Consider the following 72,089-nt stretch of genomic DNA (forward strand, 5'->3'; position numbering starts at 1 on the left):
TTATGACATAATTAAAAAAAATAGAGAAAAATAAAATCAAAATATTATATAAATGTTATTAACCTAATTTAGAAAATAGAAACTAAAAAACCAATATTATTAAAATAAAAAACAACTTTCACAAACTCCATAATAAAATATAACATTATACCATTCTTAAAATAAAAAACAACTTTCACAAACTCCATAATAAAATATAACATTTAACATTGTACCATTCTTAAAATACCTTGAAATAAAAATAAGGACTCATTTTTATAATACTACAAAAATAAAATAAAATCACTTTCTTTTAAATCACCTTCTATATATCTGCATTACTATTATCTGCATTTTTCAATTTACAAATATTTCTACAATTACAAAATTATAAAAATTTAATTACTGGATTTTAATTTAAAAATAAATAAATAAACAAACTAATTAAATTTTTAAACAACAATAAACACAATTTAAATAAATGCTAACCATCATCATTAATTACCGAGTAAACTAATCTAAAATCAGCCACCACGAATAATACCTTAAGCAGGATCTTGCACTCCTCATAGGACACACAAAAAAGTTCAGAGACATTGCCATGTGATGGAAAGAGGCGTAACAAATCCTAGCGCTTGTGGGCTCCACTCCGTCATGGTGCTGTTGTGCCTTATTGATGATGACGTGCCTTATTGATGATGACGAGGAAACCTCAATGGGTAGCACTCCTGTGTCCCACGGAGAAAGTTGAGAAAGTTTAATAACTTTGATTTTTTGTGGTGGAAAGTTGAGAAAGTTTAATAACTTTGCTTGTGCTTGACATTGGCCCCCATTTGTTGAGTTTGTGTTGGGTATATATGGATGTATGACTCACATACTTTTTTTTGACAATAATGTTTCAGGAATAATTTAGTAAGGGGTTAAAATTTATTTTGTAAGAAGCGTTTCTTTTAAATTAATTTAGAGCCGTAGTTTTACATCATGGTTAGGATGGATAACGGAATTTCGTTTAAAGAAGTTTTTTGGGTAGTTGTTTAAGATAATTTTAAAAAATATATTGTTTTATATTATTAAAATAAACTTAGATATATGGTTGTCACATTTAAATGATTTTTCTCGTCTTTCAGAGATATGTACCCACAATTTATAAGTTCTTTTATTATCTCAAATTACAAAAAAAAAGTCATCTTAGTTTAAGATAATTAAAATCCATAAAACAAGTAAATACTTTTTATTATCTCAAAATACAAACAAAAAAAAGTCAGGTTAGTTTAAGATAATCAAAATCCATAAAGCAAGTAAATAAAATTAAAATTTATTTAGTAGAATAATAATATAAAATTTATTTAGTAGATATAATAACTATTTATTTAATTTACTTGTAAAATGTTTTTAAATGTTTGTGAAATTTCATTTTGTAATAAGAATATTAGAATATATTTTATTTTATTTTAAATGGTTATATAATGGTTTTTGAATTTATTTAAAATAATTTTATAATATAATAATTAATTTGAAAATTATTTACTTACATAGGTGTATGTTTTGGAATTGGGTTTTAGAATTTTAAATTAATTACTAGGTGGATGGCAGAGATGTAATTTTTATGGAATAATCTAGGTTATTAGTAATAGTATAGACAAATAAGAGGTTGAGATTTATCTCTAAAATAGTTATGCACTTTTTTCTTTTTTAGTTTAATAGACTAATTCCAAAAGTAATATAGGAACAAGTATCATATAAAAGGAAGTATGGTTTTTTGGGTATGTTTTATTAATAAGCCATGATATTAGCTCATAGTATTATAACAAAGCCTATATAGATTAAAAATCTACATGGTAAAATGGCGTGAATCTCTATAATTAAAAATCTTATTACATTTTTTTCCTAAATATCTATGCTTAATTTACATATTAATTCATTTAATAATAATAATAATAATTTAATTAATTTTTATGATTTTTTTTAATTTTAATAACTTAAGATATATTATCAAGTAAATATTTTATTAAATATCATAAATATTTATTAATCATTTAATTTGTGCAATTATATTAATTTAAACAAATATTTAATTTAATTATAAAAATTATTTAAACAAATTATAAATTATTTTTAATAATATATATATTTTTAATTTACCGCAAACAATTTCTATTTGTACATATTTTTAATCTTTAATATTAATCAATTTCAAATCAATTTTGTTTGGGAAAAAATGGAAACAAAGAAATCCTGAGCAATAATGGTAAATGTAAGGTGAGAATTTATCATTAGTGGGATGAGGAAAGCATCATGTACTTTAATTTTTCACCTACCTTTTAAGGCCAAATTAATTCATTGCATTCTATTTTTACATATTTTTAATCTTTAATATTAATGAATTTCGAATATTTTTAATCTTTGATATTAATGAATTTCAAATCAATTTTGTTTGGGAAAAAAAATGGAAACAATGAAATCCTTAGCAATAATGGTAAATGTAATGTGGAGGAATGCCTGCATTTTTCAGGACTCCATGGCTCCTATCTGCTCCACGTTGGTGCACATTTCAGCTATACTCGAGCCCGCTTGTCAATGATGGCTCTTCTTCTATCGTTTTGTTCTATCCCCTCTCAGCCTCTTTCTCTGAACTATGCTGATCCTTTTCTTTTTTGGATGACAACCTGTTTTGTTTTGATATTTTGGGTCTACTCATAAGATTTTGTTCTGATCTTTATCGACAATGTCCTAGATTTCTGCTTGAGCCAGGCTCCAGCTATACCTTTCCTGCATTTTCAGTTCTGAATGCTGACATGTAATATTTAATGCTCATTATATTTTCTTAATATAATACTATTCTGATTTTCTTTCTGAAAAAAAAAATGTAATGTGAGATTATTATTAGTGGGATGAGGAAAGCATCATGTCCTTTGATTTTTCACCAACCTTTTAAGTCCAAATTAATTCACGGCACAGGAAGGCAGGTAATAATCAAAATTGAATTCTTTAACCTCTCTTAAAAGAATTAACTCTATTTTAAAAAGTTATTTATAGGTTATTTATTATATATATAAATTATTTGTTATTTATAAACAAAAATTTTAAATGGTAAAGAAAATAAATTTATTTTAAAAAATTATTGATAAAGTATTTTAATTAAAAATAATTTTTTATTTAAATAATTTTTTATTTATGGAAAAAAATAAAAAATTTAGTTGCGTACTGTATGAAAATGGATATAAATTATGAGTTAAATTTAAAATTTAATTCAATTAAATAATAGGGTGATTTTAATGAGTAATTTTTTGTAATTGTTTTTATTTATATAGATTTTAAAACTTCTAAATTATTAGTATTTTAATTTAAATATAATGATATTAAATTTATATGTTTATCAAACTCCATAAGGTATCTAAAATCACTTCAATTTTTTTATAGTGTATTCATAAATCATCATTCTTCAATAAAAATCTAACCAAGAAAGAATTTTTGTACTAAACATAATTTTTTTAATTAAACATAATTATAATATATTTAAAATATAAATCCAAATTATAGTTTGCATCTAACATTTAGATACATCAAACAATTATATAAGTATTTACAAAAATATTTATTTATTTATTTTTCTAAGTAAGGTTAATCTATTAAGAGGAAAAAAGGTATTTACAGAGAGGAACTAGCTGTGAAAGAAAACAGCCTATCTCAGCTTGCCGAAGAACTAGTTCTAAGACTGCCCCAACAAAGGGGAAACCAGTCTGATAGTGCGGGAATTACAAAAAGAAAGACATCATTGAACATTTCCCTCAGTTAGAACTAGTTCTAAGACTGCCCCAACAAAGGGGAAACCAGTCTGATAGTGCGGGAATTACAAAAAGAAGGACATCATTGAACATTTTCCTCAGTTTTCTGAAGAGAGCTAAGAAAACAACATAAAACCAACAATTCATCCTCCTGGATGTACCTACGTGGACAAAAAAGAGGTGGAACCAAACGTTAGATGAAGTGCCACCTGGCATTCAAAATTTGGTTGATGAACTCCTCCGTGGCAAGTTCCTCCACCATCGGGCAGCTCCAATCTTCGCGGTTATCTGGCTGAGATTGCTCGCCTTCTCCTCTTCCTTCAGCCTGCTGCGTGTTCTCCTCGTTCATCTTGCCCACTTCCATGGCTAGCTTGGCACGCTGAGGCTCTGAATCCTCCTGCCTTTCCCTCATAACCTCCTTCCCTTTCCGCTTGGGTTGTCCACCATGCGCAATTGCCTTGTCTCTTCTTTCGTTCTGCTGGTCTTTGCGGTGACTAGGCTCCGGTTTAGGCATATCGCCTCCAGGGCAGGGCATCTGGGCACTCTGAATCGATTCCTTGGAGAAGGAGATGGAGATGGTGGCAGTGATAACTGGCTGGTTGAGAGTGCTGCGGAAGTGGAAGAGCGTGGTATGGGGAGAGGGGTGCTGGGGCAGAGGAAATGGATCTGAGCGAAGGCCTGCTCTACCTCATCCGCTTCTAGTGTTGGGATAGCGAGGATTTTCCGCAGAGGAAGAGGGAGACCCTGAGGTGCTGCGCCTCCGGACTTGCTGTCAAGCGCTGCCACCTCTCAAACCGCCCCTTATGCTAATTAACCGCTGTCTCACCATGATGGGAAATGGAGCAGAGAGAGCGCACAGGTATTCCGAGCGAGGAGAAAAGAGCAAATTTGGAGCTGGCGGAGGGCGCGTCTCAGAAGCCGAGCATGACCCAACAGCGTCCCAGAACCCACCTTCGCCCGACCAACAATGCATATGAAACTTCCAACCGAGACCATGGCTATACATGAGATTGATTACAGCCAGCTCTCCTCGACTATCCCCCGCCATAACTTCTGCAATTAATGGAGTCGAAGCCCAGCTATACCTGAAGCATTCGGAGGTGATGGTCCGGTCCAGGTTCCGGCTGTGCATGCTGTCATCCCAATGCTTGAGACCATGTGAACGCACCCTCCTCTGTATGAGGCTCGTCCCATCCTTATCCAGGTGGTGCTGGGCTGGCAGGTGTCGTCCTACTTTGCCGCACCCCTGTCCCATCTCCTTAAATACCAACTAAAGCACTCGCATCCGGGGAAAAATATTTTATTTTAATAACTATTATCATTTTTAATATTTTGGAATTCCTAAAAAATGATATTATGAAAAACATTTACAATTTTAATGTATATAATCTATTATAAAACTATGTTTGAAACTAATCGGTTTATTATTATTTTTTTCTTACTTTAAATAATAATTTTACATTAGTATGGGTTACTTAATTATATATATAGATATATATATATATATATATATATATATATAATTTATATCACTAAAAATATATTAAATTTTTTGGTTTTTTAAGGGCTAAATAAATTTATATTTAAAATAAATTTAAATTACAATTATTTATTTAACAATTGATTAACCTAAAGTTATATTTAAAATTTATATTAAATTATAACTTATTTCGTTTAACATGCTAAAAATACGTAAAGATAATATTTTATTTTGAATTTTTTTTTAATATAAAAATTAATATAAATATGTATTAATTTGTAAAAATTGAATATTTATCGTAATTTTTTTTAATAAACTTTCCAGAAATATTTAATTAAAAAAATTCATGAAAATATATCTTTTTAATTTGAAATAAAAAATTATTTTCAAATTTAATAATGGAAAGGTATATTTTTTTGTAAGCGGATCTTATATTACATATGATTACATTAATATTTAAAGAGGTTTTTTTTAAGTTTGGATAAAATTATATTATTATTATTATTATGTCCAATATATATGGTTGTGATCAAAACTATCACTCTGATCCAGACTGATCAAGAAAAAAATTAAACCAATAACTTTATATCAAATAATTTCTTAACAAAATACCTCATCACTACCTATACTAAAACGCTAAATAATTGAAAATTATAATAGTAATTGAAATTAAAAGTATCGTTTCCGATTTAAACGCTCGCTATGCGGAGAATCCATAGATGCTTTGTAAGGTCTTGTCTATCACGGTCATTCGTCCGTGTCATCTTTCGGAAATCCACCACAACATTGGCCGGACCAAATTCCGATTACCCTTCTGGGTCCACCACGTTCCTCATAAATACCAGAGACTCTGATGGCGTCGACCGATCACTTCCCTCCATTTTCTGTTGCTCTGTTCCTGGAATCCAGCCGCAGTCTGCAGTGCTATGATTTTAGCTCTCATTGGCTTCCTTTGGTGAGATTCTGTGAGTTGAATTCATGGCTACCGTCAGTCGCAGAGCCTGTGCCTGCCTCCGCAATGTCCCTCATGCCCTTCGTCTCGGAGGAGATTCGAACCTGCGACCGCAGAGCCTTTTTGGAGGGCATCCTCCCCGTTTCATGCACGGTCGGGAGCAAACGCAGTTGAGCCATTCTCAGTCTCCGTCCCAGCTTTTCCCTCCCTCGCAACTATTCTTCGGCTGGCGGGAACAGTTTCAGAATTTAGACGTCCGCCCCCCTGCGGGGCAGATATCGGTAGAGGACGGCAGGAGACTATTGAAATTCGTACGTCTGGAGGCTCTCAAACACAGACTGGAAAGGATTCAGAACGACTGCGTTTCGTATGAAGAGTTGCTGCGAGTTTGCATGGAGTCCGAGGGATCTTCAAAGGCGGAAGCGAAAGGGATGGCTAAGCTACTGGACGAATCGGGACATATCCTCATTTTAAACAACACTGTGTATCTTCATCCTGACAAGGTATCCCATTTAATTCAGCCCTTATTTACGGTTTCCAGAATTGGGAATTCGCTGATTTAGGACTTTTGATCTTGGGGTTTCACTAAAAATTCTTTAATTTTTTTCATGGTTTCAGATTGCAAGAGCTTTTGAGAAGGCAATGCCCGTTTCTCTGGCACCGAAGAGCAATGTTTGCAGAGAGGAGCTGGAGAAATTGGAGAAAGAGAAGGCGGAGATAGATCAGAAAGCTAAGAGTCACGCCATGACTGAATTACGGTTGGGCTTGGGATTTTTCGGGCTTCAAACTGCGGGTTTAATGAGGCTGACATTCTGGGAGCTGTCATGGGATGTGATGGAACCCGTATGCTACTTTCTCGCATCTATATACTTCATGGCGGGGTATCTATTCTTCCTTAACACAACCACAAATCCTTCATTCAAGAGCTTCTTCAATACTCGCTTCAGTGCCAGGCAGAGCAGACTGATGAAGAAAAGGAATTTCGACATAGAACGCTTAAGAGAGCTTCGGAGGTTATGTAGGCCTTAACAATAAAGTCCTCTTATTGTTGCAGGGGTATGTGCAAATTTTAGGATCAGACTTCTGCTGCGCATACTTTTGACTGTATATAGCTTCCTTTTTTTCTTTACATTTTATAAACAAGATCTCGGTTTCAGGTTTCATCATGATCGACCAAAAAATTCTTTGAGTTTAAGAAACAATTTTGCATTACTTTTCCGTCAAAATATTTCCGTATTTAATTATTATAATATTCTTACCAAACCTTGGAAAATTAACCAATTATACATACCTTACGACTGGTTTTTCTTATTTATATATTTAATAAATAATATATAATATTTTGTCCTTTAACGATTTAATAAATAATAAATAATATCTTGTTTTGAGGATGAATTATATTAATTAGTTTTAAATATCAATCAAATTTGTAATAAATAATATTTTGTTTTAAGGATGAATTATATTAATTGGTTTTAAATATTAATCAATTTTGTAGTAAATAATATTTTGTTTTGAGAATGAATTATATTAATTAGTTCCAAATATCAATCAAAATCAAATTTTAAGATGTGTTTAATACGAAAGATTAAGATGTGTTTAATACGAAAGACTAATATTTATATAATCTTCTGGTCAAAAAAACTTATTATTTGTTTTTCTTTATAATTGGTAAATTGTTTTAATTTATTTTTCATTAAGATAAGTCCATGACCAACTTGGTCGACCAAAACAATCCATTAGCATAGGTAAAGGTAGAAACAAAAGAGTTTAATGTGTATTCTCACCCATCAAAATTTGATGGTCGTTTTCAACTTAAGGAATTTCGTTATACTTTCAAGCTATTTATGGATGGCGTAATGTATAAACTTATCCATCAATAATAAAGGGAACAGAACAAGGTGTAAGTTGTTTTTTTATTATTATAAAAAAAGACACTACTTTTTAAAATAAAAAATTATGTAGATCCGGGAATTTCCTAGCTTTCAACCTGGTGTCAAATATATTGATTTAACCCTTAGTACATTATGTACTTCATGCATTTTTATTGAGTTGGATCTCTCTAATAGATCGAAATAGGATTTCAACTTGAAAACCAATTCAAAGTTTAAATCTTTAAATCACGAATTCCACAGAATTTAAATCTATAAATCACGAATTCCAAACAAGACTTTATAGCTCTAAATGACAACAATTTATTGCAAGTATTAATTATGTTAACAACAAAATTATTTACTTGATAAAACACTTTCTATAATAAAATAATAATAATAAGTTGTATTTTTTTGGTTCCTGTTACCTAATACCCATACTGCTTTAGTTGTATTTTTTGGTTCCTTTTTTCAGAGAAGTATTTTTTGGTTCCTTTAACCTATAACAAAATGAGATGATGCCAATAACGCTTTTTCTTGTTCGAGGTTATAAAAATCAATTTTTAAATTGAAAAGTGAAATTATTGGTAGCATCTTTTTTTCCAGATTAAAATTATTGTTTGAAATATAATCCTAGCAACCAATACGATTCCAATTAAAATTTTAATTTTATTCAAGTTTGAAAGTGGTGTTAGTTAGGGTTAAAATTACAATTTGTTTAAAATTATGATATTATCAATCGATATTGTTATAACCAAAATATTAAAATTAATTTTTAAATAGAAAAGTGGTGCGACACATTTTTTATCGTTAAATTATAACTTGTTTGAGTTTCAAGGTTATAGCAATCAATACTATTACAATCAAAATTTTAAAACCAACCCCTAGATCGAAAAATAACACTTCCATTAACATTCTTTTGGAAAATTAACTTTGATACTATTGAAACAAAAATCTTAAAATAAACCTTTAAATCCAAAAAAAACACTACAAATAACACCTATATTTTTAAAACATAAAATTATAACATATTTAAATTCACCTATATTTCTTAAACATAAAATTATAACATATTTAAAATCACTTATATTTTTTAAACATAAAATTATAACATATTTAAAATCACCTATATTTCTTAAACATAAAATTATAACATATTTAAAATCATAACATTAAAAAAATCATTTTCTAAATACAAATCCTATTATTTAATAATAAACAATATAAATAAAAAAATAACTGAATAAAAAAAAAACGGAGGGACAAGCGGTGGATGGGAAAGGGGTAAATCGTACACGAGGATGGGGTGGGGTTATTTGGGAATCGCTTTCTCACTCTATTTGTTTGTGTTATAAAATGTATTTAATTTGTTTTTTAAATTATAATTATTTAGTTATTTATTTATTTAAATTTTTTTAATTTATTTTTTAAAAGAAGTGATAATTAAAAAGTGGATTTTTTTTTTTTTTATTTTTTTATTTCGAAAAGCTGGATTAGTTATTTTAAAATTATATTTATGAAAAGAAAAGCAATTCCCTTTTAGTGTGAGGGTGTGTTAATGATATTTTTTATTTTTTTCCCATGGTTTTTTTTTAATGAGTTTGTTTAACTTTGTTAGTTTTTTGTGCCTTGTTTAAAAAATGTTGCACCTTTAAGTTTGAAGTGTGTGTTTTTGCTATCAAAGTTGATTTTAAGATTGTGTTTTTAATAGCATTAGTCATTAAAGTCATGGTTATAAACAATATGTGCTTTTAACTATGAAAAAATAGGCACTACTAGTAGCATCAATATTCAATTTGGAAATTAATTTTAAAATTTTAGTAGCAATGTTACCAATTACTATAAAGTTGTAATTTTAACCTTTAAAAAGAATGATGTGACTAGATCACCACTATTCAATTTGGGGGTTGACTTTAATTTTTTTGTTACAATGATACCAATTGTCAATGCCATAGAGTTAAATAAGTTGTAATTTTAATTAGGAAAGTTGGATGCTACCAAAAATACCAATTTTGGATTGGAGGGTTAATTATAATGTTTTTTTTGGAATTTAGACTTTTGTGATCCATACTTGAATTATTGAGAAAACATCTCCTATATGATTGTTGCCGAATGCTTTCTCTATAATGTTTTTGTTAACAACATTAAGAGTCTTAAATAGGATGTTTGAAAAAGGCTTTAATATTAACTCTAGAAAAAATATGTGTCATTGGTAGCACTACTATTTTATTTGGAGGTTGATTTTGGTATTTTTGATCCAAAATAGGGTTTTAAGGGATCTAGAATTTTCATTTTGAGGTTATTTTTATCATTAAATAGGTAATTATGTTAAACACTCTTGATGTGTAAAGTGTTTTGATAGTTTACAAAGACGGTGCTTATAGAGTGGAATGATGATCAACAAAATTTAACAATGAATGGCAAGAAGGATGAGAGTTTGGGAGAATATAAAGATAAAGCTTTCTTTGTCAAACCAAATGGATAAATAGTTGATGTATTTTGATGCTCTTTACTTTTATAGGATTGAATATTATTTGGCCTATGTGAAGGAGATACAACTGGTGAATCTAAAAAAGATTTAGTTGATATCATGTTTATTTAAGTTTGACCCAAATATTATTTTTATTTTATTATTTTATTATATTGATTTTATTAATTGTTTTATTGCTTTGATTATTTAAGTTTGACATAAATATTTTTTTATTTTTAAATATTCATTTCATTAAAAAATTATTTTGATTAATTATTTTCCTCAATTCAATATTAACAACTATATTCTAACAATTATTTCTTTATATTAAAATATTATTTATTAATAAATATTTATTTAGTCAATCTAACTGTTAATTTTATTTTTTCTCTTTATCTATTTAACTTGATGCCTAGATTTGTTTTTTCATCTTATACTAACGATGAACCTTATTGGATGGTTTTAAACGCGTAGACTTACTTTTCAACTATAATGATGCGATTTTTACCAAAGGTTTTCTTACTTTTCTAAAAAAACCAACTTATAAGATTGATCTTGATGAATCTAAAGACACCCTTATCATGCATTCTATTTGATATTTTGTATTGCTCTAGATAGAAGAGAAAATATGATAAGGATTACTCATCCGATTCCTTCTATCGTTTGCTAATTAAGGTATGGGAAAATTTGATTAATAAAAAGAAATTTGAAGTTCAAAGGATCAATATTTTCTTGAAGGAAAACATCAATGAATTATAGAAAAAGAGATTGAAAATGCAATTAAAAGAAAGAATAATATTACATCAGCAAATCTATTAAGAAAAGTATAATGATTGAAGAAGTCGTCTTGATATTTTAGGAAATTAAGGCTTATAAAGAAAGATTTCTAAAAAAACTGAAGATGTATATATCTTCATTTTTCAAAACTATTTATGATTACTAATATTTTATAAAACTAACGAATTCCTTATTTATATATATAATATTATATTTAATTTTAAATTCAATATAAACTTATCACCCTACTAATTTTTAAATAATTCAATTTGATTAATATTAATTTAATGAATAAAACTAACCAATATAACATTTTTCTTACTCATAAATATATATTCTAGAAAACAGAAAATTACAAGCCTACAAAAAATAATTATAGAACATGAAAGTTACCCCAAAACAAAGCAGGCTTGAGAAAAGTTGTTGGTTGATTTATAACCGTATCTTTCCAAAAGTCACTACGGACACCTTTCTTTGACAATGCTTCCAAAACCCTGTGAGAAGAGTTGTTAGTTGATTTATAACCATATATTTCCAAAAGTTACTAGGAACACTTTTCTAAAGTCTTAATACGCTATGGCTTGAAAACCACCTTAACCGTAACGGTAGGATATGTCTTTGCAACTTCTTTAATGAATATCTAAAAAGTAATGGTAGGATATTTCTTTGCAATTTCTTTAATGAATATCTACAGATAAATAACAGTAATGGTATGATATGTATTTACAATTTCTACAACAGTAATGGTATGATATGTATTTACAATTTCTACAAATAATAGTAATGGTAAGATATGTCTTTGCAATTTCTTTAATGAATATTTACAAATATTTAGTATCGCGTGTTGTCCCGGGTGGTTGGGATGGAGCAATATTGCCCTCTCCACCCGAGTTCGATTCATGTCTAACATGTTGAGTTGCTTGCGCGCAACATATGAAAGTCTATCACTGAGTAAGTGTGAGGCAACGTATTGTAAGGATATCAGTTGTACAGATTGTATATATTGTAATATAATGCTTCTTCAGCGGGATCCCCCTTAAAAAAAAAAATATCTACAAATATTCTATATTGTAATAAAATGCTTCTTCAAGTCCCCCTAAAAAAAATATCTATACATATTCATGAAAAATGAAGAAAATTCAACTCTTCTATAACAGAATACCAGTTGATATTGAAATAGAAAACTAACCTGAAAATACCCACATCCTCATATCCTTTAAAAACAAAAGGGCTGGTATAAAAAACATCTTTCAATATGAATTTGTCTTAAAAGAACACATTTTTAAAAATTTTAAGAATTTGAAATAGATAAAAATAAAAATGTGCTGAGATACAAATAATAATGGTCTAACCTGTTATATGATGTTCTAACTGCACTTACAGTCAACGAAATTCAACACTAGTTTGTCTTATTTGGAATCATGGTAACTACAAATTCTCTCAAATGTTAAAACCTTAACCTTTAAAGTGCATCATGTACCTAATTAGAAACATATCTATATAGGCACAGACCTGACAATATGGGGAACTGTTCCTATTTTGAAACTCGTTCAAACTTTACTCTAGAAAAAATAGGTCACCGACTCACCGTGAATCACAAAAGATTGTTTTAATTTCTGCTTTTCACGATATGCAACACCAAGCTTCTGCAGGGATTTGTCCTGAAAGCACCACCATCATTTTCTGCAAGATTCACACATAAACAATAGACTAAAACATTAAGTACAATTTAAAGTCCCTAATATTTTTTTATTTTGAGTGCTACATTAATGTTAGCTAAAACACATAAACTTGTAGATTTGAAATATCAGATCAAACGTGTGGAGTTCTTATTGACACTTACAGTAATCCTTCTAGCATGATACCTTTAATTTTCAAGAGTTGGTAGTAGTTTAATGCAGGAAATAATTTTCTTAAGAAAAACTGATTGAGCTGCTTCGATAATTTTCTAAAGGGGTTTTGAAAAGAAAACCTTCTAGCATGATACCTTTAATCCTGGCATGATACTTTTCAAGAGTTGGTAGTAGTTTAATGCAAGAAATAATTTTCTTAAGAAAAACTGATTGAGCTGCTTCGATCATTTTCTAAAATGGATTTGAAAAGAAACATTTTGTGTACCTCAGTTAAAAAATCTTCATATACAATTAAAACAAGATACAATTAAATATAACAATCCAAGTATATACTTGCACCCACACTTAAAGATATAGATTTGCAATTTTCCCATTCCCTTCATCTTCTATTTGGCACTCCATTGATGTAAATACAAAACTCTATAACAATACCTTTCAAGATTTGGTAGTAGCTCAATGCAGGAAATATTTTTCTTAGAAAAAAAAATAAAACTTTTTTGACAATTTTCTAAAGAAGGTTTGAAAAGCAAAAAAAACTTGATATACAAATAAAACAAAATGCAATCAAATACAACAATGCAGGTTTATTGCACCAACACACAGAGAGATAATTGTGTAGTTTTTTCCATTCCATTCACCTTATGTTTGGCACTCCAATGGTGTAAATACAAAATAATATACATTGCCGCTATGTGGTACAATCTAGACAAATCCTTATTGGTTCTATCACAAAGAATACGCTAGTAATCACGAATAAATTTGAAACAAGGTAATATATTGCACGAATAACATGTTTTTGCCAAAGGTACCTAGAATTTTACATAAAACACTGATATGCTTATGTATGTCATCCTTCCATTTATCTTTACTTTGGCACATCATTGATGGAAGTAGAAAGTATATAGTATTTTAAGTAAAATGGAAAATTTTCCCACTGTGATGTAGAACCTGTACAAAACCTTGTTGGTGATGTAATGACTTACAGATCTAAAACAAAGTTGTCGCTTGAATAACTTGTTATTTTGTCAAAGGTACTTACATTTTCACACTCACAGATGGAGCGATGGCAACTCAAAAGCCATAATACTAGTCATATGTAATTAATGATTTGAAGATAATTAGAAGAGTATAAATTTATTTCTTAACCAACAAAATATTTATTTTAGAAACTGTCACCTTTACGAATTTCTCACACAATTATTCATTTAGAACTAAACCAAGTCTTCATGGCCAAGCTTCGACAAGGAAAGCACCCACTTATTAAAACTCTCGCTCATTGAAGATACATAACTCAGCCTAATTCCAACCCCTCTCTTGTTGGCATGTTAGTAGTCCTACCAGGAATCTCACTAATTTATCTGCTGAAGTTATTATTTCAAATACAAACCTTGTGTCAATGTCACAAACCCCTAAAGTGTAAAGTGTGAGGTCTTGTCAAAATAGAGGTCACATACCTGGTTGTAAGAAAGGGCAAGAAGAAAGTGAGTTTGTCTTAATGAAATTGTCTTACACTAAACATTTTGTGACAAGTTCATATGGATTTATTAATGTGTTTCTGATGTGCACAATATCTACACATTTGCTTTACTGCTTGCTTCTCTGTAGATAGTTAGCATGGACAAGAACGCAAATTGGCATGATATTCAGAAATCATTTCACGGGTATCTTTTGCTAGTGTATGGTAAGCTGAGACGCTCTTACCTGTATTCAACTTTATAGAAGCATAAAGCATCCATGGTGTTCAAGAAAGAACACTTTCCAATTCCTAAAAAGCTTCAAATAGGTTATTAGGTTGTTCTGCTACTTGTCAAATCTATGCATATGGCCTTTGTTACATTTGATGGTACTATTGGTGTTGCTTAATTGCAAAGAAAGCAAAGCAAGGAACCCGAATAGTGAGCCTAGCTATAGATAGGTAGAAAGAAGTCTATTGTGTTTATCCATTTTTCAGTGAACTGTGAAAGGGGAAAGGAATGGGAAAGGATGATTATGGAGTCAAGGATATTTGGTAAAGAAACACTCAATCTAGCTAGCTCTTTGGGATAACTATCATCTTCACGCTAAGAAGTGACAAACATAGATAAGTTTGTTTCTATTGGTAGCCCTTACTCATTGATGGAGTTAAGGTTGTCCTAAGCTCCCTAGATAGATCAACTTGGAGCAGTGCATGCAACTTCAATCAATCAAATTACAACCATGGTATAGTGAGGTGAGATTTCCTTTCAAGTTGAGAGTCTAAAGTGAAGAATTAAAATTGCCATCAACTTTGTATATCAATCTATATTCTGCATTTATGCTTGAAATAGTAAATATGTGATTTTTTTAAAGCAACAAGAATAGACAAGCACAGGAAAATACTAGCACTATGAAACCTTCTTGGAGGAAGCAACCGAGCTATGATAATGTGCCTTATTGTGTTGTTGATTCTACTATGGACCATTGTTTATGAGGATGAAAGTTATTGCCTATGTTGTTTCTTTATTTGATGTTTTATTTCTTCTAGCTCAACTCAGGTATACAAATTTGGAATAGAGGGAAGGGGGGTTGGATTTGGAAAGGATACAAAGGCACAACACGAAACACAAAGTTAAGACCCAGATGTTCTAGATGGCTTGTTCTGAGGAGGTGAAAGTTTCAAGAACAATGTTAAGGGAGGGAAAATAAATAGACTTCTTGGCCCTATGGATCCCAACGATCTTACATGAACACCTTTGGAAGCCTTGATGGAAGCCATGGCCATGACTGAAGGTGAAAGCTTAAAGAACAATGCCTAGAACCAAAGATAGGCTAACATACAGGGACAAATAGGCTAACATGCAAGGGACAACACTACCATGCCATGCAGAAAGACATGTGTTTACATGTTTACAAACAAAAATAGTGTCACGTTCCCAACCATAGTATGCAAGATGTTTTCTTAATATAAAATGTTCAGAATTAATGCTAAAGTTAAAGGTGGAATTACTTATTTGAACTTGAAATTCCTTTGATTACTTATACTTATCCTAACATTTTGCCTCGGTGTGAGGCCAAATAAGATGAAAGTTGCATGCATTGGTCAAAGGAAAAAAATCTAATATACTTGATTGATAGAGGAAAAGTGGTAGACACACTATGTGAAAAAGTATATGTTAAAAGCTAAAGAGTATTTTGATCTATGTGCGAGGCTTACTAAAAATATCCATATCAATTACTATGGTCCCAGGTAGGGACTAATAAGATATAATCTTCTCGTTGGAAGGATTTGGATCATTCACAATCCTCTCAAATTAGTAGGTTATTTCGATTTGTTTTTCTTAAGATAAGATCATGGCCAATGGGATCCACCAAGAGAATTGATCAAAGCATAGGTAAAGGTAAAGTTTGATAAGACACCAAACTATCAATGAAGTCAACAAGGTATATAGAAGTTTAATGATGTTTTTGAGTTTCTATGTATGTTGAATTATGTTTATTTTTGCTTCATTGCAATAAGGTTTGTTTAGATATTGCTTTTTCTTAGAGCATGATTTTTTTATAAGTTTGGATTCTCTAGCCCCCAACATGGTATTAAATATGTTTCCTTGAGATCTAGCACATTATCTACAAGTATTTGGGAGGATGTTTCTTTCATGCATTTTTATTGAGTTGAATCTCTCTAGTAGATTGACATAATGTTTCAATTTGAAAACCAATTCAAGATTTAAATCTATAGGTCATGTGTTGCAAGCAAGTATCATGGATTTGATTGACCACAATTTATAATATGGATGTGTTAACTATGGAAACAACAAAAAATATTTATTGGAAAAAATCCCTTTATAATTCTTGTTTTTCCGGAGGTTGTATTTAATGGTTATTTATACCCCTGTTACAAAAAGTGGAGATACTGATATCACCCATTCTTATTTTAGGTTAAAACTACAGCATTTTGGAATTGTGATCTATAAAATTGTTATTAAAAATGTTAAAAATCAACCCTGAAATTGAAAATGAAACTACTAGTAGCATCCATTTTTTTCAATATTAAAAATAAGAGTTGTTGGAAGAATTATCTTAGCAACCAATACCATTGCAATCAAAATTTTAAAATCAACCCTTGAATTAGAAAGTGGAGTTACCAAATGGCATAATTTTTCTTCAAGGTTAAAATTACAATTTGTTTAAACTATGTTCTTACCAATCGATATTATCACATCCAACATATTAAAATTAACCCCTAAATTGAAAAGTGGTGCTATCAATATCGATCTCATTTTTAATGTTAAAGTACAACATGTTTGAGTTCATGGTTGTAACAACCATTACCATTTCAACGAAAAATTTAAAACCAATGCCCAAATGCAAAAGTGGTACTAACAATGGCACTTCTTTTTGTGGGAAGTAAAATTTAAAGTTGTTCTAAAGATTAACCTTAAAACTTGGTATCACTACAACTAAAAAATTAAAATAAACACCTAAATAAAAAAGAGGTTGATTCAGGTGGATATTGGTGGCCACCAAGCTATTCCACTTGGACCCCCACCACTGTTTATTTTTAGTTTTATTAATTGTAGTACAACTTACTATTTATGACAGTTTTTTGGGTCCTAAACTTCCAGAGCTATTTTGAGGGACTAAAGACATTTTTTTAGGGAAAACGAAGAGACTGAAAGACTCCTAAACCATTTTAGTGTTAGAATTTTTCCATCCTCGTCTTTGAGCTCTTCGAAACGAGGTATTATGATAGCTAAACAGAGATCGTATGCCAAAGTTACAACCTTGGGAAGTTGATGTGACAATTTACCCAAACAGGGCCCACAGTTTTGGTGGTTCATCTCCTAGGGTTAGGTTTTTGGATGTTTAAGAATTTCCATTGTTTCTCAATAATAAATAGGCCTTTGAGCCTCATTGTAACATAATTCAGAGGCATGTAGCCACCACATCTCTTCTTAGAGATAAGCTACCATCACCCGAGCAAGTTTATTTCCATTTCTGTATGTAACCATATTTCAGTTCTTTGATATTAATGAAATGAAGTTTCATTTCTATTGCATCTCTGTGTTTATGTGTATATCTATATTTTTTTGTGTTCCTCCATAAGTTTGGATCAGTGGTTTCAGAGCGGTCTACTCTTTCTCTGTTTTTCTTTGCATGTACCCAACGAGGTCAAAGTATAAAGAATTAGGGCTCGAACTGGTTGAACCTTTGGAAGACCAACCTCACAAACCTGAATGGCCTCCCATAGCAGAAGAAATGAAAGACGATGGAGCAGAAGATCCTTTCAAAATATTTCTCGAGGAAGCCCTTGAGCGGTAAAGGAACGCAATGATGGATAACTTTGCCCAGATCCTTCGACGCTACCCACAGGCGACACATCTTCATCCAACAACCACTTTAGAGGAACCACTCCTTTTAAGGTACAAGTTAAATTTGAAATCCCCATATTTGAAGGACAGATAGATGAAGACGCCATAGGTAGATGGTTACATATGTTGGAAGGATATTTTTCAATTCATGACTTTTCCAATTGGGAAAAGATTACTTTTGCACTCCTCAAAGCCGCCCCACATGTCAAGGATTGGTGGGAAACCTACTGTCACAAAAGGACGAGAGGGAATCTTCACTGTTTTCAGCCGCACCCATTTGGAATTCTTTCCGAGATGCCATTAAGGAACAATATTACTCCGTTGGGAGCTATGAAGATAAATACATAAAGTGGACCATGTTGCGGCAAGGAAGGGACCAAGATGTGCCGGAGTTCACAAATTTTTTCCATACCCTTTGCACGAAATTGGGTATCAAGTATTTTGAGCGGAATTTAGTACTCAAGTACCGCGGTTGTCTACACAAGTACATCCAAGATGAGATGGAGTTCCTGGACATCTCCTTGCTTAGCGCCGACTATCAATACGCTGTCAAGATTGAGCATTATTTAAACAAAAGAAGTGATACTTTGGATCTATGAATCTGAAGAAAGGGAAAGGCTACCACAAATAGCAGAACAAAGGAAAAATCCAAGGCGGGGTGACCCAGGATAACCCACTGAAGCCACAAGCAAAGAACAACACCACAAAGATAAAGAACGACAAGGGAAATGGTGTGAGTTCCATAAGAGCTCCACTCACAACACAAGTGAGTTCTGAGCCAAGCAGTCACTAGTGGCCGAGATGAAGGATTTCGAATCAAATGCATGTTCCGACTCTGAGTTAGAAACTGACAAGGGGAATGATAAAGGGAAGCAAATTATCGATGTGAAGCCTAGTGCCATCATTTCCACCACTAATATCTAGTAGGATGAGCCCAAAGATCCAGAGGAGGGGGAGAGACTCTTTCACTTACTTATGTGGGTGAAGGGTTCTCCGTTGTAGTTCATTGTTGGCAACGAGAGTCAAAAGAACCTCATTTTAGCAGAGGTCGTGAAGTGATTGGGCCTACCAACCACACCAAACCTGCAACCATAAACCATCAGGTGGCTCCATTAAGGGCAAGATATCCATTAGCCAATAGTCACCTTCCCTACGACGTTAAGCCCTTCACATATGCGGTATTATGTGATGTTTCCCCTCTTGAATTTTGTGATGTTTTATTAGGCAAACCATACTTGTGGAAGCAACATGTTGTGTATGAGTCAAGCCCTCGTGCTATTATTATTACTTTGGGAAATAAGTTTTACAGGATACCGGAGGTAGCATCACCTACTATTGTTTCTTTGTTCACTACGAAGAAATGTAGTAAGATCATTTCCCAAACCGATTCCTTGTGATTCGCCCTCGGGGGAAGAAGAAGATTGTGGCCACAACCTCTAGACAAGACTCTTTCGCACAGAAACAGTAGATGGAAAAGCTTGTAGAGGAGTACAGGGACATCTTCACATCAACCACAAGGCTACCTCTACACTGCCAGGTCAAGCACTCCATCGATCTAGCCTAGGGTGTACTGCTACCCAATGGACCAATCTATTTATGCTCTATTATAAAGAATGATGAAATAAAGAGGTAGATTCAGGATCTATTGCAGAAAATGAACATCAAGCCAAGTTCATCGCCCTATGGGACACTAATCGTATTTGTACAAAAGAAGGACGAGACCTGGAAACTGTATTGTTATCAGGCGCTGAACAAGATCACTCTTTAGAATAGGTATCCAATCCCATGGATTGACGACCTTCTAGACCAGCTCAAGGGGCCCAAATATTTCAACAAGATTGACTTGAAGTCCAGTTATCACTAGGTATTGATCAAACCCTCTAATGTGTGGAAGACTACCTTCAAATCCAAGGAGGGCCTTTTCAAATGGTTGGTCATGCCTTTCGGGTTGACGAATGCCCCTACAACCTTCATGAGGCTGATGGATGACATCTTTCAACCCTTCACCAACTCTTTCATTATAACGTATTTGGATTACATTTTGATCTTCATCTAGAGTTGGGAAGAACACCTTCACCATATTTGACAGATCCTCCAAACCCTACGGTAACACAAGTTGTGTGCCAATTTGAAGAAATACACTTTTGGTATGACTCAGGTTCAATATTTGGGGTACATCATTGATGAGTGGGGTGTGCATGTGGACCTAGCCAAGGTACAAGTCATCGGGATTGGCTAGCCCCAACCTCTATAATAAAGCTCCATAAATTTTTGGGTCTTGCCAACTTCTACCATAGGTTCGTGTTGGGGTTCTCTCATATAACTTGGCCTTTGAGTCAAGTCACCAAGGGAGGAGCGAAAGCGAGGTTCTTTTGGTCTGAATCCAAACAAAAGGTTTTGTCCAAGTTGAAGCATCACCTCTGCTCTGCACCAATTCTCACATTACCAGACCTGCAACAACCATTTGAGATCGAGACAAATGCCTCCGACTATGCTATTCATGTAATTCTTACTCAACAGGGGCATCTTGTGGCATATAACAATGAGACACTTTCTGACACAATCTGAAAGTATCCCACCTATGAAAAACAAATGTATTCGATTGTGTAGGCATGTCGACAATGGAAGCATTACATTATGGGGAAGGAAATGGTCATCCACACAAACCATCGACCCATGCAGTTCATACATACACAACGGCAGTTGCAGAGCAATCGCCACCAGAAATGGTCCATGTACTTGCAACAGTTCCATTTGAACATTAAGTACAAGTAGGGCAGCACCAAAAATGATGGAGACTGCCTCAACCAACCGCTGGTCATGTCGCTAACCACTATGCTCGACTCTTGTAGGCATGAGACTGCGGGGTGGCCACATCTTTACAAGAGCGGTCCAGTATTCTACAACACCTACCAGACGCTCCTAGAAGGCAAGAAAGTTCCAAATTTTCACCTCTAGGATGCACTGTTATGCCACCTTGGACACCTCTTTGTTCCTTCAAGCGAGTGTGCCAATATGATTTGGGAGGCACACTACAGTTAGGTCACTGGACATTTCATGGTAGAGAAAATAGTGGTAGTGTTGCAAAAGTATTTTTATTGGCTGAACCTTCGGCGGGATGTTGGGAAGTACATCAGATCTTGCACTGCCTACGTAATTTCCAAATTGACCGTCAAGAAGCAAGGCCTATATACTCCTCTTCATACTCCCAGTCGACCTTTGGAATCCATCTCCATGGATTACATGTCAGGCCTTCCTTCTACTAAGCATGGCAACGACTGTGTTTTCATGGTCGTCGACAGATTCTCTAAGATGGCTATTCTAGCACCCTACAAGAAGAGTATCACAGTAGAATCCACTGCTAAGCTCTTCTTTAAATGAGTGTGGGTACATTTTTGGATCCCATAGTCTATTATCTCAGATCAGGACAGCAAGTTCCTAAGTACACTGGTTTATGTTGGATACCAAGCTCACTAAGTCTACAACTTTCCACCCCCAAACTAATGGCCAAACAGATGTCGTTAACAAGATGATCGTACACATTCCGTGTATGTACAACTTGAAGAATCCACGCACATGGGATGAAAGCCTCACCTATGTCCAACATAGCTCCAACAGAGTTCTCCATAACTCAACTAACCACAACCCCTTTCAGGTGGGGTTGGGATTCTAGCGACTATGTCCCATTGATGTGGACATACCATTTGCAGCTACTCAGGTAGATTCAGCTCATGGCCAGTTTGAAGTTGACAGGGCTAACAAATTCATCAAGTGTAATCAAAAAATTCGCCACCAAGTCCATGACATATTGGACATAGCGAATGCTAAGTACAAGTAGCGTGATGATCAACATCTGGTGCCACACAAGTTTTAGGAGGGCGACAAAGTTTGGTTACATTTACAGAAGGAGTGCCTCACTGGTCCCCATCACAAGCTTCACCAGCTCTAATATGGGCCTTACACCATCACTAAGGTTGTAGGGGACAATTCTTTCTAGCTCAGCACTCCACCATTCCTTGGCCTACACCCAATGTTCGATGTGGACCACCTTCAACCATACTTTCCACCATTACTAGACACATCAGACATTGCAGAACACCTCATAACAATAGAGTTAAACCCAGACTAGATGGAATAGGCCACAATTGATCGGATCATGGACACACAGATCAAGAACACTCTCTGGTAGAAGGTCCAGTTGTATTGGGTTGTCAAAGCTGGCCAACTCCTGCACCAAGGCAAGTGGCTCACCAAGGACCAAGTTTAATAGAAGTTTCTCCATCTCATGGAGGCACTCAACACAATGGGGACCATTGCTTCCTAAGGGGGGAGGACTGATCCAGGTGGATATTGGTGGCCACCCACCTATTCCACTTGGACCCCCACCATTTTTTCTTTTCATTTTTCTTAATTGTAGCACAACTTACTATTTTTTGTAGTTTTTGGAGTCCTAAATTTATGGAGCCCTTTTGAGGACTAAAAGATGTTTTTAGGGAAAAATGAGAGACTGGAAAAGTCCCAAACCAAATTATTGGATTATTTTTGGCCTCCTCTTCGAAATATTCAAAACGAAGTATTATGATAGCAACAATGTAAACTTTGAAACGGGAACTGATACTGTTACCCGTTTCGTAGAGATAGCAAAAAATGACCTGATTTTGAAAAGGGGTGATGCAGAACACACATGTTTTTTTAGAGCATAGTTTTTGGAACTTTAATTTTTTTCATGTGCATTACATTTTAGAATGGTAGTGATTTTCATGCTGATTTAAAAAAGTGAGTATTCTGCATCACACCCTTTTTTTAAAAGACCTATTTTTTGACTTTAAATTTTCTAGTGTATGAAATATAAATAATTATTTTCTAAATTTGATAGTTTTTGAAGTGGTTGTTTTGTTCATATTTTCTTGTTTTCTATTTTAATTTTAATTTTTTTTGTAGTGGGGTTTTTATTGTTTTGCATTTTTAAATTAGAAAGTCGATAGTTTGAATTTTACATAATCTACATATTTATACATCCTTAATTAATTTTTCAATCCACATGAAATAATTGTTTCTAAAAAACAATATTTTTTAACAATGGACATAAAAATAACCATTTTTAACATAAAAATAACAAAAAAACTAGATGTTTAGATAATTTTTTGCTAGAATTAACATGTCAAAATCACAATTTTTATACAAAAATTTTAACTAAAAATGGTCAAATAATAGTTTTTTTAATGAATTTCATGTCCAAAAAATAACAATAATCAATTTTTTTTCAAAAAATAATAATTAACTTAAAAATCAATGCGAAAATCACAAATTACAAATATTGAACACATAACAACTTTAATTGATTGATTATTCTTTTCATAAAATGTCAGAGTCAAAACATTGCAAAACTTGATTTCCAAGAATAACTTAAATTTAATCAACAATGTCACGTAATCCAAACTCTTTGTCCTCTAGAGTTTCATCATTGTCTTCTTCCATAATATTTTCTGCTTCATTTTGTGCATTTTCCTCTTCTAATGGGTATTTGATGTCTGCGAATCTCCCAATGTATGTCTTTCCAAACATACCATGTAATGGTGGTTGGGGTTCCTTTGCCTTTTTTGCCACACGTGATTCACTAAAGTCCCATTTTTTCAACCCAATTTCTTGCATTGCATCTGGAAGAAATTGAAGAGCATTAATTCTTTGCTGAATGAAATTGCATTGTAATGGATCTTTCTCAATTGCAATGCAATTTCTTCCTTTTTGAAGGCAGCATGCTAGTGTTGTACCTAATTATCAAGCACAAAAAAAATAATGAAGTAAATTAGTACAGTGACATATTAATTAAAAAAGAACATATTGAAATTCAATTCCATATAGCAAAACCTACCTGAGCCAGAAAATAAATCCAGAACTCAATCTCTTTCATTTGAACATATGTCTATAAGATAGTTAATCAATAATTATGGTTTTTGATAAATGTTAACTATCTCTCCTTTCGTTTCTTTGTCTTCATATGTTAGTTTTCTCACAACAACATCATAAGTCAGTATTTGGCTATGACTCTTTCCGTCCACCCGATTAAAAATCATAGACATATGGCTATCATCTTTTGCCCAACTATCAATATGAATGAACTCACAGTCATTTATAAATTGTTGATCTTCATTGTTAAGAAGATTTGACTTTTGCCTGTAACATGAAATAGTAAAAGTTCAGTTAACTTGTACATAAATGAATTTTTCAATATTAATCAAATATACCTATTAAACGTCTTACCATGTAAGCTGCATCCTTGAATTTGTTTTCCCCTTGAAGCTTGACAATATCATTTCCAATTGTGTGTCTGAATGAAATGTCACAAATCTCCATAATGGTGATGACGTCACTTCTACAAATCCCGCAACCACTTTATTAAAAGCTTGATAAGTATAAGGGTCACTATCATAGTAAATGTTTGGAATATTGAAACCATGGGGAATATCTGCAATAACTAGGGCATAATCCCTTTCTGGTATGAGTTTAGCAATGTCTTTACAGTCACCTTGTATTACTTGATATTGAATAGTGTCTAGCCCATTCCAAATGAAATGATTAAGAGTCGGATCAAGTTCAACATTCTTAATACGTTGCTTCCTCAGTCTTTCAATCTTTATTTTTTCAATGAAAGTCTTGAAACTGTCTGGTGCTCCATTATCTTCCTTCCTCATCTTTTATCAAATAAACAAATATATGTGTAAGTTTTAAATTAAAAATAGTACACAGATGAATAAAACTGAATGTATAAATCAAGATACCTTTTTAAATGCAAGATAAAAAGCTTTTAATGTTGATGTAGAACTTGAATCTGGATAGTTGCGTACAACATCATCCCAACTATCTTCATTCAACAATCTAACCATTTGTTCCTGAATTTTCATGTAAACTTTGTGACTGCATAGATAAAGTAACAAAAATTTAATATAATGATATGTATAACAAATAGTACCAAGAACAACATGTTTTATTTAAAAGATAACTATAATCCTAGAAATAAATAAAAATAATTCAGCAAACTTACTTTTGAAATTCTTCAGACATTTCTTCAAATGATAATTCCCCTGACCTCACACGATATAATATTGTTTTGACAATTTTTTCATCTTTCACTCCTTGCATCGCCCTCCAAGGCGTGATGGTCATATCGTCTGGAAGTTGCTTCAGTTCAGGAGCTGATTTACTATTGCTACATATCAATGGCTTAGATTTTTTGACCCTCTGGTTTTTAATGCCAATGTCTTCGCACATGGTAAAAATCTCATCAATCAACTTCCAAACATCTCCAGTTCTAAATGCCAATTGGAAAATGTTATCAACACCTCTGAATAAATCACTATGTCTGTTGTCTTTTCCACCTTTTGAATTGGTTTTCTCTTCAATTTGATAGCCTATTTCCATACAACATTCCTTTCGGAAATCTGCAGTAACATGTATCCTATCCCCACCACATTTTTCTTGAAATTCACTATGAATAAATCTAACCCTTTGGATGAAAGTCATAGACATCCTATATTCATTATCTGAATTATGGTCCCATGCTACTAACTTTGCTTCTGTTTCATTTAAACCAACATAAATGATACATTTCATTGCCTCAAAACGTGGGTTATTAGGATATTCCTCCATCAATTGTCTTTGAGCTTCTACAGAATGGTTCCCCCCAAGCACATAATAATTGTATTCAAAACATTTTGACTTATCAAATGCTTCTTTGTTGGGAACTTGAATTGGATCAACAAGAAGCACATAACTAACCACATGAGCATATGGATTGTACCTCATCAATGTCTTCAAGTTGTGAACATGCAGATGATGTGGCTTTCTGACTTGATATTGGCATTGTTCTTCACTTGCCTTATAGGTTTGTTTGACATTTAGCTGAAATGTACGACCACCATCAATTAAGTTTCTTTTTGTCAAGTTCCGTCGAATGGCATTTTGTTTTGTTCTGATAATGACATCATCTAAATCAGCTCCTGGTGTAATGATTTCTCTACTTTCTTTTGAAGTTTCACTAGGTTCTTGACTGCTGGTAATGACTACTTCAAGATCTTCAACTCTACTTTTCTTCGTCATAACATTCTCAACAGATTTATTCTTGGGCATTGTTACTTTTGGTCTTTTACGACTTTTCTCAGTTCCAATGTCATCTTCAGTAATGGCAACCTATGCTTCACTGTCAATTTCAACTTCATCGTCCTCAAAAGTAACTTGTTTACCCTTGCTAGATTTATCCACCAGAGACCTTTTTTCTGATTCTTTGGATGTAGTTTTGTAGCATCATCAATTACTACATTTTCCATGTTTTCCATATCTTCTTCTGACACTGAGTAAAAATGGCTGACAACTTTCATGATATCATGCTCTATGAAATGAATGCCTCTCAACCTAATTGAACAACTTTCAAAAAATTCTGCGAAACAAAATATCATATGTCAATAAAAACAAAATTAAAAAAATATAGCGAGACACTTTCAAGAACGCAAAATAAAAATACAAATAACAATACTTACGATGTTTTGTTTCATCTCGTTTACGATTTGTTTACACAACTTTGTAGATACATCTCTCGTGTCATATAATGAATATGATAGTCGGTATTTAATCCTTTCATGTGACTTGGGAGCTTTTGTAAGTACGTAAACAACTTCAGTGTTCGGTACCGAACACATATCTATGACTCTTCCCATCACCTCCAAATTTTCATTATTATGGGGTGTATCAATATATAGATATATATTCACATTTGTGCTCTCTCTTTCTTTCACATACCAGGCCCTTGATGAAAATTTAAGCTCTTTTGAAATTTTCCAGTCTGAAATTATCTTCTTATCACTTAAGGCACTTGAATGATTTGTAGCCATGAGCTTAGGTGGAGTTCGTTCACCAATATTTTTCGAACATGCACCTCTAAGAGTCTTTGGTCCAGAAAGATTCACAAAAATTTTCCTTGATGCCATTTTCCTAAAAAATAAAAACACATAAATTAGTAAATAAAAAAAAGCATATCAACTTAAATTAACAACGAAAATATACCATAAATTTGTTATTTGTATAATCAAAATGGCCCAGCCACCTCTAACGGGTGGGCGGGCGGGTCGATGGGCGGGCGGGAGCTCGGGTCAGGGACGACGAAGCTAAGTGGACTGCTGGGCAAGTGAGGGCGAGCCGCCTACCCCCTACCCATGCGCCCCCCACAACCCCCCTAACTCCCCCCCACCCCCGCCCCCCCCACATAACTCCTCTACACACCCCCCCAACTCCCCCCCCCCCCCGACGCCCCCACCTAACTCCCCTACTCCCCCCTTAACCCCCCCCACACACCCCTCCCCACCCATCTAACCCCTACCCCGTGCCCCCCCTTAACCCCCCCACCTAACTCCCCTAACCCCCCCAACCCCTACCGCCTTAACCATCCCCACCCCCCCCCCCACCTAACTCCCCTAATCCCCCCTAACCCCCCCAACGCCCCCCCCAAACCCCTACCCCCTAACCCCTACCCGTGCCCCCGCCGCTACCCCTCCCCCCTGGCCCACGGCCCCCCCTCCCCACTCCCCCGGCCCGCCCACCCTCTCCCCGCCGCTCCCCATCTCCCTCGGCGTGACCCTCCGCCCCACCCGACCGGCGGCGATCGATTCCCAGAATCGACCGCCCGCCGGTCGGGCGGGGCGGAGGGCCGCGCGGGTGGCACTGGCCGTGGCCCCCCCCACCCCCTAACCCCTCCCCTCCCCCTCGGCCCACGGCCCCCCCCTCCCCACTCCCCTACCCCCCCTCCCCACTCCCCTACCCCCCCTCACCCCCTAACCCCATCTCCCTCCGGCCGCGGCCAGCGCCACCCGCGCGGCCCTCCGCCCCGCCCGACCGGCGGGCGGTCGATTCCGGAAATCGACCGCCGCCGGTCGGGTGGGCCGGAGGGCCGCGCCAAGGGAGATGGGGAGCGGCGGGAGAGGGCGAGGGGGCCGGGGAGTGGGGAGGGGGGGTCGTGGGCCGGGGGAGGGGAGGGGAGGGGTTAGGGGTGAGGGGGGGTAGGGGTTAGGGGGTGGGAGGGGCACGGGTAGGGGTTAGGGGGTGAGGGGGGGTAGGGGTTAGGGGGGGCACGGGTAGGGGTTAGGGGGTGAGGGGGCTGGCTAGCGGGGGTTAAGGGGGGCACGGGGTAGGGGTTAGGGGGCGGCGGGGTTAGGGGTGGGGGGCCGTGGGGTGTGTAGGGGAGTTAGGGTGGGGGGTTTAGGGGGTGGCGGGGTGTGGGCCCGAGGGTAAGGGTTAGGGGGTAAGGTGAGGGGGGCGGGGGGACCCACGAGGGGTGGGGGGGCCGTTGGCCAGGGGGGAGGGGGAGGGGGAGGGGGGTTGGGGGGGTAGGTGGATGGAACCACGAGGCGGGGGGATGGGGTGTTAGGGGGGCGTGGGCCGGGGATTAGGTTGGGCGGGGCGCGTGGGAGTTAGGGGGTGGGGGAGGTGAGGGAGGGGAGTTGAGGAGGGGGGGTGCATGGGTTGGGTAGGAAGGTGAAGAGGGCATGGGTGAGGGGGAGAGGTCGATAATGGGTTGGGGGGAGGCTGAGAGGTGAGGGGGGAGGGCGCATGGGTTGAGGGAGGGTGGCGTGGGACATGGGGGGCACGATGACGGCCTACCCACGGTTATTGGGCGATTGAGTTTGATCGGGCCCACCATGCTCAAAAAAATTATTAATTTAAAAAAAAAATCTTCTTCATTAAATTAATTTAATATGAAAATTTTGAAGGAAAAAAATTGAACTTACCTTTCAATTGCGAGAAATCTTTGTTCAATATGTTGTTGATAACAATGCAGCTGCTCCACAAATTCATGAGTCTTTCAACGAACCTGAGAAAACCTGGATATGACGTGAGTAATAGTGATAATGAAATTTAATATATAAGTGAAATTACGAAGATGTTTTTCCGTACGATTAATGTGGGATAATTTGTTTTAAAATATTATGAAGCGAATATTGTAGAATTGTTTTACAACGGATTGAATGTGGGATTAATTTGTTTTAGATTATATTATAAAAATTTAAAAAAAATTCAGTTGTTAGTAAATATTATATACTTTAACTATTACAATAATTAATGTACAAGTTATAGTTTACAATTTTAATTTTAGTGATTTATTTCATAAAAAAATTTAGTTTGCATTTTTCAATAAATTGTAGAATAAATTAATGAAGGTAAATAAATCTAACAAATTTTTGGAGGGAGGCGAAAATTTTTGGAGGGAAATATTTTCGCGAAAATTTTTGGAGGGAAATATTTTCGCGAAACTTTTTGGAGGGAATATTTCATTCTTTAAGCTATATAATATCCTTAGGAGACTCCATTTGTATCATTCAACATCTCCTATTTCAAAGGGATGGATTGTTCTGATAGTGAAGTTTCGATTTATACACCATCAACATATTCATCGCGTAACAATTCTATTCATATTGATGAATATAGCGGGAATTCTTCCACTATGAATAGAAAGTCAATTCTTCCACTTAGTCCCCATTCTAAAGACTATGAGAGCAGCACTAATGAAAGAGGGGATGGAGAATTTCAAATTAATAAAGAGTCACAGATTCCACTTAGTCCTAATTCTAAGGACTATGAAAGCAGTGGTGATGAAGAGCATGATGGTGAAGTTCAAATGAATGGAGTGTCACGATGTCCACTTAGTCCTAATTCTGAGGACTATGAGAGTAGCAGTTTTGAAAAGCATGATGGTGAAGTTCAAAAGGATGGAGTGTCACGGTGTCCACTTAGTCCTAATTCTGAGGACTATGAGAGCAGCAGTTTTGAAGTGCATGATGGCGAATTTCAAAAGAATGGAGTGTCACGGTGTCCACTTAGTCCTAATTCTGAGGACTATGAGAGCAATAGTGATGAAGAGCGTGGTGATGAATTTCAAAAAAATGGAGTGTCAAAGTGTCCACTTAGTCCTAATTCTGAGGACTATGAGAGCAACAGTGATGAAGAGCGTGGTGGTGAATTTCAAAAGAATGGAGTGTCAAAGTGTCCACTTAGTCCTAATTCTAAGGACTATGAGAGCAGCAGTGATGAAGAGCGTGGTGATGAATTTCAAAAGAATGGAGTGTCAAAGTGTCCACTTAGTCCTAATTCTAAGGACTATGAGAGCAGCGGTGATGAAGAGCGTGGTGATGAATTTCAAAAGAATGGAGTGTCAAAGTGTCCACTTAGTCCTAACTCTAAGGACTATGAGAGCAGCAGTGATGAAGAGCGTGGTAATGAATTTCAAAAGTATGGAGTGTCAAAGTGTCCACTTAGTCCTAATTCGAAGGACTATGAGAGCAGCAGTGATGAAGCGCGGGATGATGAATTTCAAAATATTGGAGTGTCACAGTGTCCTCTTAGTCCTAATTCTAAGGACTGTGAGAGCAGCAATGATGAAGGACAGGATCATGCAGTTAGTCCTAATTCTAATGATTATAAAGGTAGCAATGACAAAAGACAGGATGTAGCATCTTCAATAAGTAAACAGTCTCATTTTCAACGTAGTCCTAATTCTATGGACTATGAGAGTAGCACTGACAATGCACATGAGGAAGAATATCCATTAAACATTGAGTCAAATTTTCCATTCAGTCCGAATTCTAAAGACTATGACAGTGGCATTGAAGAAGGGGAAGATGAAGAGTATCCTCTAAGTCAATATCTAAAAAGCAGAACTGATGATAGTGTGGATAACATTCCTCTTAATGATGATGAAAATCCTTATAAAAATGATGATCCAATGATGGAGATGTTGCCCAGAAATATTGTATCGAGGAGTAGGAGCAGACCTTTTCGTATAAATGCAAGCTGTTCTAGTTATACAAGGGGTAGAGAAGAATATCTGACGAGAAGAAGTTCTATCAGTGCTCTCATTTCAAGTGAATGTTGCCAAAAAAATTGCTTGAAACATATGGATTTCACATTTGCATTAGAAAGCAAGAAGAGATATTTGTCAATGAATAAAAGCATGCAAAATTCATATTTAGTTGGATGCATGCAATCTACATTGTCAGGTTATGATTATCATATTAGGAATTTATTATTGTGTAGAAAAGCTTTCAAAATGTTTCATTCGATTGGGAATTTTCATCTCTCGAGAATTCAAGAAAATTTGGAAAAGGATCCCACATTTTATTCAGAAGTACGTCATAAAAGACAGTTTGGGCCATTATCAAACACTGCAATGTCATGGATGAAAGATTTCTTTTCAAAGCCTGGAGAGTGTATGCCAAATAGAGAGACAATAAATATTCCAGATAATTTTTCAAGACGAGAAATTTACAACTTATACAAAGAATATGCAGAAGGTGCTGAGGGACATGGCCAAATTATTACATATCAATATTTTGTGAAGATATGGAAGAAAGAATTCAATAATGTCTGTATTCCTAAGAAGACGAGGATGGGGATTTGCAGTACATGTGCTTCTCTTAAATCAAAAAGGGACAAATGTGAAGGCTCAGAAAGAGGTAAGCGTTCATAACTTTAACTTTTAAAATTGTATAGTCATCAACTATGAAAACATATTTCTTAATGAATTTCTTTTATGCTGTGTAGATTTAATTGTCAAAGAACTTCAGGAGCATCGCGAACAACAAACAAATGAAAGGAAGAAGTTGTACAAGCATCGAAAGAAGTGTTATGATAATCTGAATAAATATCTGGGTTTGATAATTGATGGTATGGACCAGAAGAAAACACTTTTACCACATTTTGTTCGCACACCCAAAAATTTACAAGAGGAAAATTTTATTCAGTTTCACTTGGTCGGTTGTATGGCCTTCAATGGGAAAATGTTGCCAAGGGTGTACTTCATAGCTCCAAATATTCATAATGATGCAAATCTGACCATAACCATAATTCATGATGTGATTTCTCATTGGTCTGGTAATCTTCCTGAAGTTTTGTATCTACAATTGGACAACACTTGCCGTGAAAACAAAAAACAGGTTGTTTTTGGATATCTAAACATGCTTGTTGAATTGAGAATTTTTCAAAAGGTAAAGGTTGGTTTCCTTCTTGTTGGGCACACTCATGACCATACTGATCAGATGTTCAGCCGTTTTTTAGTCACATTGAGGAGGAAGGAAGTTGGGAGATTGCCATCACTAATTGAATGTATTAAGAAATCATACATGCCAGAGCCTACGTTTGATGTGTTGGAAGAAACTGTTGACATGCGAAGGTTTATTCTGGGATCATATGGTGAGGGGAAATGCATTGAACAACTTAATGACATTAGCTTCCAACATCAATTTCGTATCAAAAAAATTGATGGGAAAACACTAATATGGGGCAAGAAGTTTTCAACTACTACAGAATGGGCACCGTCATCAGGTTTGCAATTTTTGAAGTTCATTCCAGATCGTCCAATGTTTGCATCAAAAATATTGTTATTACAATCAGTTGGTGAAGTTCAGAATGCATGCAAACAAAATAGACATATAGTTTATTCTGATTTCCTGGAAGAAATTAAAAAATGTATTAGATATACATATGAGTACTTTGACATTGCTGATTCAGTTTGGTGGGAATCATTTTTCAATAATCAAAGTGATATCATTTCAACAACAACAAATGAAGATATACCTTTGAAAAATCCATTTAGTTGGCCACAAAATGTGTCAAATGAACATGAGGAAGTAAACATTGTTGAACAACAACAAAGTCAAGGTATTATTAATTCTTCACAGGCAATGGAAAGAGAGATGTATATTGGTTCCAGAAGATCTCGAGCACAACGTGAAGCCATGGATGACCTTTACAGGGGTTCAGTACAGGATATTAAGGAGGGTTGCATGATTGCAGTGCTAGCAGATGGAGATCCCAATGGCTATCCATTTTGGGCTGCTAAAGTTATAAAGGTCTTTACAGAAAATGAGGATGTTACTGTTAGGATATTCCGACACATAGGATATAGTTAAGTTCAACTTGGTCTAGTATAGAGTTAGGTTAGAGTTAGGTAAAGTGTGTTTCTTTACCGTTGTACATTTTGTAACTTACAATCCGACGGTCACGATATGTAGTGATCCGACGGTTCACTCTCACCTCGGTATTACCGACACTTGATCCGTGGCTTGACACCCGATTGGTCCATGAGTTCTATTTAAAGCGCATGGAGGGTCATTGTTCGTGTAATCCGTGCATGAGAGAAGCTTATGTAAATTTTCATTCTTTGATTAATAAATTGTCTGTACCCACGTTGGGACAGGCCGTGGACTGTTTCCCTCCTTGCACTCTGAGGGTTTTAACCACGTCAAAAATACTGGTGTATTGATTTGAGATCTGGTTGTGAGCGGTGTCCTTTTGGTATTCTTCTGTGGAACTTACCCTGTAAATTCCTACATGGTATCAGAGCTATTTGAGGGCCGCGTCCGTTGGTGATCCAAATCTGAAGCCGGTAGAACTGCATGCGGCTGTCGTTTCCTAGATCTGCTGTTTCTGACTGCTTTCGGGCCGAGAGGACTGCTCTGTTGCATTCGGAGCCTCTGTTTCAGTGAGGAACCCCTTTCGTTTCACGCGAAAAGGTTTCCGGTAGCCCTAGCTGCGTCATTTTTCAGATCGGGAGGTATACAGTGTTTTTTTTTGCAGTTTACTGTCTTTTTCTCTCTGCTTATTTCGGTTTCGGTTTATTTAGCCTTTTTTTTTTTTTCCCGGATCTATACCTTTCATTTCTGCGTATGCTCTTTGCCCTGCGACTCTGTGCGATCTGGGCAAATCAGAAACAGAAAGAAAGGATTTTTCTCATGCGTATGCTCTTTTCCCTGCACCTTAGTGTGATCTCGGAAAATCAGAAACATTGAGGAAAATATTTAGTTTTTCGGCTAAAAGCTAACTTTGAGATTTTTTTTAAATTTCTAGTTTTTTGGCTAAAGCTAACTTCGAGCCGTAAGGTTCGTTTTTCTTTGGATATTCGTGTTGGGTTTTGTGTTTTGTGTTTTGTAGGGGAAAAGAGTCTTCCCAAGGCAAGCACGCAAATCGAGGCCCCCCCCCCCCCCCCCCCCCCCCCTCTCTCTCTCTCTCTCAAATCTTTTGTATAGATCAATTGGTTCAAAGACCTTTTAAGAGAGTAGAGGTCTTGGGTTCAAGTCTCCATTTTGTGGGGGCGGATTTTTTCATTCCCGCACATTCGCGCACTTTGCCGGCAACGTCAACAATTTTTCTTCAAAAAGCCATAACTTCTTCATCCGGAAGCCTTTTTCAGAGCCGTTTTTTTTAAAACCGCCTATTTTTTCGAGATCTATCCATTGGACCACTCACTTTCAACATCTTCAGCTTCAGTTGTTTTTCAAAAATGGAAAGTCCATGCCAAGTCATTCTTGACAGCACTAACTACTTCCAATGGGTCGCCTACATGGGAGATTTACTTAGAAGTAAAGGTCTCTTCAGAATAGCCACAGACCAAGAGAAGAAACCCAAAGATGAAGACAAGGCCGAAAAATGGGAAAATCGACAAGATCAAGCACGTGGCTTGATAGGAATGTCTGTTTCTCCTGATCTTAGATTCCACATTGCAGAAATTGAAACTCCTCATGAAGCATTAGAAAAACTTGCTAAAGTTTTTGGGATTAAAAATGAAATTAGATCCCATCAACTTGAAAATGAGCTGCTTACTTTGGATCCTAATAATTTTTCTTGCATTGAAGATTTCTTGTCAAAATTCAAGAACCTTAGATATCTCTTGGAAGGTGTTAAAGTTAAGAAAGATGATGGTAACCTTATTTATTCCATCCTCACTAAGTTAGGGCCAGCCTACTCTGTATTTGTTTCCACTTTCCATTCTACCAGGGAAGCTTTCATTTGTCAAGGCAAAGACTACAAGCCCCCTTCCTTTGACTCCTTTTGTGATTCCTTAATAAGAGAACAAGAAAAACTCTTACACCTTGGTCTTCTTAATCTTGGAAACTCTTCCACAAAAGCGTTAGCCGCCCAGCAGTATCCAAATTCAAAGAATCCTAAGAAGTCTTATCCTCAAAGGAATGGTCCTAAACCAACTCAGCCTCAAGATGAAAGATCATTTCAGCAATATGATAAGCCCAATAAAAACAAATGGAAGAAGACTGAAAGACATTGTAACTTTTGTAATCGAGATGGCCACTTAGAATCTAAATGCTTTAAGAAGATGGAAGCCTTGGAAGCCGCAATGAAGAAACATAACATCCATCTGGAGCCTACTTCAACTTCAACTTCTGGAACGGCATTTTCTGCATGTCATCGTCAATCATCTCAGTCTAGTTATGCATTAAATATATCTTCTTCTTCTTCTCATTCTCATGAGTGGCTCATTGATTCTGGAGCCTCTTGTCACATGGCCAAAAACCAAGCCATGTTTTCTTCTTTAAATGATTGTAACACCAAAAATATATATGTTGGTGATGATAGATCTCTTAATGTTGTAGGGACTGGAACTGTTCATCTAGACAATGGTCAGTTCAATGATGTATTATGTGTTCCAAACTTATCCTGCAACCTTCTATCTGTCTATCAGATAACTCATTCAGGTGAAGGTAAAATCGTTGAATTTTCACCTCATGATGTTGTAATCAAGGATCTAAAAGATCCTAAACAGATTCTAGCTACTGGTCTTGCTGATGATTCCAAAAGGTTGTATAAGTTTCACAACTTTGGGTCATCCCATCTTCCCTCAGTATTTGTTGCTCATAATGATGAAGTGAGCAAACTTTGGCATGAGCGGTATGGTCACTTAAACTATCGCTCCCTTCAGCATCTCTGTAAAGAAAACATGGTGACAGGTCTTCCTATGGTATCTTGCAAAGATGGTGTTTGTTCCGGATGTGTACTCGGAAAACATCATCGGGACAGTTTTGACAAACGTGCCTCTTGGCACGCCTCAGCCCCTTTACAGCTTGTGCACAGTGATTTATGTGGTCCTCTTCCTGTTGCTTCATTCTCTGGCTGCAAGTACTTCTTAACTTTCATTGATGATTTCTCTAGACGCACTTGGGTATACTTCTTAAAACTCAAGAGCGAAGTATTTACCACCTTTTTGGCCTTCAAAGCATTCGTTGAAAAACAATCTGGACATCAAATTCTTAAGCTAAGAACTGATAATGGTGGAGAATATGTTAAAAATGCATTCATCACCTTTTGCACTGAAAATGGCATTCAAATGCAACATACTGTTCCATACACTCCACAACAAAATGGTGTAGCTGAAAGGAAAAATCGCACTTTAAAAGAAATGGCTAATTGTATGCTGCAATCTAAAGGACTCAGTCTTAGTTTTTGGGCCGAAGCAATTAATTGTGCAAATTATATAATCAATCGCACTCCTACTAAGGTTCTAGAGAATATCACTCCAGAAGAAGCTTGGAGTTCCATTAAACCAGATGTAAGTCACTTTCGTGTGTTTGGAAGTGAAGCATGGGCCCATATTCCAGATGAAAAGCATAAAGCCTTAGAACCTAAGAGTGAGAAATGTACTTTTGTTGGATATTCTGAAGATGTAAAAGGCTATAGACTTATTCCATTTAAGTCCAAAAATGTTATCATTAGAAGAGATGTAAAATTTGATGAAAATAAATCGGCCTGCGAGCCTAGTCCGGCGGATGTGCCACCTCTTCCCATCTCTTCTATCTTTGAGAACATTTCTTCTTCTGATGATGAAAGCGAGGATGATAATCCTTCCCCACCTTCTCAGGATCCTCAACTTCCAAGATGGGTCCGTGCTACTCGGGATGCAGCAGGTGATCTTGCCGGTGATCCTACAGATCAGCGACGTACACGTTCTCAGTTTGAAAGAGCCTCTTCTTTACTGGCTCAAGCTCCAGTGAATCATGATCCTGACACTTTTGCAGAAGCTTCAGGCCATCCACATTGGGAAACAGCTATGAATGAAGAATATCATTCATTGATGACAAATGATACATGGGATCTTGTTCCTCTACCAAAGGGACGCAAACTTGTTAGATGCAAATGGGTTTACAGAACCAAGTATGGACCAGATGGGAAAGTTAACAAACATAAAGCTCGTCTAGTTGCTAAGGGCTTTTCACAGGTTGAAGGCATTGACTACACTGAAACCTTCTCTCCAGTTGCCAAAATGAACTCTATCCGCCTTGTTCTTTCCCTTGCTGCCTCTTTAAAATGGGAAGTACATCAAATGGATGTTAAATCTGCCTTCTTGCATGGGGACTTGCAGGAAGAAATCTATATGGAACAACCCATTGGCTTCATACAAACAGACTCCAGCCTCGTTTGTCGCCTTAAGAAATCCCTTTATGGCCTCAAGCAAGCTCCTCGAGCTTGGTATGCCAAAATGGATAGCTTTCTTTTAGAATCTGGCTTTTCTAGGTGTCATTCTGACAATACTGTCTACACCAAGAAAGTGGGCAACTCTCTCATCATCCTTGTTCTTTATGTTGATGATCTTATTCTTACTGGTAGTGATCCCAACCTTATAAACCATGTGAAGTCCAGCCTTAAAAAGAAATTTGAAATGACAGACTTAGGACACTTACACTATTTTCTCGGTCTTCAAGTCTTGCAATCCCAAGAGGGTATTTTCCTTTCCCAGTCCAAGTATGCTTGTGATATTCTTCGTCATTTTCACATGGAAGACTGTAAGCCAGCCCCTTCTCCCTTTCAGTCTGGAGTCAAACTTTCAGTCTCTTGTACTTCTCCTGAAGTTGATGCTACCTTATACCGTCAACTTGTCGGAAAACTCTTGTATTTAACCCATACTCGTCCTGATCTTTCCTTTGTTGTTGGCCTTGTTGCTCGTTTTATGCAAAACCCCCGTGAAAGTCATTGGAAAGCAGCTAAAAGAATACTTCGTTATGTTCGAGGTACAATACAGTTTGGGATTCATTACAGTGCCAAAGCAGCTCCTCTGTTAGTTGGTTTCACTGATTCTGATTGGGCTGGTGACCTTGATGATCAGAAGTCTACTGCCGGTTATGTCTTCACTCTTGGTTCAGGACCTATTACATGGGCTTGTAAGAAACAGGCTGCCATTTCTCTTTCGTCAGCAGAAGCAGAGTATCGTGGTGCCGTGGAAGCTAGTAAGGAAGCCTTGTGGCTTCGTCAGATCCTATCAGAGTTTGGCTTTGAGCAGCAGCATCCAACCACACTTTGGTGTGATAATCAAAGTGCCATTCAGCTATGCAAAGATCCAGTCCAGCATCAGCGCAGCAAACACATTGAACTACACATGCACTTCATCAGAAAGCTCATTCTTGACCATGTTCTTGAAGTGCAATATTGTCCAACGGATGATCAGGTTGCAGACATCTTCACAAAGGCTCTCACAGAGGCGAAGTTCACTAAACTTCGATATATGCTTGGAGTTCAGGAAGTTGTCACTAAGGGGGGATAGGCTCTAGTGCCTCCTTCCTTCTCCTATTGTGTCATATTTGTAAATCCTTCAATCCTAACCCAAGTTGTTCTTAAGGGGGGATGTTAGGATATTCCGACACATAGGATATAGTTAAGTTCAACTTGGTCTAGTATAGAGTTAGGTTAGAGTTAGGTAAAGTGTGTTTCTTTACCGTTGTACATTTTGTAACTTACAATCCGACGGTCACGATATGTAGTGATCCGACGGTTCACTCTCACCTCGGTATTACCGACACTTGATCCGTGGCTTGACACCCGATTGGTCCATGAGTTCTATTTAAAGCGCATGGAGGGTCATTGTTCGTGTAATCCGTGCATGAGAGAAGCTTATGTAAATTTTCATTCTTTGATTAATAAATTGTCTGTACCCACGTTGGGACAGGCCGTGGACTGTTTCCCTCCTTGCACTCTGAGGGTTTTAACCACGTCAAAAATACTGGTGTATTGATTTGAGATCTGGTTGTGAGCGGTGTCCTTTTGGTATTCTTCTGTGGAACTTACCCTGTAAATTCCTACAGTTACAGGTGTTGAAGTACATTGGTATGCCACAAATACACACCCATTCAATGGTGTGTATAAGCCAGAGATGGTAGTTGACAAAAAAAATGGCGGAAAAAGAAAAAGAAAGGGTACAAATATAAATCGTCGCCGCACAGACATATTACAATTGGAGGATGTTGACATACTTGTTTATGACTTCAATTTAACAAAGAGAGGAACTCTTCGCTTCAAGACGATAGAGATTCTGAAAAGGTTGTTACCAGAAGGAACAATGTTGACATGGGAGTCTGCTGAAACCAGTCGTAGATCTAGAAGAAATTTGAAACCTGGAATGTTCGGCATGCATGTGGACTCAGATGGGGCACTAGTTGATGAAAGAGAAGAATATGGAACATCTTCGTCAGCATCCAGTCACTCATCTGAAGATGTGAATTCTGATGGTGTGCAAGAAAATATGAGTGATTTTGAATAATTGTTTAAGACAGTTTATATAACTGATGTATGCATCGTATCTTCAAATAAAATTAATGTTTTCCATATGGTGTTAAATGAGAAGTTATGAATCATTTTTATGTTGTTGGATTATATGTCTTAAGTATGATAAATTTTATTGTTTAAATATCTACAATGCAATATCAAATTAGAGATATAATGTATGTTTTATTTAGTATACAAATAAAGACTTTTGAATTCATTTAGTGATGTAATTTTTTCATAATGTCATGGTTTCTTAATTTTATAGTTGAAAATTTTTCAATTTCTTTTGTATCTAGCATGTTATGGTTGAAAACATGTTAAATTTATACTTAGGAAAGAAAAATGATATTCTACCAAAAACATTAATGTGTTTTTTCCTCATAAATAAATTTGTTTGAGACATAAAAATTTGGTTTTATTAGCATTTTTTAAAAATTTCGAAAATTGACCCTAAAAAAAAAAAATCATTGTTCCAGTATCATTACTTTCATTTTGAAGCTATTATTTGCACATAAATTTCATAGTAAATTTCATATTCACTGCCATTTTTAAAACATGTTCAAAATTTACGCCTAAAAAATAAAAAAATCGTTCCAGTATACACACTTTTCGTTTTTAGCATTATTTTTGATGTTTTTTTGGGGTTTTTGGGCTAGAGTTCCCGTTTTGAGTTTATAGTTCTCGTTTCAAAGTTTACATTGTTTAGCCAAGCAGAGATCGTATGCCAAATTTACAACCTCGGGAAGTTGATGTACCAATTTACCCAAACAGGGCCCACAATTTTGGCGCTTCATCTCCTAGCGTTAGGTTTTTGGATGTTTATGGTTTTCCATTATTTCTCAATAATAAGTAGGCCTTTCAGCCTCATTGTAACATATTTCAGAGGCATGTAGTCACCACATCTCTTCTAAGAGATAAGCTACCATCGCCCTAGCTAGTTTATTTCCATTTTTGTATGTAAGCATATTTCAGTTATTTTATATTAATGAAATGAAGTTTTATTTATGTTACATCTCTGTGTTTATGTGCATATCTGTATTTTGTTGCATTCCTCTACTAATCTGAATCAGATGTGATATTAGTGACACCCATATTTTTCAAAACTAAAATTACAACATGTTTAAAACCATGACCTTAAAAAAGACATTGTTACATTCAAAATCAGATTATTTAAAAAATAAAGAAAGAAAAAGAAAATGGGTAAAGGAGAGGGATAAGGGGTGTGATGGTGGGGGGGAAGGTTTTGGAACATGGTAGAGAAGGTAGAGGAGGATGGGGTGATTTGGGGAATCACTTTACTACCACTATTGTGACACCCCTGGTATGTTTGCCCCTTCATTTTTGTAATGTAATGATACTTGATATTATAAATGAGTATATTTTTATGTAATGGACAAAAGAGTGGGACCATAAATCTAGGATCTAAGAGGGAAGAGGAAAGATAAACCAATTTGGGTTAGTTGGCCCCATTGATTAATTTTATGTTGCAAATAATAATATAATGAGGAGGAAGAGTCCACAAGGAACATGGAGAGACACCTCGAGTAAATAATGAAAAGTAAAATGCACAATAATGTGGAAGTGGGAGCTCCTCTTAGTGAAGCTCATGAATAAATTTGGAAAGAACTATGAGCTGAGATGATGAGATTTCCCAAAAGAGAAAATTGTGTTCAAAAGTGCAAGAGGATTTAGAGGAAATGGGAATGAGTGCTTTCCAAGGACATGTTGAGAAACCACTCAGGGTGCTAGCTAGGGCTAATAAACCACATGAAGATGTGTGCTTGCTTAGAGAGAGTTAATAAAATAACCACTATTGTGAATTTTGTTGTTTTTGACTAGTTGATAAACCATACAATGTCTTGTGTATTTCCTATCCCCTGTGTACTAAGTGAAGCTTCTTGCTAAATCTGCTGAAGAAATATTACCCCTTAGATCATGGATCTAGATTGGGGGTGACTATTGTAAGTGATTTTGGCTACAATAAGTCTATGGTTGGGTGGAAAATTGAAGTTTGACCTTCTGTTTGGCCTTTTTCTGTGGAAATTTATATGTAGCTCTGAATGATATTGAATTTTTGTGTAGTTATGGTGCATGAACTCATTGAATGTAATTATTGAATGTTTATGTCTCATTTATGAAATTCTATATATATGGGCTAAATGTCTGAAGTTTCCTATTTACAGGTTATGGAGTGCTTTATAGGTTTAATGGCTCCAAACCATAGCATGGAATGCCCTCTTTCTTGTGGAGAAATGATAGAGTGATTTCCTTAATTTTTTATTAAGAAATGGGTTTATTCCTGTATTTATTATGAACCTATAGATTATTTTAAATGTTTGTGCACAGATAGAAAGACAATCTATGCTAAAAATGATATTGAATGCCTATATTACCAACAAGTTGCTCGCCAGGAATTATTTTATAATCTGCAAGATCAAGAGCGATAACCTTGTTTTCATATAAAAATATGCAAAAAAATATATATACATATATCGCAATAGAGGCATGATGGGGCCAAAGTCATTTAAAAAACTTATAAGGGACAACACACGACATATATACATATATGCACCTACGCACTTGTGTAGACCCTTGCATGGGAAGATCGAAAGGGATAAGTCTTAATGGAAGCTCAGAAGGGATAACTTGATGGGAAAAAACCATATTCGCATATTATATGGGTGTGGAGGCCCCAGGAAAAGGCTGTATTAACTTTACTTATATAAAATTTGAATTTGTCAAATACATAGGAGTTGAAACCCTAGGGCCTAGAGGAAATAAACCTTAAACCTCATATGCCCATGTGGCCAAGCACCATGAAAAAAGGTGAGAGTTATGTGTTATCAAGGTCGTTCTCCTTGATGAATTTGTGTTGTTGGATGACCCTAGAGGTATATTACCTCATAGGTTTCAAAGGGAGGCTCTACTTGTAACTTCTAAGATTGTATTCCTATGATGACCTGGTTTGTGGGAACATTCCTTCGTGAACCCTATAATCAGAAGCCTCCATGTAACCCTAATGAATGGAACCCATGATGTCACCCCAACATGCCTTACCCTAGCGATTTCTAGCAATGCTTGGTGCGATCCTATCGGGATTCTACCCTTCGAATTATGTCGAAGGATCAAGCCCCCTCCAATATGTTTAGGCGCATTGTAGCATTTATAGGTTAGCAATTGTGGGGAGGCATGGGGCATTATATCAATGGTATACATCGATAGGGTACTCCCCATCACCCTGAATTTTTTTATTGAAGGCATCCCAACTTTTTGTAAAAGGCCTCAAAGGGAAACTCACGAGATTTTATCCCCAAGACGATGTGGCCTTGAGGGCCCTGCTCGACTTATTATAGTGTTGAACGAGGGTTGAGCTAAGGGGTTACATTATAATGTTATATATATCTATATTATATACTAAGTGGACCATGGAAAAGGGGGGTTAGGGGAATGAGTATGGAAAGGACATGAATGAGTCAACAACGAATAATGTTATGACTTGGAGGGCCATTCAGGCACCATGTGGGGACAACAGTGGATCTGTTATCACTCAGGTTGTCCCTCAGGTTGTAGTAAAGGGATACGGCCGAGGTAACCACAAACCAACTTTGGATTGCAGGTTCTAGCCCACCTGCAATCAGAGAGGGCTCTCTCTTTCTGATTCGGATTTGTTGAAATTGATTTTAGGCTAGGTATTGGGCTTGGGGGTTTTTGTTTTGATTTTGGTGGGAAAATTGATGTCTTCGGGTAGAGAGGCAAAGCATAGTCTGATAAGTTTCAAACCATTGGGCATGGAGTCGAGGAGGAAGATTGGTGGTGCGTTTTATTGATCACATGAGAGATATATGGAGCAAGGTAGCTACACATGAAACAACGTTTCAGGTTTAAAGGATGGAATGAATGCTAAGGAATGAGAGGCAATCAAGAATCTCTCATTCAGCTTAACAGAAGGAGATAACAGAGCTCTACCCAGGGGCAGTAAAGAATCCCTAGATAATTAGCGAACACAGGTGAATTAGGGTAAATATGAGCCAGAAGGAATTCATATTCATTACCAATTCATTCAGATGAAAACATACAGAAACAGCAGAAATTGAGCATAGAGTGCTGTAAACAAATTCTAAGCTAATCTTTCTTCCTGCTATTTAGATAGTGGCTAACAATAAAACAGAGGTAAGATGCACTTATTGTTCCAGGATGCAGCACAGGAATTCCACATTCAGTCTTCAGAAATCAACACATCAGACAGTCATACTCCAAACTCTTCAGCAGTCTTTGATTATAGAAAAATTTTCAGGCATACACTGCGGGTCTCTAGTGAGAATTATAAATCGACCAACCCTTAAAATAGTGCAGAGGGTGGTATATATAGGGAAAACTCTTCAAAATTGCTTATTTACAGTTTGACCTAAACAAGTCTGGAAGAAAGATGATTACTTTAACCTAATCCCATCCAGAAATAAATGCATAAAATATCTTGTGCTGCGCTGAGGGCCGCCGTATGGGGACTGAGTGAATGTGTTGTCCTCGGTGGCTTGGTGCAGTTATCTCTGCAATAACTGTGCATGGGTCTCTGCTCCATTGTAGTTCAGTGTCCTTAAATGCTTCAACTGTGATTTGAGAGGAGGGATGGGCTTTCACCATCTGATTTGACTTTGTTGGCGGCCATTAAATGTTAACCTGCTTTGGGAACTGAAGGTTTCTTTTAAACAATTTAACTGGTACACTTTGCTGCTTCTCTTTCCTTTGATACTCTCTAACAAATGAATTGGGTCGCTTATCTCCTTTGCTATGGGTCTCATCAAAAATTAATGGCCACTGTTTGGCCTCTGTTTCCTCTAACACTGTCTTCTGCTCCTTTCAACATGCTTCGCGAAGAAAAACAGGTCATTCGGCGCCTTTCGGGCTTGCTGGGGGCTGCGTGATGAAAAGATTCCCCATTCAGGCCTATTTTATCCAGCAAATCGCGCATCAAAAACTGCCTCAGAAACTGATTTTGGGGCTCCAGAGTGCGATTTTTGCCCTTCGTGCTAAAATTGTTGATGATGTCAGCATGACGGGACTTTGTACGGTGGATGACGTCAGCGGGATGACGTCAGCAGGATGATGTCATCACGTACGGAGGTGACATGGCAGTACGACAGGGGACACGGTGGCAGCACACGTGGCAGGGTGACTCGGCGGTACAATGGCAGGAGGCCACGCAGGCAGATGATGTGTCATGGTGACTGGGCAGATGGGGGTGACACAAGCGGGTGATGTCACTGGGCAGGAGGCGGTTTCCGGTTTTGGGGCGCACCGCCTTTGGACAGAGGTGGTTTCAGGGGAGGGGGCTCCGCCACACCCGGGAAGGTGACGCGTGGCGGGAGTACGACGGCAATACCGCCCATCTCTCGGACGCTAACCTTCAGGCGCGTTGGGGGACGGGAAGGCCCGCCCACAGTGGATCTATGGGGCGGGGAATCTAACGGTTAGCGGCGAATGTGGAACGGCGGAGGTATAAGGGCAGGATTCTGGGGAATATTCCCATTTAAATAAAGCGCGGCGGGGTTTAAACTTAGGTTTTGTGGGTTTGGGGGGTTAATAAGCGGGCGGGATATGTTTTTGTGAATGAAACTTTGGTATAAGGGCGCCAAAGTGGGTTTTTAGAGGGTTTTAGGGCTAGGGGAGAGGTTGTTAGCATGACCAGGTGTCATCTAACTCCTGTTGTGACTCGGATGGGCTAAAAACAGCCCCAAATAGACTGCTTTTTCCCTGACTAAGAAGAAATATGGCTATATTGCCAGGGAGGGGATATTTACATAGGGGAGTATTATATACATAGTTTTAGTAGGGGAAGGGGAAAACTGATAGGGAGTTATGTACTAGAGTTAGTGGTTGATATGGAGATGATCAGCAGGCGCCAAGGTAGGGGACCTTAGGCTAATTTTTGGGGAAAAGAACTTGTAAATGAGAAATAAAGGATCCTTGAGTGAAGGAAATCTTCACCAAGGCAAATGACATGGAGAATGATGAAACTAAGAGGAATCAAGCAGATCTTGACCTCTTTGGGGAAATTAGTAAGTGACTTGGGGAATTAGAAGAAGGGGCAGTTAGTGATGTCCAGCTTGAGCTTCTCCAGATGAAAATTGCCTGATAACTGTGATCTGGAAAAATATACACTTAGAAACACAAAGTTTGATCATGAATCATTTTGCAACCACACAGCTACTCACCCAGCCTACTCACCTAACATTTTTTCTTCTTTTTGGTTTGGGTGCACTTAGACTTGCAGACCCAACTTTACAATTTTTCTTTTGAATGTTTTCTATCTAAATATGCACTTATTTCTGCCAGGGCCCAGATTAAGCAGTTGGGTCCCTTTGATTCTCTACCTATCTACAAATCTGCCAAGATTAAACTGTTTGGACAGATACATTCTCTATATTCTAAAACAGGAAATTGAAACCTAGGGAGACCAAGATTAGACTATTTGGAACTCTCTTTAAACTTTTCAAAACTGGAACAATTCATCAAAATTGGAATACAGTAGTGGCATTTGGACTGGCACACTTCATGGCTTTCTTCTTTGGTCTCTTCTGGAAATATGGAACACTGCAGCTTGCAAAGTATGACATATTTGGCCTGTAAAAATGTCAATCATGAAAAATGAACACCTGTTGCAACAGGAGGCTAACAGTGGCTCCACTTGGGGATGGCTTTTCCTTGTGAAAAGCCAAGAACAGCAGGTCAGACTGCCTTGATTCTCTATTTGTTGTTGTAGACTGGAAACCTTTCTTTGTTCTGGCTGCTAAAAATGTAAAACTTTGAACTATGAACAACCTCCTCCTCAACTGAATTGCTGTGAACTGTGCAGCATCGCCTGCTTTCTTCTGCGTGCTTGATAATTATGTACAATGACTGCAAATAGTTCTTTTCTACCATGATTTGCTTGTAATGCGACAGATTTCCTCTTGCTGTTTTGCTGAAATTGGTGTAGAGACAGAGCTTTTAGAACTGGACTACTTGCATCGGTTGTATCTTTACAAAACTTACTGTTGTTCCTTAAACAATCGGCCTGTTTATAAATAAAAACAGAGTGCTAATATATACAAATAAGACTGTACAAAGATATATACAAAGCTGCACCGTATCCCTTAAAAGGGATCATGGTAATGTTTCAGCATACGGCCATTCACAGGGCCTTCTTCAGCAGTGCCGTCCTCTATAGATCTGAGAAAGTAAGTGTTATTTCCCTGAACAGCAGAAACAACAAATGGCCCTTTCCATAGGAAATCAAACTTGGCATGTTTGCCTTTGTCTTCCCTTCTTGAGTCCCATCTTAGAACTTTGTCACCAACACTGAAATCCTCAGCCTTAGATCTCTTATCAAACATCTTTTTAAGCTTTTCTTGCAAAATTTGAGCTCTGTCATAAACTTGTTCTCTGGTTTGTTGAAGATGAATGGTCTGATTGATTCTTCTTTGAATGTCATTTAGTTTAGCCTAGATTTCCTGTAAGAGCTTGATAGAAGGAATGCCCAGGGATGAAGGAAATCTGGCCTCCATGCCATACACTAGCTCATAAGGGCTCATTCCAATGGATTTCTTGCTTGAAAGTCTGTCTGCCCATAGGGCATTTACCAGCTTTTTGTGCCAGTTCTTCTTATTTTCTTCTAGCACTTTCTTTATGATGTTGATGAGGCTTTTGTTAGATGATTCGGCCAAGCCATTACCTTGAGGGTAATAGGCTGTAGAGTGGCCCAAGGTAATATGAAATCTGTGGCAGAAATTGATCATCTTTTTGGACTTAAAGGCAGCGGCATTGTCAGTGATGATTTTCTCAGGGTAGCCAAATCTAGAAAGGATATTGCACTCAAGGAATTGGATAATGATGGTATCATTGGCCTGCCTACAGGGGATGGCTTCAACCCACTTGGTGAAATAGTCAGTGGCTGTTAGGATCCATTTGTGTTGGCCTGAGGAAGAGGGATGGATTTCTCCAATGAAGTCAAGACCCCATTGTTGAAAAGGTTTTTCTATTGAGATAGGTTTAAGGGGCAAGGGTAACAACTTTCTCTTGCCCTCAAAGATTTGGCATTTGTGACATGACATGGAAAACTTCTTTACATCTGCAAAAAGAGAGGGCCAATAGAAACCAGCCCTTAGAATTTTATCAGCAGTGGACTTCCAATATAGATGTCCTCCATAGTCACCTGCATGGAATTCTTTCATGACATTGTTAGTTTCATTCATGGTTAAACAATTAAGCAATATACCTTCATGATTTCTCCAAAATAATGCACCATCTATAACACAAAACTTTAAAGCCTTCATTTTCAAAAATCTTTTCTTAGTCCTGGACAATCCTGGGGGAGCACACAGGTTTAACAATACAAAGCAAATATCAGTGTACCAAGGGCATTGCAGAAATATTTCACTGATCTGTGGAGTCGCCAACTCCGGTTCATTGTCCAGCTGGTTAATGTCTAGGGCTTGAAAGTTTGTTTCGGACATCAGTTTAGCCAAACCTTGTCCCTTTATCAGCTTGGTTGGTTTTATTTCTATGTCATATTCAAGGATGTTTGCAATCCACTTGCCTCTTTTGCCTTCTAATCCTTCTTGGGTCAATATGTCTTTTACAACAGCGTGTGGAACATAGGCAATCACATGTGAATACAAAATGTAGACTCTGAAATCCTTGATGGCCTTAACAAGAGCATAGGCCTATTTTTCCATGATTGGGTACTTCAAAGGGGCGTCTCTTAAGGCTCGGCTGAAAAAAGCGATTGGCTTTTCAGCCCCTTGTTCATCCTTTTGTAGCAGGACAGCTGCTATCGTGTGGTCAGATGCAAACGAAAAAATGATGAAATCTTTGTCAAACTGTGGGTTGGTTAGGACAGGGGTTTGGGTTAAGGCAGACTTGATACTCTCAAATGCTTGTTTGGTTTCAAGAGACCATTTTACCTTGGCATCCTTCTTTAACATGTTGCTTAACAGTCTTATCAGTTCAGCTAGATTTGGAATAAATCTTCTTAGGAAGTTGATTTTTCCAAGGAATGCTTGCAGCTCTTTTATGTTTCTTGGATATGGGATTTGGAGGATGGCTTGGATTCTTTCAGGGTCAATTCTGATCCCATCTTTTGATATGATGTGGCCAAGTAATTTTCCTTCTTCAAGGCCAAAGAGAGACTTTTTGGGATTCAAGGAAATGCCATATTTCCTACATGTCATGAAAATTTTCCTAAGATGCTTGAGGTGCTCTTCATCAGATTTGGAAAATGGGGTCAAGTCATCAAGATAGACAACTAGGAAGTCATGTATTTCTTTGGCAAAAGCAATATCCATTGCTCTTTGAAAGGTGGCACCAGCGTTTTTGAGTCCGAATGGCATCTTCACATATTTAAATGTTCCCCACGGTGTGGTAAAGGCTGTCTTGTCCTGGTCATCTGGGTGAACAAGTATTTGGTTGAAACCTGAAAAGCCATCTAGCAAAGAGATTCTAGATGAACCCACTACTCTTTGCAGGATGTGGTCCATTTTGGGCAAAGGATAGTGGTCTTTTAAGGAGACTTGGTTTAAATTTCTGAGATCTACACAAAGTCTAATCTCACCTGTCTTTTTTCTTGTAGGAACAAGATTGGATACCCATTCAGAAAATCTGATGGGTGCTATGATGCCTGCTTCAAACATCCTTTTTACTTCCTTCTCAATCGGTGGAAGGAGCATAGGGTTAATTCTTCTAAGTTTCTGTTTGAAGGGTTTCTGGTTTGGTTTTAAGGGAATTGTATGCTGGATCACTGAGGTGTCATAGGATTTCAAATCCTCATAACTCCAAGCAAATACATCTTGGAACTCTTTGAACAAATCAATGTACTTGGGCTTTTGATCTGGAGGTAAATTTCTGGACAATTTGATCATTTTGGGATTTTCTTTTGTTCCAATGTTGTGTTCTTCTATTTCAGTGTTAATGGGTTGCAATTTTGGCTTTCTGGGCACATCATTGGCATCAAACATGTCTTCTAATGGGGTTAGGCCAGTAGGCAGAAAGTTATCCTTTAAGTCAATGATCTCTGCCTCTGTTTTGGCAATTTCTTCCAAGTGCATTTGTTTCAGCTGTTCTATGTTTTCTTTGTCAAAAATAGTTGGTTTCAGGATTTGCTTGGCTGTTGCAGCTGTTACATCTTGCAGATTTTCAGTTGTTTTCTATTCTGAATCTGTCATAACATCTAAGTCAACGTTGATATTTGAAAATTCATGCTCAAGGGTAAGAAAATTATTAATCTGGGTATCATTTTCGAACACTTGCCAATCCTTAACGTTATTTGGGACAGCGGGCCTATGTTTTATTTCAGTTGTGAAATGATGGTTTGGGTCAAAAGGAAGCTTGCATGTACTAGCAAAGGTGGCTAGGCTGTGTGCATGAATGTTATGTTCTCTTGAAATTTTGGCCAGCTTGAATTCAGTGAATGCATTGAGTATATTAGTGGCAGCAGTCCTATAGGCTCTCATTCTATTGTCATTGGTAACAAAGTTACCTTTCATCTGTTGTATGATTAAATCAGAGTCACCTAAAATAGACACCTTTGCAGCTCCTAGAGCTTTGAGGAGTTTAAGGCCTAACAGCAGAGCCTCATACTCTGCCATGTTGTTTGTGCATTTGAAATTCAGTCTGTAGGCATGACCTTCTGCATGGTTGTTATACGTATTGTGAATCCAGACACCTGCCCCTGCTCCTAACTTGTTAACAGAGCCATCAAACTCTAGATACCATGTGATTTCTTGCTTGTGGTTGATGCCTAAAGTGTCAGTCAACTTAGGATTGGGCAGATTTGCGTTTTCTGTTTGGGGAAGTTCTTCTTGCATGTTGGTTGCATTGACTGTTGTGACAGTTTCGTCAGTGTGTGCAGCCGATTCTTCATTGATCTGCGCTTGTTGTTCTAGAGTCAAAGGCTCATCCTCAGTTGGAGAATTCGTGTTATCATTAAACAAAATAAAGGAATCCATATCAGAGTGGATTGAGTAAATGGGAAAATTTTCAGGCTTGCTCTCACTACTCACCACATATTTCATCAGCGTTTCTCTGTACAGTCTCTTTGGTTGCCCAAAGACTGAAATGGTGGCATAGGAGAGGTCTAATTGAAGGGATCCTTGCAGCTTTGCTCCCCATGATCTTGATAGGAGCATACCGTATTTTGGTGGAATGTCAGCAACTACTACATCCATGAGGATGGTCTTATTTGGATATTGGACTAAGGAGACACACAGGTCTTTGATGAGGCCTAAACATTTCACTTGACTTGAGTCAAATGAGTATAAATCTTTGTAAGGTCTTGTAACATCAAGATTCAGTTTTTCCATAACTGCTTTGGGCATAAGATTGTGAGATGCCCCTGAGTCAAACATAGCGTTGTGCAAAATCTGGTCATGTATATGCAAAATGACATAAAAGGGTGGGACAGGTCCATGTGTTGATTTTCCATTAACCTCTGGGCCAAACAGCAGTTTTGGGGTGTCATCTAAAACATTTACATCATCCTTAACCTCTGGCATTTGAAGTGATCTCTGAATCTGTTGCCTATATACATCGTGTTTGGCAAGTTCTGAAAGGGGAATGGATATCTTCAACTTAGCTATTTCTGCCTCTAAATTAAATGGCTTTTCCAATGTAGTCTTGGTGTTGATAATGGCAGTTTTTTCTTTTTCTTCTGAACTATCTGCGATTTGCTCTTTTTTATCAGCGTTATGGGGCTTGATTGCTTGCAGTTTTTCAATTTCAGGAGGGCTTTTTGGAACACTGTACGAACTTTCTTCCGAGGGAAAAGGTGGCAAAGGCTGATCTTTGGAAGGCTGCAGGTCTGTTATGTCTTCTACAGTGACATGTTGCGGTTGCGGGACAGTTGGATCAGCTGGTTCTGTTGCAACAGCTTTGCCTTTAATCTTGTTGGGCTGTTTGCCATCCTTTGTTTTGCTAGGTTCGGAAATGTCAATGGTCCTAGTTCTCAGCTTATATTGTTTGTGTACTTCATACACAGCAGTATCGTAACCTTGTTTAAAATCAAAAGACTCGCCAGACTTAGTTTGAAACTGATTGTAGTCGAGTTCATTTTGGTCTTCTTGGCTTAAAAACGTTTTGTGCTCACCCTTTAGATCCATCAGGTTCATGTGAGTGTCCTCTATGGTTTCACTAGAAGTAGATCCTTCAACATAGTTGTCTTGAAAAGGGGGTCTTATGTCATGGTCTTGGTTAGACCTACCAGCATTTGTGTTCTGCGTTTTCCTAAAATTTGGGTTCCTTATGGTATTAGATTGTTGTCCTTCCCATGATGCTTTCCTTTCGACATTTTCTACTCTTTCTCCCAATCTTTGCAGGCCATTGATAATAGCATCAAGCTTCTGGTCAAAGGCTGAGGGTTCTTCCTTAAAAGTGGTTCTTCTTTCCATTCTAGCTCTGTTTCTTTTGGCAATTAAGTTGGCTTCAACACTAACAGCAACATTTTGCATGTCTGCAAGGGTCTGAGGAGCTCTTTCTTTTAACTGGTATGCCATATCAGGGTCAAAACCATCTGGAAATTTGTACAAGGCAAGGTCAGGTGGAGGCCTTAAGTTCTGTGGTATTGCATTATATACATTATTGAATCTTGCACAGTACTCCAAAACAGTCTCTTGAGGACCTCGTTTAATCGTATCGTATTCAGCTAGTATGTGCAAGGGGTCTTTATTTTTCTCCCATCTGTTAGTAAAGGATTGGTAAAGCTCATCTGGGGTGGTTATGGAGTTTGCAGAAAGTGATCTGAACCAAGTTCTTACATCACCTGTTAAACTCTGAACAAAAATTCTCATTCTCACGCTATCATCATCTATTTCGTAGTTTTCAAAATAATCTTGCATCTTTTTAGTATGCTGAAGGGCAGTAAAAGGGCCAGTACTATCAAAATATGTGATCTTCGATTGGTACTCTTGAGGTAAAGCCCCAGGATTAGCAGGTAGTTGCAAGGGTGCATATCTATTGGCCATATTGGCAGGAATAAGTGGAACAACCGGGATAATAGGGATAACTGGGATAACAGGAACGACAGTAGTGGTAGTTGTAGTATGTGCAGTGAATGGAGGTGTGGAAGGAGTGCTATGAGATGTGGATGATGAATTAGGGGAAACAGGGGTTGAACGAAATAAAACCTTGACAGGAGTCGGAATAGAGCTAGGGTAAGCGGTTTCAGGACTCGAATCAGCAAAATTTTCCTGTCTTCCTTGCTTCCTAAGGATTTTTGGGATTATGTTAGGGTTCTCAAAAACAGCTGGGGGATTCGGGTCTGGATTTGACCTTGTATATCGTGGATTTTTATTAGGAGCCAGCTTCCGAATTTGTTTTTTGGTATTTGTCTGGGAATATTTTTGTGATTAGCAAGGAACTGATCAGATTTTGGAATGGCTGTGTATAGCTTAAGACTAACATGAAGATTGACTGAAGAAGCTTTTATCTATTCCTGTAAATGTAAAACAAAAACAGTTTCAAAGGCTTCCTGGCTGACATTCAGGCTTCATCTGTAGTTTTAAGGGATATACAAAAATTAGAAAATCATTTTTTCCTGTGGATTTTTACAACCTTCTTTGTGAATTTAACTGAGGAGAATCCCCAGTATGGTCGCCATTATGTTATCACTCAGGTTTTCCCTTAGGTTGTAGTAAAGGGATATGGCCGAGGTAACCACAAACCAACTTTGGATTGCAGGTTCTAGCCCACCTGCAATCAGAGAGGGCTCTCTCTTTCTGATTCAGATTTGTTGAAATTGATTTTAGGTTAGGTATTGGGCTTGAGGGTTTTTGTTTTGATTTTGGTGGGAAAATTGATGTCTTCGGGTAGAGAGGCAAAGCATAGTCTGATAAGTTTCAAACCATTGGGCATGGAGTCGAGGAGGAAGACTGGTGGTGCGTTTTATTGATCACATGAGAGATATATGGAGCAAGGTAGCTGCACATGAAACAACGTTTCAGGTTCAAAGGATGGAATGAATGCTAAGGAATGAGAGGCAATCAAGAATCTCTCATTCAGCTTAACAAAAGGAGATAACAGAGCTCTACCCAGGGGCAGTAAAGAATCCCTAGATAATTAGCGAACACAGGTGAATTAGGGTAAATATGAGCCAGAAGGAATTCATATTCATTACCAATTCATTCAGATGAAAACATACAGAAACAACAGAAATTGAGCATAGAGTGTTGTAAACAAATTCTAAGCTAATCTTTCTTCCTGCTATTTAGATAGTGGCTAACAATAAAACAGAGGTAAGATGCACTTATTGTTCCAGGCTGCAGCACAGGAATTCCACATTCAATCTTCAGAAATCAACACATCAGACAGTCATACTCCAAACTCTTCAGCAGTCTTTGATTATAGAAAAATTTTCAGGCATACATTGTGGGTCTCTAGTGAGAATTATCAATCGACCAACCCTTAAAACAGTGCAGAGGGTGGTATATATAGGGAAAACTCTTCAGAATTACTTATTTACAGTTTGACCTAAATAGGTCTGGAGGAAAGATGATTACTTTAACCTAATCCCATCCAGAAATAAATGCATAAAATATCTTGAGTTGCGTTGAGGGCCGTCGTATGGGGACTGAGTGAATGTGTTGTCCTCGGTGGCTTGGTGTAGTTGTCTTTGCAATAACTGTGCATGGGTCTCTACTCCATTGTAGTTCGGTGTCCTTAAATGCTTCAACTGTGATTTGAGAGGAGGGATGGGCTTTCACCACCTGATTTGACTTTGTTGGCGGCCATTAAATGTTAACCTGCTTTGGGAACTGAAGGTTTCTTTTAAACAATTTAACTGGTACACTTTGCTGCTTCTCTTTCCTTTGATACTCTCTGACAAATGAATTGGGTCGCTTCTCTCCTTTGCTGTGGGTCTAATAAAAAATTAATGGCCACTGTTTGGCCTCTGTTTCCTCTAAAACTGTCTTCTGCTCCTTTCTACATGCTTCGCGAAGAAAAACGGGTCATTCGACGCCTTTCGGGCTTGTTGGGGGCTGCGTGATGAAAAGATTCCCCATTCAGGCCTATTTTATCCAGTGATGGCGCAAATCGCGCATCAAAAACTGCCTCAGAAACTGATTCCGGGGCTCCAGAGTGCGATTTTCGCCCTTCGCGCTAAAATTGCTGATGACATCAGCATGACGTCAGCATGACGGGACTTTGTACGGCGGATGACGTCAGCGGGATGACGTCATCACGTACAGAGGTGACGTGGCAGTACGACAGGGGACACGGTGGCAGGACACGTGGCAGGGTGACTCGGTGGTACAGTGGCAGGAGGCCACGCAGGCGGATGATGTGTCATGGTGACTGGGCAGATGGGGGTGACGCAAGCGGGTGACGTCTCTGGGCAGGAGGCGGTTTCCGGTTTTAGGGTGCACCGCCTTTGGACAGAGGTGGTTTCGGGGGAGGGGGCTCCGCCACGCCCGGGAAGGTGACGCGTGGCGGGAGTACGGCGGCAATACCACCCATCTCCCGGACGCTAACCTTCGGGTGTTATAGACATTTTTGTGCCTTACAGCTATAAGCATGAAATGACCATAATTCAAGGGATCCAAAGTCCCTAAAGATGTTGTTACAGCTCCTAAAAGAACAAGGTCAACCAATGACAGCTTCTCCCAGAAGTTCTCCACCAAAAACCACTCAGAAACAGTCAATTCAGGATCAATTCAGAGGCTCCACTAGCTGCCTGCGTTGAAATGCAGAGTCTACACTGGCTAGTTGCACTGCAACGCAGGTAGAAGCACTACCAGGGTGCGCTGAGCGGGAAATGACAAATGGCAAGCTCATTCAACGAGGTGGAAAGACCCTGGAAGCTTCCAGAATCTTCTCCAATGACACTTGCCTCAATGAATTCGACTAGTGATGAGTAAGAGGTTCTCAACCTCCAAGTGGAAGCAAGAACTGGCAGGGGGAAGCCACAAGTCAAAGCATAAGCTGACTCATCCTCTCTGCTTACATCTATATATGGATCTCTCACCCAGAGGTTCAGGAGGCTGGAATTTTGTACTTTGCAGAGAATTGCTGTTGGTTTGAGATTGAGATTAGTACATTGGGTGATTTATGCTTTGTTGGAGGAGAGGAAGGGACTCCTTTGCTGGGAGGTAGATGCTGGATCGGGCCTCACTTGGTTGTATCTCCTCTTGGACTTTATTACTCTATCAATAAACTATTTGAGTTTCTCCTACATGCTGTATACCAATGATGTTTTGTTATGCTTACATGTTTAGCTTAATCTGATCTTGAGCTTTTTATGAATGTATATCTGTATCTTCTTGTAGTTTCCCTCTCTTATGATCTTGCACAAATTCTGTGAAGCTGGGCCAATGAGAGAGCTGGGAGCTGGGAGCTACTGAAGAGAAGAGCGATTGGATCAACAAACTTGCGAAAGACACATGCTAGTTAGATCATGCTTCCTCATTTACATTCCATAAAGAAGAATACTCGAATAAGTTTCCTTGTTTGTTGCTAAGGCACTATCACCTCTTAGAGTGGGATAGGGGCATTCTGAATTGGATACTTTTCCCAACAACAAATTGGCGACTCCTCTGGGGAAGCGTATCTTGTTGGTTTATTTGTGTTTCTATTTTTGTTCTTCTCATAAACTCAGGAGTGCCGAATCGAAATGCATTTGCCATTTTCAAATGGAAAGTAGAGATCTGCCACTCTAGTCCACTCACTGGGCCTGTTTTTATGATCTGAACAAATTGATCCACAAGTGCTCTAACAGCCCTTTGTGATAGATCTTAGTCCTCCTATAAATCATCCTCCTAATTGTACCTAATTGATAGCTTTGATCCGGCCAAAAACTGTATATTTAACTGCAAACGGTAACCCAGAACCCAGAAACAACTCTCGTTTCTGCTTCAGCGCAGACTTTGTGAAGAGGTTCTGCATTTCAACGCAGGTCCCGTGAAGGCTACCTGCGCTGAATGTCAAAACCTCTGTGTTGGGAGTGCGTTGATCAGTCTTTGCCTTGTGCAGCTGTGGTTCCCTGCTTCCTTTTGCTCAGTTTTATCTCTGTTTTTTGCAGCCTGTTATCAGTCAGTGTACCTATCTGAAACCCCTTTTCTTTGCCTCAATTCCGCCTCAGTTGTATAAAGAAACTATATTTGTTCTTTGTGTATTTGTTACATCATTTGCAGTTTCCCATTACAAAAGTAAACTAGTCATACTGTCGCCCTTAGATCTAGACCTGTCGTAAGTGTCGTTTTGATCTTAGGAGCGAGTTTGTTTGTTGTTCACAGTTGATTGAGCTTTTAATTTTGTCTTTTGGTTTGAATTTATGCATTTCTAGTGTCGAAACAAGTAAATCATAAAGTGTCGTAATCATCTTTTTGATTTTGAAAAAGGAACTTGTTTATGTTTTCACTTCAAATCGAATTCAAATTTGTACAACAGCTTTCTTTTTAGGCATCAATATTAAGAAAGCGAAAAGAAATACATGCATTTGTGCATTTGCATTTTGATAGTTTGCATGGTTTGATTTAGGGAAAACTGCATTACAGTGTGCTCTATGCTCTTTGAGAAAAGTTTGTGTCTTCCTTTTCCCCTTGTAGCTAGGATTTTCGTTGTTGAAAAGATATAAAAGCTTGCTTATCATCTTTAGACTGCATTTAGGAATTGTATCATACATCTCGTGGTAATCCAAAAAGGCAAACTTCTAAGAAAGATCAACCTAAAATAAATTGAATGAACTTAACAACGCTTTGTAACTTAACGCACAACATAGAGGTCTAGGCTAGAGACGTGTTCCGGCGTCGTAAAACCTAGTGACTGTCGATCTCGCTGATGGTTGGGTGATTCCTCCTGAGGGACGATAGCGCCAGTACGGATTGTGCTCCCACGTACCGTCGAGTATATATTGGGAGACCCCTATAGGCATAAAACCTTTATCCTTAGGAAGCCGTGTCGGTCGCCCTACTGATCGCAATGCACTAAACACAGCATTCAGGAAGATTGACCGCCCGTACCTTAAAAAGTATTCTGCGGTTTTGCGAAAAGTTTGGCACACCCTCTACCTAGAACTCCAGAGCAGTTCCTTTTGGCCTTTTTCAGACTCTCTAACGGAAAAAGTCCATCCGAGCATTTGTCACTTCGGGCTCGTTAAAACATCGAAGGAGACTAGAGTCATCTTTAGCTTTTTCTCGACTCTTTAAAACTGAAAAAGCAAGTTGTGTCTAAAGCGTCATTAAAATTTATTTTAAACGGAACAATCACCGCTTTTTCCTACGTTGATCTTTAGGTTGAGAAAATGGAACCCACCAACCAAGGAATTCCCCTTGCTGGAAATCCTAGTCCCTTCTCCTCTTGGGGAGATGTTGGTGCGCCCCATATGGCCACATTGTCGCTTCCAGGACTGACAATTGGCTTGCCAGTCTGGCTCTTCTCAACCAATGTCGTTCAGAACACCACTATTCCTGAATAGTCGAATCAACAGTTAGACCAGTCCAGAGTTGCCCACCAGCCTTCTACTTCCTCTAATTCTTCCTTTCCTCCTTCCTCTTCGCTTGACGGAACTGGTAAAACAAAAAACCAAGTTCCTAAGGAGAAGAAGGAAAAGAAGAAGAAAGAGAAGAAGAAGAAGGAGCCAAAAGCGACTGGGGGCAAACAAGTGTCGTCTGACAAAAATCCACACACAGCACTGACTAGGCCTAAATCGCCATGTGTCATATGCAAGGGAGACCACTTCCACAGAGATTGTCCCTGCATCCCTCGGATACTAAGGGACTGGTCTCTCCGTTTGCACAATCCGGTAGCATCAACCTCTGATAGCCATGTTGAATGCATACCGTCAACTAGCGAAAGTGAAGTCCTTGGACAAAAAGGGAGAGCTAGATCCCCCTGTAGACTGTGCGAAGGCGACCATGCCATCCACCGTTGTCCCTTCTTAGACAAAGCGAAAAGAGTTTTGGATGATCGTCCGGTTTCACCGTTACGACTTCCTCCTGGATATAAAAAACTCTTGCCGAGTCCTTCGTTAGTTGAAAATCCAGCTGGCCCGCTCAAGTGGTCAGCTGAAGCGCCGGTCATTGAAAATGAACCAGCTGAATCCACACCCGACGAAAGTCAAAAGGTCGAGATGGCAGTTGACCCGGTCTTGCCTTCAGAGGATTTATCTTCGAATGATACAGTCACTGAAGAGGATAAAGATGACACCATCCAAATTCTCTTCATCAACACAGACTCCGACGAGCACGGGGGCACTCCCCCCATTCCTTTATCGCAGGAAGGAAGTTCGTCAAAGCGGTACCCAGCCGTTTACTCGGTCCCACCACCAAGCAACCTGGTTGTCTCCTTCGACTGGAACCAACTAGGCAGACCCCGTTTGCCAGCAAGCATACCATTCAGAATTATCGTCCAAATATACATAATGGTCATGGCTGGCACCATCATTGATGAGGGGGCATCTGTGAGTATCCTTTCCTCTATTGCTTGGAAAGCGCTTGGTTCACCAGCACTTTTGCCTGAAATGAGGAATCTATCAGGCTTCGATAAAGGAACCAGTCGACCTTTAGGGATCCTCCCCAATGTGCCTATCACATTGAAAGGGAAGACCGTTCAAATGAACGTGATGGTCGTTCAAGGACCCTTGGATTATAACCTACTCCTTGGACGAGACTATATATATTGCATGGGAGCCATCGTCTCCTCACTCTTTAGAGTAATGTGTTTTCCGCACGAAGGAAGAGTGGTCAAGCTCGTGGACCAGCTTTCATTTCCTGGATCACGCATCACAAATAGTCATATACCATCCCTAAATGGTCTTTTCACGCAAGAAATGTCTCAACCCACGGTCCGTCCTCCCGATGAGCGCGAGTGATTCGGAAGGATATGACTGGAACCCAGGGGGCATGCGTCTTGGTCTGCTTCGGCAGGAAAACTTTGGGTATAGGGTAGGTTTCCGCGGGAGAATATGACTAGTCTGTACCCCGCCCATGCTGGAAGAGGGTTATTCTAGAATAAGATTCTTTTGTCAAAGTTATGTGTTTGGCGCTCGTTGTCACTCACCTTTGTCTATCTCGGTAGACATCGCCAAAGAAGTGTTTTGTTTGTTGCGCAAATGAGACAATCTTTGGTAACCTGAAAGAGGTAGGCCTCTCCTGGTTAAATAAATGTTTTTCCTGCAAATTGAGGGGTAACCTTGAAACTCTACTTTATACCTGGGTCCATGCAAACCTTTCAGAGTGCAAGCAAGGGGCAGCTATTTATTTTTTAAATTTTTAGGTCCTCCCTTTAAACCTGTAGGTCTAACCCTTTAAACTCGTAGGATTAGTCGTTTCCGAACTTGCATAACAAAAGGATTCGGGGCAAAGCTTTGTAAGGTGCAAGCTCCATAAAAAATGGCATCTTAAATGAGACTTTCTTATCATATGACTGGAATCGAGCAGTTTTAACACATAGTTCATGCTCGTTAAAAAATAAACATAAGATCGAGCAGTTTTAGCACATAGTTCATGCTCGTTAAAAAACAAACATAAGATCGAGCAGTGTTTTTCCGTGTTTAAGCTCGTTAAAAAATGAACTACCCTCCGATAAATAACCACCGTGAATGTAACATTATCAGCCATTAAAGCCTTGGTCGTGTTTGCACCGTCACCTCCACTTTTCCATTGGCTGATCATTCACCTCCATATTGATTGTTTACCCATTTTGAGGAACAGCTGCAGAGAGTGATTTCACTAGCCATCCTTGTGACACTTCCGTGATTGGAAAATTCCAACCCTTACCTGGAATCAGCTGCTAACCCATTTTATCACTCGTTCCTCGAAAGACGAGTCTTCTTTAAGCTCTTTTCATCTGACTCGTAAAATATGAAAAGATTGCCGAGTTTTGGCCTTCCAGCTCGTTAAAGCGACCGGAAGTGCTATCCCTCCTCTAGATTTTAATCTTTTTGGATCTGAGGGATTATTGCACAAAAAGATCGAGTGCTTGTGTTGTTCGGCTCGTTAAAACTATCGAAAACTCATCCCTTCTGTATTGTTTTATACTTTTTCGGACTTAAGGGATTAGATGACGAAAAAGGAACTTTGGAGTTATCTTTACGTACCTTTTTAGACTCTCTAAAAATGAAAAGGGACCGAGTTATCTTTGTCGTTAAACTCGTTAAAAAACATTAATAGCGACAAACTTGTCTTTAGACGAGAACGAGTTTCACTATCGCTAGGCTCGTTAAAACATAGCGATGGGTTTGCCCGAAGGGCAAATTATAGAACAAGCATATGTTATCCTCCTCAAGCTTGACAAAAATAAAGAGGTACTGGTCAGAAATGACTGGGGAAAAATTGGGAAGAAACTCAAAGAACTTTATTGGTAGCAAGTCGCTCTTGAACATGACACTTCCACTCCGTGCCTGAGTCGGGTTGGGTTGTTTCATTCACCGGTCACATCGCCATGGTCTCGCCATACCATCCATCTTTGGGGTAAATGCTACCAATCCATCACACAAGTGTCGCCGATATGTTCAACAGAAGTCATCCAGAGAAGTCAACCGTGTCCCATCCACTACCATACATTATCCTTCATCCTTTCATGACCGCCACCCTGAACCATATATCATCAGATCGTTTTCACCTCCATCAAAATCATTTGCTCCGTTCCGTGTCACTAATGTGGGATACATTAAGGCCCTCCTTTGACGGATCGCTTCTTGTCGACATCAGCTCATTATCCAAGAAGTTGATCTAGGAACAACCCTTTCAGTACTTTGAAGCTTGCATGCCTCAATGGCAAGTTTCTCACTTCCGGCGACAGGTATACATCAATGACCTTCGACCGAAAGATTTTGCGTGGTGTTTGACGCCAAGTCCTTTATTCACACCACGTGAATTGTACTGCAGTACCTTGAGGGTCATTATCATTATCGGTGATTCCTCTCGCGCTTGTTAACAGTTTACCTCATTGACTAGTAATCAAGCGATGTCTTTCCATGTTCGACTTCAGAACATTTCTCACATGGATCGACTTGTACTTAGAGTGAAGATCGGACGAGATTGAAGACCCCAGATCTAGTTTCATCCATCCGGGCTGCGATATATATTCAGGAAAAATAAAGACATTGACATGTACAGCATTGCAGCACAGACAATCATCCTACCAAAGGATGATGATTTCAGCAGGATCATCAGTCTATCATCAGACAATTGTCTGTCCTATGTACATAAAAATGAATTTATAAAGCTGAGCATGGGAATGCCCGCCTCAGCTAGATCATGAAAGCAGTATGAAAAATAATGTATTGTATTGTATCTTATTACAGGTCTCCTCCCAGCATTGGAAGAACTTCGGATCCTCCTAATAAAGCATTTCACTCGATAAACGGCCTCATACTTTAGGGGGCAACTGTTATAGACATTTTTGTGCCTTACAGCTATAAGCATGAAATGACCATAATTCAAGGGATCCAAAGTCCCTAAAGATGTTGTTACAGCTCCTAAAGGAACAAGGTCAACCAATGACAGCTTCTCCCAGAAGTTCTCCACCAAAAACCACTCAGAAACAGTCAATTCAGGATCAATTCAGAGGCTCCACTAGCTGCCTGCGTTGAAATGCAGAGTCTACACTAGCTAGTTGCACTGCAACGCAGGTAGAAGCACTACCAGGGTGCACTGAGCGGGAAATGACAAATGGCAAGCTCATTCAACGAGGTGGAAAGACCCTGGAAGCTTCCAGAATCTTCTCCAATGACACTTGCCTCAATGAATTCGACTAGTGATGAGTAAGAGGTTCTCAACCTCCAAGTGGAAGCAAGAACTGACAGGGGAAGCCACAAGTCAAAACATAAGCTGACTCATCCTCTCTGCTTACATCTATATATGGATCTCTCACCCAGAGGTTCAGGAGGCTGGAATTTTGTACTTTGCAGAGAATTGTTGTTGGTTTGAGATTGAGATTAGTACATTGGGTGATTTATGCTTTGTTGGAGGAGAGGAAGGGACTCCTTTGCTGGGAGGTAGATGCTGGATCGGGCCTCACTTGGTTGTATCTCCTCTTGGACTTTTTTACTCTATCAATAAACTATTTGAGTTTCTCCTACATGCTGTATACCAATGATGTTTTGTTATGCTTACATGTTTAGCTTAATCTGATCTTGAGCTTTTTATGAATGTATATCTGTATCTTCTTGTAGTTTCCCTCTCTTATGATCTTGCAGGAATTCTGTGAAGCTGGGCCAGTGAGAGAGCTGGGAGCTGGGAGCTACTGAAGAGAAGAGCGATTGGATCAACAAACTTGCGAAAGACACAGGCTAGTTAGATCTTGCTTCCTCATTTACATTCCATAAAGAAGAATACTCGAATAAGTTTCCTTGTTTGTTGCTAAGGCACTATCACCTCTTAGAGTGGGATAGGGGCATTCCGAATTGGATACTTTTCCCAACAACATCGGGCGCGTTGGGGGACGAGAAGGCCCGCCCACCGTAGATCTGTGGGGCGAGCAATCTAACGGTTGGTGGCGAATGTGGAACGGCGGAGGTATAAGGGCGGGATTCCGGGGAATATTCCCATTTAAATAAAGCGCGGCGGGGTTTAAACTTAGGTTTTGTGGGTTTGGGGGGTTAATAAGCGGGCAGGATATGTTTTTGTGAATGAAACTTTGGTATAAGGGCGCCAAAGCGGGTTTTTAGAGGGTTTTAGGGCTAGGGGAGAGGTTGTTAGCATGACCAGGTGTCATCTAACTCCTGCTGTGACTCGGATGAGCTAAAAACAGCCCCAAATAGACTGCTTTTTCCCTGACTAAGAAGAAATATGGCTATATTTCCAGGGAGGGGATATTTACATAGGGGAGTATTATATACATAGTTTTAGTAGGGGAAGGGTAAAACTGATAGGGAGTTATGTACTAGAGTTAGTGGTTGATATGGAGATGATCAACAGGCGCCAAGGTAGGGGACCTTAGGATAATTTTTTGGGAAAAGAACTTGTAAATGAGAAATAAAGGATCCTTGAGTGAAGGAAATCTTCACCAAGACAAATGACATGGAGAATGATGAAACTAAGAGGAATCAAGCAGATCTTGACCTCTTTGGGGAAATTAGTAAGTGACTTGGGGAATTAGAAGAAGGGGCAGTTAGTGATGTCCAGCTTGAGCTTCTCCAGATGAAAATTGCCTGATAACTGTGATCTGGAAAAATATACACTTAGAAACACAAAGTTTGATCATGAATCATTCTGCAACCACACAGCTACTTACCCAGCCTACTCACCTAACATTTTTTCTTCTTTTTGGTTTGGGTGCACTTAGACTTGCAGACCCAGCTTTACAATTTTTCTTTTGAATGTTTGCTATCTAAATCTACACTTATTTCTGCCAGGGCCCAGATTAAGCAGTTGGGTCCCTTTGATTCTCTACCTATCTACAAATCTGCCAAGATTAAACTGTTTGGACAGATACATTCTCTATATTCTAAAACAAGAAATTGAAACCTAGGGAGACCAAGATTAGACTGTTTGGACCTCCCTTTAAAAACTTTTCAAAACTGGAACAATTCATCAAAATTGGAATACAGCAGTGGCATTTGGACTGGCACACTTCATGGCTTTCTTCTTTGGTCTCTTCTGGAAATATGGAACACTGCAGCTTGCAAAGTATGACATATTTGGCCTGTAAAAATGTCAATCATGAAAAATGAACACCTGTTGCAACAGGAGGCTAACAGGATCCACATGTTGAAAATAACAACACGAAATGTTAAAAATAACATCTGGAAATTGCAATTTAATTTGTCCTTGAATTAAATTTGGAATTAAATTATAATTCTATTCTCATAGCAGCTTGTAGAAGTTAACTAAGTTAAGTTTACTTAGTTGGCTCAGTAAATTCAAGTTGGAAGTCTATCTAGAGTCATATAGAATGATCCCTAAATTTTAGGGGCCCAGGTTGAGTTATTTTGATTTGTAATTAGATAACTCTGTCTAACTGAGTGATAGTCAGCTAAACTAGTTCTAACTGTTGGAGGAACTAGTAGAGGTCTAGTAGTGGAGTAGTGCACCAATGCATCATTAGTACCACACCAGTTAACTAGATATTCACTCATAAATAACTCATGCATGTCATTTCAAAGGAAGATCTAGTTGAGATTAGATTTCAAGGATAGTATACTATCAAATGTATAATTTTCTGAGTTGTACAGATGGTGCATGAAATCAGTTGAGGACCTATGTTTGGATTGCGCAGTTATGGAGAGTGGATTTCCCAATTAAATATGGGCAATTTTCCTTAGGAATTGCACAGGGAGTAGGGGCTTGGAAGGCTAGTAAATTGGATAAGTGTTGGCCAGAGTTAGCCTAGGAAGCAGAGAGTTAGATTGTACTAGTGCAAGAATTGTTCGGGTTGAACAAGCATTGTATTTTCTTCTCAGATCTTTTGGTTAATGAAATATAGGTAGTCGATGTTTTCAACAGTTTCTTTCCCTAGAGAAATATTGTATTATGTGTGATTGATATTCTTCCTTTTTTTCTTATTGTTTTCATCGATCAATTTTGGTTTCCGCTGAAGAGTAGAGTAGATTCTTGTCTTTTGTTCTAGCATATCACATAAGATATTGAATCTACAGTAAAAATCTACATGGTATCAGAGCTGAAAATAGTATAGAATAGGAGAATTTGAGTTTGTTGTGCAGGTGAAAATCGAATTTGCAAGTTCATACTTCAGAGCAACAATATGTCATTCTACAGTTTGCAACTTGAGTATGCCTTGGATGGCAGCCCATTTACATAGATTATAAGGACAGGATGGAGGCAGTGCTGGAAGACAATGGCCTCAAGGAATCCATAGATCATGACATTCCTAAGCCTCCAGCATCAGATGTTAAAGATTTGGCTGAATGGAGAAAGTGTGTGGCAAAAGCGAGAAAAATTATCCTGGAAGGAGTTCACGACCACATTGTCTTGAGTCTCCACGGTAAGGATACTCCATACTCAATGTGGAAGGCATTGAAAAACTATTTCAGAATAGCAGTGACAATAGGAAGTTCACACTGAATGACAAACTCATAAATATCAATATGGGGAAGGGCGACTCAATTATGAAATACTTGATCAAGTTCACCCATTGTCTGGATGAGCTTGGAAGTGTCAGAATTACTATTGCCAAAGATGATATGGTGAGCCTAGATCTTCTAGGACATATTGAGAGCTGGCATAGTTACCAGGAATCAATTAATGGGAGGGAGAAGCTACCATATTGGGAATGACTGTGGTTGGATTTTCTACGAGAAGAGTTTTGAAGGAACACCAGAGATGGGACCTTTTCCAAAGAAGTGGAAGAGAACTTTGCATTAGTGAGAAAAGAAAATAAAGCCAAGGGAAAGAAGTCCTAAGGTGAGGTGGGTGACAAGAAGGACTTGTTGAAATTCAAGTGTTTTCACTGCCACAAATACAAGCACCATGCCACGAATTGCCCACAGAAGAAAGAAAGCAAGAATGAGCCAACAGTAGCAGCAGCAGGTGAAGCTTTAGCTTCACAATTCGAACTTGATTTCACTCTCATTGCATGCATGGCCATCAATGTAATGGGAAGTGTGTGGTATCTCGATACAAGTGCCTCGTTCCATATGACGGAGAATAGAGAATAGAGAGTTCTTTAGTGATTTTGAGGAGAAATACCTCAAGCAAAACATAGAGTTTGGAGTTGACGGGAGATATAATGCTACTAGGATCGGTACAGTTACCTTTCAGAGGGAGTCTGGCTCCCCTCGCAGAATCACAAATGTGATGAATGTTCTAGGACTAAAGAAGAATCTTGTTTTCTTCGCGGTATTGGAAGATAATGGCTATGATGTGACTTTTAGTATGGGAAAGTTTTTCCTTAGACACATCGCCACGAGACAGGTGAAATAAATCGGTGTGCGAGTCAAGAAATTGTATGCTCTCGAGGTAAAAGATGCATGTAAATTCTTAAGGAGCAAGGAAAAGGTTAGAGAATTGGTGGTTGAGAGGGAGCATAAATTACCTCTCAATATGTAGCCCTAGAAGTAGCCTCAGAAGTAGTCTCAGAAAGTTGTGGAGAAACCAAAATTAGAGAAACAGAGAGGAGATTGAGTGGAGAGATCCACTCTAGCAAAGAAGAAGCAGCCTTAGAAGTAGACTCGGAAAGTTTTGAAGCAACCACAATTGGAGAAGTAGAGAGGAGACCGAGTTGAGAAATCCACTCAAGGAGATACCTCCAGTAGGGGCAAATTTCGAGCCAAGTGGGCAGAGGGAGCACATGCAGCCATACCTCAAGGTGAGAGGTGGGGCAATGTGAAGTATTAGTCCCAAGAGTGCAGAAATTTGGGTAGGGTCCATTGAGATGTTTTGTATCATGGATCATTACCTTACTATGGGAGTCCATAATACACATTAGTAGGATGGATTATGGCGATTGATGCAGTTAAATATCAGAGTGACATAGGTAGAGGCTAGCAACAATCAGATACTAGGGAGTGCAGAGCAGATTTGACAACAGTGAAGATGGAACAAAGGCAGATTCAACAGAAGTGCATAGTTTTCAGTCGACAGAGGCATAACTAGTAGCAGTGAGAGACTCTGGTGACATATGCATCATATTGTTTCAGTTTGTATGTTTTTTTGGTTGCAAATGTTGTAGTAGCAACAACAACAATGACAAGTGTTGCATGCAGAACATTCCAAATGTATTGGATTGAGATAGAGTTGAATCCCTTTCTTGTTGAGAGGGAGTGTTGAAAATAGAAACAAGAAATGTTAAAAATAACATCTAGAAATTCAAATTAATTTTTGCTTGAATTAAATTGTAATTCTATTCTCATAGAAGCTTGTAGCAGTTAACTAAGTTAAGTTGACTTAGTTGGCTCAATAAATTCGAGTTGGAAGTCTATCTAGAGTTATTTAGAGTGATCCCTAAATTTAGGGGCCTAGGTTGAGTTCTTTTGAGTTTTAATTAGATAACTTAGTCTAATTGAGTTATAGTTAGTTAAACTAGGTCTAACTGTTGAAGGGACTAGTATAGGTCTAGTAGTGGAGTCGTGCACCAGTGCATCTGATGGCGGTCTGGTTGCAGGTAGGAGTGTTAAAATCCCAAACTGTGAGATTATATCTTCTATTTCTGTTTGCAGGTTGAGTTGGTCCAATGGCCTCTCTGTCATCCACTTCTTACCTTAGAGCCTCTACTAAGTTAGCAGCCTCTTCTAAAACCACAGAGCTCCGCTAAACCTCCATTAGCTCGGACTCAATGGTAATATAACTCGTAGCTTATTAAAATTATAAGTCTGCCTTCTAAAACCCATCGGCACCTCTTCACCGTTGATCTATTTAATATCCAACAGTCAACAATACTCCCCGACCTCGAACCTGCTCCACGGGTATCAACCGTCGATCTTGCTCCACCAGATCTGACGGGTCATATGCATATTGGCCGGCTAACGTGTGCACTCCAAATCCACCCGAAAGAGTGGTTTCCCTCTCTCTCCTCGCTGCTACGTGTCACGATCTATATTGAATCGTAGCCACCAAGGGAATTACCACTTACTGCCTTTCTTCCGCCCGATAACCACTTATGGTTTCCACCAACCCGCTTCAGCTCGTTAACTGTTGGTTAACTTCTGTGCCTGAACACCATTGATCTACCTCAACTGAGATCTATCAGTCCCAATTAAATCTTCACACCCTGCATCTTTGGCCTTCCTTCGTTGATCTTGACCATCTGCTCTACTGATCTTGACTATCCATTCCACACACTCAGGGTTCATGCAAAACATAGTTAAAAAAACACAGAATTTAACACAATCAACACATTTTCATTCAGTCTCACAGAATGCTAATTTAAACTCTGAATTTCACAATAACACAGATATTTTGAAGGAGATTATCCTTTTGGATTTGACAGAGAACTTCTCATTCGCATACACATAACTAAATTTTCCCACTTTACTAGATTCTCTCCAGGAAAGCCAAATTTCTTCAACAGTCAAAATCCCTTTACAACAGTGTGAAAATTACATAAGTACGCTCATCCTAACAACCAGATCCTAATTCAAAGGCTAAAATTTATTAATCCTATCTGTTCTCCGAGGCATACTCCTCGAGAATCTCCACTACAGCTAACTAACTAAGACTTATTACATCATGATCACATCCTATATTCTAGCTCTATGCTTAACTAGAAAAACATGGAACTTGATGGCTAAAGGATCCCACTCCTTTGCTTGTAATTCTTTGGTATCTTTGGAATAATTCTTTGAATTTGTCTTCAAGCCTTATACTCCTACATCAGACTCCTGAGGACAAAATTCTTCATGGGCTCCTGTCCATTAGCTCTTCTACAGAACTACACAATTTCTGTAGCATGTTTTCTATTACCCAAGTAGCTTCAGCAATTGGCTGATCCTTCCATTTGACCAAATACTGAAAGTACTCCTGTCCTCTAGTTTTCTTGAACACTTTCTTGTCTAAAATCCTTTCTGTCTGTAATTCCTTTGCTATAGGTAACTGTTTTACCCAGTCAACTTCCTGTGTCTCTTGGTCTTCTTTTGTATCATTTGCAATTTCACCTTCATACGTGTACAAATCAACAACATTGAAAATTGGAGATATTCCAACATCAGGGGGTAATTCAATTTAATATGCATTTGCAAAAAATTTCCTTAATACTCTGCATGGTCCAATTTTCTTGAACTTCAATTTGTTATACTCCCTCTTTAGAAATCTTTCCTTCCTTAGGTGTGCTAAAACTAAATCCCCAACTTCAAAGTTCACTTCTCTTCTTCTCATGTTTGCTTTTTTTTTTGTACTTGATGTTGCTATCCTGTAGTTGTTGTTTCACCTGTTCATGTATTGCTTGTATTTCTGAAGCAAAATCTTCTCCCTCTGCACTTCTCATCTCATCTTTTCCCAAGTTTCTTAACTCAAACACTCCTCTTGGATGCATTCCATAAACTATAGGGAATGGACTCTGCCCTGTACTCCTATTAGGTGAGTCATTATATGCATATTCATCCTGTGACAATACTTGATCCCACTTCTTTGGATTTTCTACAGTAAGACTCCTTAAAATATTACCCAAACTTCTATTCACGACTTCAGTCTGTCCATCAGTCTATGAATGATAGGCAGAACTGAAACTCAATTTAGTTCCCAGCTTTTTCCATAGTGTTCTCCAGAAATTTCCAAAAAATTTGGAATCCCTGTCTGAGACAATACTCTTTGGCAACCCATGCAATATTACAATCTCCTTGAAAAAAAATTAGCAATGTGAGTAGCATCACTAGTTTTATAACATGGAATAAAATGTGCCATTTTTGAAAATTTGTCCACTACAACAAAAAATTAATCATTTCCTCTTTGAATATTTGGTAAGCCCAAAACAAAATCCATACTTACCATATCCCAAGACCTATCTGGAATTGGTAATGGAACATACAAACCTGTGTTTTGGCTTCTTCCCTTTGCATATTGACAAACTTTGCAAGTTTTCACATACTTTTCCAATTCAGATCTCATTTTCGGACAAAAATAAAATCTATTCAACTGTTCATAAGTCTTATCTATACCAAAATGTCATGTACATCCACCACTATGTTTCTCTTTGATTAAGTTCTCCCTCATAGAAGAATTTGTTATGCACCGATGATTTCTCTTAAAATATAATCCATCTTGTAAGAAGTAATCCAACCATTTATTCCTATCCATCAAAATAGGATTCTTACAAGCTCCAAATGCCTCTTTAAAATCTAAATCTGTCTCATACAATTCTTTAAGAAAATCAAAACCCAACACTTGAATTTGACTCTCTTGAAATAATGTATTTCTCCTACTTAAAGCTTCTACAACTTTCTTTGATTGGCCATTTATATGCTTCAAGACAAAATGGAAACCCTGAAGATACTCTACCCATTTGGCATGTTTCTAGTTAAGCTTTGGCTGCTACATAATATACTGCAATGCATGGTTACCTGAATAAAGTATGAACTCTTTTGACATTAGATAATGTCTCCATTTCTTCAATGATTGCACAACTGCATAAAACTCTTTATCATAAGAAGAATAATTCTTCTTTGAATCATTCAGATTTTCACTAAAATAAGCTATAGGTCTATCTTCCTGACTTAGAACACCTCCAATAGCTTCTCCACTAGCATCACATTTCACTTGGAAAGGTTTACTAAAATCAAGTAGAACCAAAATAGGTTTTTCAGTGATCATATTTTTCAACAGCTGAAAATTATTTTCTGCTTCAGTAGTCCATCTAAATGGTTGTTTATCCTTCTTTATAGTCTCAACAATAGGAGCATTGATATTACTAAAATTCTTTACGAATTTCCTATAAAAACTAGCAAGGCCATGCAAACTTCTTACCTCAAAGACACTTTTAGGTGAAGGCCACTCCATGATTGCTTTGATTTTCTCTGGATCCATCTTCAATCCTTCAAAAGAAATAACAAAACCCAAATACACTAATCCCTCTTTCATGAATGAACATTTCTTCAAATTCAACAATAATTTCTCTTGATGTAACCTTTGTAAGACATAATTCATATGTCTCATGTGCTCCTCTTTAGACCTGCTGTAAACTAATATATCGTCCAGATATACTATTACAAATTTACCAATAAACTCTTTAAGAACTTCATTCATGAGTCTCATAAATGTACTTGGTACATTTGACAACCCAAAAGGCATTATTCTCCATTCATACAATCTTTCATTTGTCTTAAAAGCAGTTTTCCACTCATCCCCTTCTCTTATTCTTATCAATGATACCCACTCTTAAGATCTAGTTTTGTAAAATACTTTGCTCCACTCAAACAATCCATCAAATCTTCAATTCTAGGTAAAGGAAATCTGTACCTAATTGTGATTTTATTGATGGCTCTTGAATCAATACACATTCTCCAGCCTCCATCTTTCTTTGGACTCAACATTGTTGGTACTGCACAAGGGCTCAAGCTTTCTCTGATCATTCTTTTGTCAAGCAGTTCTTGAACCTACTTTATAACCTCTTCATTTTCTGTGGGAGTCATTCTGTAAGCTGCTTTGTTTGGTAGATTTTCTTTCTAATGGGTGGTAACTCTTAGGCAAATCATCAACAATGATATCAAAATAGTTGTCCAACATTTCTTGAATTTCAATGGGTAAATCAGAAACTTTAGTAGAATTCATTCTTACTTTGGGCTTGCAAATTACAACAAAATTTATCTCATTTTCTTCAATATGTTGTAAGTATTCCTTTCCTCCTAGTAATAGAGTTTTTGGATCAGTCTTCTTT

At 37.8% G+C, this 72,089-nt stretch overlaps 1 protein-coding gene across 1 annotated transcript; it reads left to right on the plus strand.

Annotated features, from left to right (window-relative positions):
- The first annotated feature begins 6,105 nt into the window (after positions 1-6,105).
- Positions 6,106-7,414, plus strand: LOC149193455 (calcium uniporter protein 5, mitochondrial-like). The gene is made up of 2 exons (XM_089406667.1): positions 6,106-6,699; positions 6,815-7,414. The coding sequence occupies exons 1-2, from the start codon at positions 6,223-6,225 to the stop codon at positions 7,223-7,225; spliced, it is 888 nt and encodes a 295-aa protein (XP_089262793.1). The 5' UTR covers positions 6,106-6,222; the 3' UTR covers positions 7,226-7,414.
- The last annotated feature ends 64,675 nt before the right edge of the window (positions 7,415-72,089 follow it).

Source organism: Pinus tabuliformis, chromosome 2_2 (assembly GCF_031772625.1).
Source record: "Pinus tabuliformis cultivar Carrire ecotype Pingquan chromosome 2_2, CPIR1, whole genome shotgun sequence".
In the NCBI taxonomy this organism is placed as follows: Eukaryota; Viridiplantae; Streptophyta; class Pinopsida; order Pinales; family Pinaceae; genus Pinus; species Pinus tabuliformis.

Coding starts and splice junctions, on each gene's coding strand:
- LOC149193455 (XM_089406667.1), top strand. CDS start 6,223: ATGGCTACCGTCAGTCGCAGAGCCTGTGCCTGCCTCCGCAATGTCCCT. Junction 6,700..6,814: donor TGTATCTTCATCCTGACAAG/GTATCCCATTTA, acceptor TCATGGTTTCAG/ATTGCAAGAGCTTTTGAGAA.